The 72,089-nt window shown below is 43.7% G+C and overlaps 3 protein-coding genes and 1 long non-coding RNA gene across 9 annotated transcripts; 2 read left to right on the top strand and 2 right to left on the bottom strand.

The window, feature by feature from the left end:
• Positions 1-4,021: 4,021 nt before the first annotated feature.
• LOC124047552 lies at positions 4,022-8,225 on the top strand. The gene is made up of 3 exons (XR_006841106.1): positions 4,022-4,427; positions 6,683-6,859; positions 7,015-8,225. It is a non-coding gene; the product is annotated as an uncharacterized LOC124047552 (long non-coding RNA).
• A 1,867-nt stretch (positions 8,226-10,092) lies between these two features.
• LOC124047551 (chymotrypsin-like elastase family member 2A) lies at positions 10,093-14,203 on the top strand. Its single transcript, XM_046367861.1, has 6 exons — positions 10,093-10,254; positions 10,637-10,746; positions 12,230-12,324; positions 12,598-12,878; positions 13,057-13,220; positions 13,683-14,203. The coding sequence occupies exons 1-6, from the start codon at positions 10,125-10,127 to the stop codon at positions 13,860-13,862; spliced, it is 960 nt and encodes a 319-aa protein (XP_046223817.1). The 5' UTR covers positions 10,093-10,124; the 3' UTR covers positions 13,863-14,203.
• Positions 14,204-14,392: 189 nt separating this feature from the next.
• On the bottom strand, positions 14,393-18,283 carry timm23a (translocase of inner mitochondrial membrane 23 homolog a (yeast)). Its single transcript, XM_046367860.1, has 7 exons — positions 17,595-18,283; positions 17,400-17,458; positions 17,183-17,276; positions 16,949-17,033; positions 16,564-16,622; positions 16,334-16,444; positions 14,393-16,215 (listed from the first exon to the last, which is right to left on the bottom strand). Exons 1-7 carry the CDS (start codon positions 17,689-17,691, stop codon positions 16,103-16,105), a joined length of 618 nt encoding a protein of 205 aa, XP_046223816.1. The 5' UTR covers positions 17,692-18,283; the 3' UTR covers positions 14,393-16,102.
• A 4,599-nt stretch (positions 18,284-22,882) lies between these two features.
• On the bottom strand, positions 22,883-71,763 carry LOC124048128 (protein quaking-B-like). Of its 6 annotated transcripts, none has more exons than XR_006841183.1 (8): positions 71,086-71,761; positions 53,349-53,500; positions 46,936-47,052; positions 33,997-34,140; positions 30,979-31,066; positions 30,514-30,810; positions 29,695-30,109; positions 22,883-24,118 (listed from the first exon to the last, which is right to left on the bottom strand). XR_006841183.1 is itself a non-coding variant. In XM_046368579.1 (8 exons), exons 1-8 carry the CDS (start codon positions 71,237-71,239, stop codon positions 24,103-24,105), a joined length of 1,065 nt encoding a protein of 354 aa, XP_046224535.1. In that variant the 5' UTR covers positions 71,240-71,763; the 3' UTR covers positions 22,883-24,102. The 6 variants fall into 6 exon arrangements, 4 of the variants coding, with proteins under 4 accessions (XP_046224535.1, XP_046224537.1, XP_046224536.1 ...); XR_006841182.1 differs by having other exon boundaries at positions 29,717-30,109; XM_046368579.1 differs by having other exon boundaries at positions 29,695-29,791; positions 71,086-71,763.
• Positions 71,764-72,089: the final 326 nt, after the last annotated feature.

Here is a 72,089-nt window from a genome sequence, read left to right as displayed (position 1 = left end):
CAACTAGCTATAGCCCGGGACTGGAAGATGCTTGTCGATATTGGCCAGCAACTCATTTTTCCACCTGAGATTGCTTCTACCAACCTTAGGCCAGACATGGTACTCTGGTCCCCTTCACGAAAGGCTGTGTACATCATAGAGCTCACAGTCCCGTGGGAAAACTCTGTTGAAGAGGCCTACGAACGTAAGAAACTGCGTTACACAGAGTTGGCAGCAGACGCAACTCAGCGTGGCTGGAATGCAAAAGTCTGGCCAGTTGAAGTGGGATGCAGAGGATTCGTGGCTTCTTCCATCATCAGGTTGCTGAAAGAACTTGGAATCCATGGACAGGCTCTGCGGCAGACCGTCAGAGCAGTTTCTCAAGCAGCTGAAAGAGGTAGCCAGTGGATCTGGATCAAACGGAAGGACCCTTGCTGGGCTATAACTTCATGACCCCTCACCCCCACCTGAGAACTCAATTCAGATCCCTCCAACTTGAGGAGGGCATATGAGGTATGCGGTCAGCTGTATGGCTGGCTCAGAGAAGAGGACGCCCCTGCCTTGCACAGTCCTGTGGGACATCTTAATTGGGCATGGGACACAAGCTAAGGCTTGATCACCCTTTAGCTGGCCACCTTTGATGAGGGTGTTTAGTGATTAAAGGCCGAAACACCCACTGATTCGAAGGCACACTACTGAGGATGTGTCCCAAAATTGACATCTTACCCCAGTCTAAGAAATAAACCTCCCATGCCACTCTGTCAACATCACGGCAAATCTCATGCGAGTGCATTCCATCTATTGGCACAATGGACAGTTTTTAACATCTCGTCCCGTGTTTTATGATTCAGGGAGTACCAGATCAATGTAGAACTATATACAGGGAGTACCAGATCAATGTAGAGCTATATACAGGGAGTACCAGATCAATGTAGAACTATATACAGGGAGTACCAGATCAATGTAGAGCTATATACAGGGAGTACCAGATCAATGTAGAACTATATACAGGGTGTACCAGATCAATGTAGAGCTATATACAGGGAGTACCATATCAATGTAGAGCTGTATACAGGGAGTACCAGATCAATGTAGAACTATATACAGGGAGTACCAGATCAATGTATAACTATATACAGGGAGTACCAGATCAATGTAGAGCTATATACAGGGAGTACCAGATCAATGTAGAGCTGTATACAGGGAGTACCAGATCAATGTGGGTCTATATAAAGGAGTACCAGTACTAGATCAATGTAGAGCTATATACAGGGAGTACCAGATCAATGTAGAACTATATACAGGGAGTACCAGATCAATGTAGAGCTATATACAGGGAGTGCCAGATCAATGTGGGTCTATATAAAGGAGTACCAGTACTAGATCAATGTAGAGCTATATACAGGGAGTACCAGATCAATGTGGGTCTATATAAAGGGAGGACCAGATCAATGTGGAGTTATATATTTTTTAAGCTAGTTGAGAACAAGTTCTCATTTACAACTTTACAACTGTTTGAGGTTGTGGACAGGTGTCTTTTATACTGATAACAAGTTCAAACAGGTGCCATTAATACAGGTAACGAGTGGAGGACAGAGGAGCCTCTTAAAGAAGAAGTTACAGGTCTGTGAGGGCCAGAAATATTGCTTGTTTCTAGGTGACCAAATACTTATTTTCCACCATAATTTGCAAATAAATTCATTAAAAATCCTACAATATGATTTTCTGGATTTCTTTTCTCATTTTGTCTGTACCTATGATGAAAATTACAGGCCTCTCTCATCTTTTTAAGTGGGAGAACTTGCACAATTGGTGGCTGACTAAATACTTTTTTGCCCCACTGTATATACAGGGAGTACCAGAACCAGATCAACATGGAGTTATGTACAGGGACTACCAGTACCAGATCAATGAGGAGCAATATACAGGAAGTACCAGTACCAGATCAATGTGGAGCTATATACAGGGAGTACCAGTACCAGATCAATGTGGAGCTATATACAGGGAGTACCAATGCCAGATCAATGTGGAGCTATATACAGGGAGTATCAGTACCAGATCAATGTGGATCTATATACAGGGAGTACCAGTACCAGATCTATGTGGAGCTATATACAGGGAGTACCAGTACCAGATCAATGTGGAGTTATATACAGGGCGTACCAGTACCAGATCAAAGTGCAAGGTATTTGAGGTAGATATGTCTATGAAGGCAGGGTAAAGTGACTAGGCATCAGGATAGATTATAATGAGAGTAAAATAAAGAATGGAGTAGCAGCAGCATGTGATGAGTGCAAAGGTGTGTGTGTTTGTGTTGTGTCAGTATACGTATGTAGTTTATGTGTGTGTGTTTGTGTTGTGTCGGTATACGTATGTAGTGTATATGTGTGTGTTTGTGTTGTGTCGGTATACGTATGTAGTTTATGTGTGTGGGTTTTGTGTGAGATTGCCATTGTAGTGTATGTGTGTGGGTTTTGTGTGAGATTGCCATTGTAGTGTATGTGTGTGGGTTTTGTGTGAGATTGCCATTGTAGTGTATGTGTGTGGGTTTTGTGTGAGATTGCCATTGTAGTGTATGTGTGTGGGTTTGTGTGAGATTGCCATTGTGTGTGTGTGTGTGTGTGTCTAGTATGTATTGCATATATCATATCATATATGTGTGTGTGTGTGTGTGTGTGTGTGTGTGTGTGTGTGTGTGTGTGTGTGTGTGTGTGTGTGTGTGTGTGTGTGTGTGTGTGTGTGTGTGTGTGTGTGTGTGTGTGTGTGTGTGTGTGTGTGTGTGTGTGTGTCTAGTATGTATTGCATATATCATATCATATATCTTGTGAGTGTGTAATTTCATTGAAATGACATAGAAACAACATTGATTCAACCTGTCTGTGCCTAGTGGGTAGGGTCAGTGCAGATAGACTGTGTAACCATTAATGAACTATTTAGCAGTATTATGGCTTGGTGGTAGAAGCTGTCTTGGAGCCTGTTGTTCCGAGAGCAGATGCTCCTGTCCGTACCTTTTGCCAGATGGTAGAAAAGTGAACAGTCTTGGGTGGCTGGATTCTTTGGCAATTTTTCAGTCCTTCCTCTGACTCCGCATGATATGGAGGTCCTGAATGGCAGGGAGCTTTGGCCCCAGTGACATACTGGGCTGCCCGCACCACCCTCTGGAGCGATCGAGGGTGGTGCATTTACCATATCAAGTGGTGATTACAGCCAATCAAGATGCTCTCGATGGTGCAGCTGTAGAACTTTTTGAGGATCTGAGGGCTCATGCCAAATCTTTTCAGAGTCCTAAGCTCCATTGATATGGATGGGGGCGTGCTCATGTAGATTGTGTTTAAACAAACTTTCAAAAATGAAAATACGATTTTTCACTTCAAAGTAAAAAATGGCCTGGACTAAATTATATAAAATTCAAATGAATTTCGTTGGAAGCAATTGTTGTCCTTTACTCTGTAATGTATCTCACCTGTGGTGCCTTTATGGTGCCTACGGGTGCCTACAGGGTAAAACATTGCCATTTAACCAGTTTTGAAAAAAAACCAGAACATTCTGCTCAATTGCACTCTATTATAAAACGCAAGGGTGCCAATATATCAGACCTCAACTGTATTCTCAGGCTAAAAATAATTTCGATGGAGATTCAACATTGAGCGTGCCAGTCCAGGAGTCGCTTATTCTGGGCCGTGGGAATCAACACAGACAAACATCATTCATATTCTTTTTATTGGGCCATCGGGAAAAATGTTGATTTTCCATCTGAGCAATAATTGTTGCACGCACGCACGCACGCACGCACGCACGCACGCACACACGCACGCACACACACACACACACACACACACACACACACACAGCTCAGGGATTTGGTCAGTCTGAGAGAGCAGAGCTGCAGCTAATGAGATGACAAGATGCTAATCCATAGGGCTAATGCTAATGCTACAGCTCTAAGTCACACACACACGGCCACCTGCTCATCTTGGGCTCGGAGAGAGAGTTAGAGAGCGAGACAGAAGAGAGGAAGTGATAGAATGAGTGTGAGAGAGGAAAGAAGGGAATGAAGGGAAGGTGAATAAGACGAAGAACAGTATGAAGCAGGTGGAGTTAGGTGCGGAAGAGAGCTGTATAAGAGGAGGAGCAGTGTGAAGCAGGTAGTCAGGTGCGGAAGAGAGGTGTATAATAGGAGGAGCAGTGTGAAGCAGGTAGAGTCAGGTGCAGAAGAGGAGGAGCAGTATGAAGAAGGTAGAATCAGGTGTGGAAGAGAGGTGTATAAGAGGAGGAGCAGTATGAAGCAGGTAGAATCAGGTGTGGAAGAGAGGTGTATAAGAGGAGGAGCAGTATGAAGCAGGTAGAATCAGGTGTGGAAGAGAGGTGTATAAGAGGAGGAGCAGTATGAAGCAGGTAGAGTCAGGTGTGGAGGAGAAGAGCAGTAGAGTACAACAGGACTCATGAAGGTAAGACACTATAGAGTATATCCCATGATTGGGAAAGAGTGAGTGTTCTTGAGTACAGGTTGATTTCCACGGCCCAGATTGAAACATACTCCTGGACTAGATGGCACGCTCAATATTGACTCTCCATTGAAAGTATCTTATCGGGAATACAGTTGCGGTCAAATATTTTGACACCCTTGTATTTTAAAATGCAATGGCTCCTGAGTGGCGCAGAGGTCTAAGGCACTGCATCTCAGTGCTAGAGGCGTTACTACAGACCCTGGTTCAATTCTAGGCTATACCACAACCAGCCGTGATTGGGAGTCCCACAGGGCGGCGCACAATTGGCCCAGCGTCGTTCGGGTTAGGCCGTCATTGTCAATAAGAATTTGTTCTTAACTGACTTGCCAGGTTAAATTGAGCAGAATGTTTAGTTTTTTCTTTCAAAACTGGTTGAATGGCGATGTTTTACCCTGTAGGCACCTGAAACGTACCACAGGTGAGATACATTACACAGCAAAGGACAATAAGTGCTTCCAACCAAATTTATTTTAATTTTTTATAATTTAGTTTGAAAGGTTTTTACTTCGAAGTGAAACATTTTTACATTTACATTTAAGTCATTTAGCAGACGCTCTTATCCAGAGCGACTTACAAATTGGTGCATTCACCTTATGACATCCAGTAGAACAGTCACTTTACAATAGTGCATCTAAATATTAAAGGGGGGGGGGTGAGAAGGATTACTTATCCTATCCTAGGTATTCCTTAAAGAGGTGGGGTTTCAGGTGTCTCCGGAAGGTGGTGATTTCAATTAAAAAGTATATATTTTCTTGGTCCTGTGCAATCAAACAAAGTTTTTAAATGTCAACTTATTTTAAAAGAAATAGTGAACCAAGCAAGGGTGCCAATATATTTAACCTCATCTGTAGGTTTAATTTGTGTGTGACACGGGCATTTGTAAGGTGAGGTCAGTTTGTGCGAGAGAGACAGGAGACAGAGGGGATGTGTGGGTTTGATTGAGGACAAATTTGGATGTGTGTTGTGTGTGTGTTTTTCTCTCCAATAGCAGGCAGTTTTTACACCCACAAACACACTGTCTGGCACAGACACAGGACACAGGACTAACACTCAGTTGGCGTGGTCATGTGGCTTTGTATTTTTTCAACTCATCGCTAACTCAATCATAGGATCCAGAGAGCTAAACTTAGTTGAATTGTTTTCCATCAGCCGATTGTTATTCTCCTCTTCTGCTGGTCCATGCTGGTCAGTACTTGTTGGATGCTGTTCAAGGTGGTCTGACTAGCATTGTTTAATGCTGGGCATACACTATACAACTTCTAAAATCTTAATTTAGACATGCTCACATTTCCCCATTTCATTCTGTTTATCCTCAACCCCAGGACGTGGGTGCTTACATTTCCCCATTTCATTCTGTTTATCCTCAACCCCAGGATGTGGGTGCTCACATTTCCCCATTTCATTCTGTTTATCCTCAACCCCAGGACGTGAGTGCTTACATTTCCCCATTTTATTCTGTTTATCCTCAACCCCAGGACGTGGGTGCTCACATTTCCCCATTTCATTCTGTTTATTCTGGTGCTATTTCCCCATTTCATTCTGTTTACCCCAGGACGTGGGTGCTCACATTTCCCCATTTCATTCTGCTCAACCCCATTTCACCCATTTGATTCTGTTTATCCTCAACCCCAGGACGTGGGTGCTCACATTTCCCCATTTGATTATGTTTATCCTCAACCCCAGGACGTGGGTGCTCACATTTCCCCATTTCATTCTGTTTATCCTCAACCCCAGGATGTGGGTGCTCACATTTCCCCATTTGATTCTGTTTATCCTCAACCCCAGGACGTGGGTGCTCACATTACACAATGATTTTCTAGTTGATCCTGCCCTGCGTTTCTTGGTTGTCATGTGAACAAAAATGCAAACAGTGAGCTGCTGTATTAGTGTGCAGACATTATTATTGTGGGAAAAAAATATAAAACTCAACTCTGGATCTGTTAGTTGGATATGAGGTTCTAGGTGGGAAAGCTGATCTGATCAGCAGGGTCTAGCTGGCAGACCAGCCTTCCTTGTGTTTTTGCTGGTGACCAGCCTTCGTTGTGTTTTTGCTGGTGACTTGCCTTCACTGTGTTTTGGACACTGGAGACCAGCATAAGCTAAAGAAAACCCAACATCAAGTCACAAACTGGCTAGCAAAGTGATGTATAATTACAATTGAAATCCTAAAGTGGATTTCCATAATCTGCATTTAGAATGGCTGCCACAGTTTGAAAGGTAAATGAATGAGACTACCTAGGAGGAGGAGTGGAGAGAGGGATCACAGCAAGAGGAGGAGTATTATGAAACAGGTGCAGTGGGATGAAGATGGACTGACCTGGGATGTTTACGGAGCCTCCCTGGACCCAGATGTGCTCAGCTCAGCCTTACAGGTGTGTGTAGGTGTGTGTGTGTGTGTTAACCCTGTGTGGTTTCCATCCCTACAGATGTGTGTGTATGTGTGTGTGTGTGTGTAGCTCGACTATTCAGGTGATGGTTTCTATATGTTAAAGATGTTTCTCTAATCTAATCTTATTGTGTCTTCCAGAAACACCTACAACTCCTGACCAGGACAGACAGCACAAACACAGAAACCACTTCCAAGACCAAGAACCCTCCCATGGAAACCACTACCACGTCAACCCCTGTTATGACAACCAAGCTCAAGACCGCTTCCATGGAAACCGCAACCACGTCAACCCCTCTCACAAACAAAAGAAAGGCCACTTTCATGGCAACTTCTCCAATGGCAACCCTTGTCACACCCTTATCGATTAATAACATGGCGACTGTTGCTACAGAGACTGAGACTGACACTAAAGGAGGAGACAGAGAGGGAGATAGAAAGCGAGGAGCGGTAGAGAGAGAAGGAGATGTACAGAGAGAAGCAGAGGCAGAAAGAGAAGGAGAGGTAAAGAAAGGAGAGGAGGGGGAGAAGGTACAGAGGAGGAGGGGACACCGGTGCTGTCTCGTAAGTCGTCGTCCCGGGAGAGTGGGCGGCGCAGAAAGAAGAGTGGAGGAGTGATCAGGTCACTAAAGCGATGCGTTCGCTCCTCAAACCCCAATGACTAACACTGGAAGCACACCCAGAAGGTGGACATTCTCCCATTATAAGACTAACCGATGACTGCATAGGACTAACACAGGGGGTTGGTGGGGTTCAGTCTGAAAGGGAAAAGAGTCCATCTGTATTGCCTAACACTGGAGTCCATCTGTATTGCCCTAACACTGGAGTCCATCTGTATTGCCCTAACACTGGACTCCATCTGTATTGCCCTAACACTGGACTCCATCTGTATTGCCCTAACACTGGAGTCCATCTGTATTGCCCTAACACTGGAGTCCATCTGTAAATACCAAACACTGGAGTCCATCTGTATTGCCCTAACACTGGAGTCCATCTGTATTGCCCTAACACTGGACTCCATCTGTAAATACCCAACACTAGACTCCATCTGTATTGCCCTAACACTGGAGTCCATCTGTATTGCCTAACACTGGAGTCCATCTGTATTGCCCTAACACTGGAGTCCATCTGTATTGCCTAACACTGGAGTCCATCTGTAAATACCCAACACTGGACTCCATCTGTATTGCCCTAACACTGGAGTCCATTTGTATTGCCCTAACACTGGAGTCCATCTGTATTGCCTAACACTGGAGTCCATCTGTAAATACCTAACACTGGACATCTGTATAAACCTGGACTCCGTACTGATGTAATGTAGTTTTTAGATACTTAATATTTTTGTTGTTACCTCAAACAAAATGTATTTCTGTTGGTATTCAAATGTATCTGCCAGTAGGTAAAACAAACAGGTACGTCAATATGTGTTTTGTTATTGATCAGTTACTGCCTAACTGCAGAGTATTACAATATGTGTGGGAATGTGAATGTATGGATGCTTTGGTTGATTGTAAAGAATCGCCAATGAAAGAAGAAAAAATTGTCATGTATTACATAATCTGGTCAAAACACAACTATTGTCACTTTCATATGTATTCTCTGTGTATTCTCTATGTATTCTCTGTGTATTCTCTGAGTATTCTCTATGTATTCTCTGTTTATTCTCTATGTATTCTCATGTATTCTCTGTGTAATGTATTTCTGTGTATTCTCTATGTATTCTCTGTGTATTCTCTATGTATTCTCTATGTATTCTCTGTGTATTCTCTGAGTATTCTCTATGTATTCTCTGTGTATTCTCTATGTATTCTCTGTGTATTCTCTATGTATTCTCTGAGTATTCTCTGTGTATTCTCTGTGTATTCTCTATGTATTCTCTGTGTATTCTCTATGTATTCTCTGTGTATTCTCTATGTATTATCTATGTATTATCTGTGTATTCTCTGTGTATTCTCTGCACTATACATACACAGCACACTCCCTCACCCTCTCAAAATAAACCCACAGGCACTCACAGACCGTGTGTAAACTTGGTGAACCATGGTGGTGTGAGTGAGTCTATACTATATATGTTCAGTTCATTCAGGCCCTGTGTAGTGCCACTGTTCAGATGAGCAGGCACATTCCCTGTCTTTCACCGTAGTAAAGGCCTGAAACCTCACCTCGCTAGCTGCTTCTACTGTTGTCATATCTAACTGTTCACGAACAAACACGGTAGTTGTATGTATCATGTAGAGTAACAAAGCTCTCGCTCTCTCTCTCTCTTTTTACATCATGCCCCCTGTGGGATGAAAGTGGTACAGTCTTGGGCTTAGTTGCAGGCCATGGACTTCATCCATCCACAGCCCTATGGAGGTTTGGATGAATTTAATGTCATGTATTTCCAATAAAGTGGTTTTGTATTTTATTGGATAGGTTACAGAGGTTAACTGGTGCCGATTTATAATTAAGTAAATGTTTAGATAAGTAAAAGTAAGCCTTGTGAGGGAGATTATTTATAAGCAATAAGGCCCGGGGAGGTGTAGTACATGGACAATATACCATGGCTAAGGGGTGTTCTTAGACACGATGCAACGCGGAGTTATAAACTGGTTACCAACGTAATGAAAGCAGTAAAAATAAGTGTTGTCATACCCATGGTATACGGTCTGATATACCATTTCTGTCAGCCAATCAGCATTCAGGGCTCAAACCTCCCAGTTTATAATTACAAGTAATGGGGTATAATAGCTTGTAGGCATGAATGGGTAGAGTGATGATCTGATCAATTGTGTGTGTGTTTATGGGGGTAGGGGGTGGGGTTTGGGGGGTACAGGTAAGTTCATCTAGAGGTCACCGGGTCACGTGACACAGGATCAGGGGTGGGCCGATGGGGGGGGGTGATGTACGTCATGGGGTGAGTGGCGAGTACAGCTGTGTGTGACCTACATGTTTGTCCTATGTCTGCGGCCAAGGGAGCGTGTTGTGCCTGTGTGTATGTATTCATGCATGCGCATGTATGAATGTGCGTGTGTGTGTGTGTGTGCGTGAATGTGTGTGTGTGTGTTGAAAGTGCTGATGGGCCTCCCAGAAGCCCCTGGTTGCAGGAGAACAATCCAACGCTGGGGCTTTGTGGTCCTTTTTGTCCTTGGGGTAACGGGGGGGGGGGCGCGTGCATATTAGTTTTGAGTGTGTGTATGTGTATATGACTGAGTTTGTCCAGTGCTGTATAAATAGTGAGCGGTGGGAACGAGGCAGTGATTCTGCTGGAGATGGTCGATGTTCCAGGACCTCCGCTCCTATCTCTGCTGCTGCTGTTGAGTGTGTCGGCTCTGCCTGTCGGCACATACCCTCTGACCCCCGGCAGACTGCCCCACGCCCAGCACAAAGTCCTGCAACTAGGTGAGCCAGAAACACACAGTCATCTTAGCAGCGACTACACCTCGCTCTCGTTTATTCAGTGTGATCTCAACCCTTTCCACTTGGGACAATAACTAAAACGAAGTGAAACATAAAAAAATATATATAATTCTAATTGTTCTGACCTGTGATAGTCACAAAGCTTGTTTACACAAGCAGCCCAATTATGGGCAAAAGAGCAGATCTGATTGGTCAATAGACCAATTAATTGGAAAAGTATCAGAATTGGGGTGCCTGTGTAAACGCAGCCATAGTCTCTGATCTCTTATATTCTTAAACTGGCCCACAGACTTTGATGTGGCTGATCTAGGATCAGTATTAGTCTGACTGTACTGACAGTTCATGTGTATTTTATCTCCTATAGACTGGCCTAAGGACTGTGGCATGGCACACTACAAACCCAACATGGCTGAACGGATCGTCTCTGGCAACGAGGCCAGACCTCACTCCTGGCCATGGCAGGTCTCCCTACAGGTAATCAATCAACAAATCAACCAATAAATATACTTCTACCTGCTAACTTCAGGAAATCTTACTTAGGGACTAAGTGAAAATTTTTGACTTAAAAGTAACTCATTTCCAAATAATGTTGTTGACTAGTCCTATACTCCTATGTGGCCAAAGCAGAAATTAGAGAAAAAAACCCCACCTCAAACTTCCATCTCAAACTGACGTTTCAAAAATGCTAGCTATTTCCACATAGAAACCAGGTAATTTGGCTCCTGGATGCTGATTGGCTGACAGCCTTGGTATAGCAGACCGTATACCACAGGTATGACAAAACATTTATTTGTACTGCCCCAATTACACTGGTAACCAGTTTATAATAGCAATAAGGCACCTTGGGGGTTTGTGGTATATGGCCAATATACCACGGCTAAGGGCTGTATCCAGGCACTCCCCATTGCGTCATGACTAAGAACACACCCACTTGGATCTTAAATATACCACGGGTATAATGAAAAAAATACTTGTTTACTGTTATATTTATGCTGGTAAATGGTTTATAAAAGCAATAAGGAAGCACACCTCGGGCCTTGCTTAAATAGAGCATGATGTCATGTTGGCTCATTGGCTGAGCTGACCAATCAGCAGCCTACTCGCATGAATATTTTTAATGACTGGTATACGCCCACACCATTCTGTCGTCGGGGTACGCCCACACCATTCTGTCGTCGGGGTACGCCCACACCATTCTGCCGTCGGGGTACGCCCACACCATTCTGTCGTCGGGGTACGCCCACACCATTCTGTCGTCGGGGTACGCCCACACCATTCTGTCGTCGGGGTACGCCCACACCATTCTGTCGTCGGGGTACGCCCACACCATTCTGTCGTCGGGGTACGCCCACACCATTCTGTCGTCGGGGTACGCCCACACCATTCTGTCGTCGGGGTACGCACACACCATTCTGTTGTCGGGTACGCCCACACCATTCTGTTGTCGGGGTATGCACACACCATTCTGTTGTCGGGGTATGACCACACCATTCTGTTTGTCGGGGTATGACCACACCATTCTGTTTGTCGGGGTATGACCACACCATTCTGTTGTCGGGGTATGCACACACCATTCTGTTGTCGGGGTATGCACACACCATTCTGTTTGTCGGGGTATGACCACACCATTCTGTTGTCAGGGTACGCCCACACCATTCTGTTGTCGGGGTATGCACACACCATTCTGTTGTCGGGGTATGCACACACCATTCTGTTGTCGGGGTATGACCACACCATTCTGTTTGTCGGGGTATGACCACACCATTCTGTTGTCGGGGTAGGCCCACACCATTCCAACACGGAAAGGCTGCTTTAAAAAAATACTTAATTGCCATTTTTTTGTAAGGAACATTATTTCACTCATATTGTAATTAAATCCAGGTCATATTTCATAGAAATCTGGAAACACTAAACAGGAAGGTCTTGCTTGCGGGTTAATGGTACCTGTGTGTCTCAGGTTCGTCCCAGAGGCAGTAAGCACTACATCCACGTCTGTGGCGGAACACTCATCCACAAGAACTGGGTCCTCACCGCTGCCCACTGCTTCCAGAAGTAAGACCAGTTAGACAGACACACACCGACTCCCTAAGTAAGATTAGCCATTTCAATAATGTTGTGTGCAACCACTCATGAACCTGAGCTGTAAATAACCCCTAGGAGTGCTCTAGTCTCTAACCCCTACACTAAAACTCAGTTCAGACGAGAGTCAAAACACCTTGAGAAAACGTCAACGATTAGTGGACTACTAGATTACCTGTGTGGATTGTGACAGTTTCAGTCTGAACCCTGTGTGAACTCAGTTACCCACCATGCTGTGTGTCTCAGGGGTAAAGCCGAGGATGCTGGGAGTTGGAGGATCGTCCTGGGGAAGCATCGGCTGAAACGTTCTGAGACGCCCGAGAGGACTATCCCGGTGAAGAGAATCTACCGTCACGAGCACTTCCGTTACCCCACGCACAGCGAGCTGGACTATGACATCGCCCTGGTCAAGGCTGCCACCGACATCGTGCCCAACAACCACATACGCTACGCATGCCTGCCGCGCAAACAGATCAACCTGAAGCCTGGACAATACTGTTGGGTGACTGGTTGGGGAGACACTCGGGGTAAGGTGGAATGAGAGGGGGAGGCACAAGGGTGGAGGTGGGAGGCTGGAGGGAGACGATAACCACTTATGTGAGAACTAAGACTGAGGACAAGAGAGCATCGATCAGGGTTGTATTCAGTAGTAACGAGAATGTTACTCAAAGGTAATCCTGTGGTGTTTCCCTGTCTGTGTATCAGGTGGGAAGGAGAACGTGTCTCTGGCTGAGGCTCTGAACCAGGCCCGTCTGCCCATCATCGACTTCAAGACCTGCCGCCAGAAGAAGTTCTGGGGAGACCGCGTCAGGGACTCCATGATCTGTGCCGGCTTCAGAGACACAGAAGGACCACCTGCTGCCTGCCAGGTAGAAAGGGAAGGTTGAGAGAGCAAGAGGGAGATGGGGACAGAGAGGGAGGGTGGGTAGGAGGAGGGAGCAAGAGGGAGATGGGGACAGAGAGAGAGGGTGGGTAGGAGGGAGCAAGAGGGAGATGGGGACAGAGAGGGAGGGTGGGTAGGAGGAGGGAGCAAGAGGGAGATGGGGACAGAGAGGGAGGGTAGGAGGGAGCAAGAGGGAGATGGGGACAGAGGGAGGGTGGGTGGGAGGAGGGAGCAAGAGGGAGATGGGGACAGAGAGGGAGGGTGGGTAGGAGGAGGGAGCAAGAGGGAGATGGGGACAGAGAGGGAGGGTGGGAGGAGGGAGCAAGAGGGAGATGGGGACAGAGAGGGAGGGAAGGAAAGACCCAAAAGGGAGGAAGAAATACATACTTGTACTTCATATTAACATCGGAATGTGATCTAACAATGTCCCTACCCCTTCTCCTCTCAGGGTGACTCAGGGGGTCCTCTTCTGTGCCAGCTGGGGCGTGACAGGTGGGAGGTGCACGGTGTGGTGAGCTTCGGCCCCATTGGCTGCACCGTGGAGAACAAGCCCAGCGTGTTCACCCGCACCGCCAACTATATCCCCTGGATCGAGGCTACCCGCATCAGAGACTTCTTCCTGCACTAGACCACACATAACCTTACAACCCCTCTGCACCCATCAAACTTTAGCATTGTTTTTTGGGGAGAGATACCGTATTGCAATTTGTTTTGTTTTCACACTCATGTCAATGATTCAGTGTTGTTCCATGTCCATAACCTATCAATTTTGTCTTGAGCATTCTGTCCTGCTAAATGTAACATTCAGAATCATGTCATCCCATTGTAAATGGTGCATATTTGCAATTTGTATGGCACTTATGACACCTTGACCACCACCCTGTCCCCAACCACTGCTCCACTTCCTGGTTGTACTCTTTCCTGACTACATTTCCCACCATGCACCCAATAAAATTAGCAGAAAAAGCAGAAAATTGTGAAGCTCTTCTTTCTGATGTAAAACACTACGGTTATTAGTTTAGATTACTGACCGATAGTGTGGCTGAGTTTGTGGCAGGTGAATTCAAACCCAGTCAGACACAATGGCATATTCCTCCCCTACAGGCTTTCACCATGTAAACAGCATGAGCACAACTGACAAATAGCCAGGAAAACACATTCGCATTTCCAATGTTTGTTGTATTGTTCTTACAATGGGATTAACAGGCAAGTCAACACAGATAATACACACTTCCAGTACTGTTTGGAGGCAACTTATGAAACAGGCCAGCATCAAGCACAACTAACAGGAAAACAGTACTCACTATGAATAGCTGCATTAGAACAGTACTGATTGTTAGGCCTTGGCAGGGTGTGTGTTGGGAAAGTTTCTCATTGCTCTTTAGTTTGAAGAGAAGAGTCTTGTGGTTTGTATCTGAAGGACGACAACCAACATCAAGAGACAGGACTACATTCATGGTTTCCAGCAGCTTTCTGATCAGGTCTAAGACCAGTGTGGCAGAGGTGGTTCAATGAACCATTTAACCTTGCCTGAGAAGACTTGCTTTAGCGCTCTGTACTAACCACCAGGCTTTACAATAGGGAGCGATTAGTCATTACATCTTAAAGGGAAATTCCACCGCTTTTCAACCTCCTATCCATCATCAAAACAATGTCTACATATGTGAAAACAGTGTTTCTAGGATCTGTGGTTTCAAAGAATGTCCTAAAAAATATAAAAAAAAAAAAAAAAAATAAAAAGAGGACATCACAGGGTCAGATTAAAACCTACAGGTTTCTAGTCCAAGGCAGGCTATGTTCCTGCTCCCCACGTCACTGCAAATCTGTGTTTGAAAATCACTTTTGATGTTATCAGGTAGAATTTTTTAAACTTCACATTTCTTTTCTACAAAACGTAGAAATGCACCATTTTCACAAAACGTTGACACGTATTGTGTTGGAGAAAATGAAAATTAGCTTGAAAAGTGGAGGAGTTGCCCTTTAAATACCCAGTCGGTAACACCAGCAGAGGTCTTCAAATATATCCATCATTCCTTCGCCCCTCCTCCAAGTAATCACTGATCGGACATTTTATGTTTTACATTTATCCTTTATTTAACTAGGTAAGTCCGTTAAGAACAAATTCTTATTTACAACGATGGCCTACCCCGGGCCAATCCTGGATGACGTTGGGCCAATTGTGCACCGACCGCCCTATGGGACTCCCAATCACGGCCGGATGTGATACAGCCTAGATTCAAACCAGGGACTGTAGTGACGCCTCTTGCGCTGAGATGCAGTACCTTAGACTGCTGCACCACTCGGGAGAGCGTGACTGGATAGGTGAACAGATTTACACTGTTTCCATCGCTCCAGTCATGTCAGATCAGTGACTACTTCACAGGAAGGGAGGAGGCATGTAAAAAGTATTACAACAGGGCCCCAGTCTCCCTCTGCTTAGTAAATACTCTTAACACGTCTCTCTCTCTCTCTCTCTTGGCTACTAGACGCAGCATTCAATAATATAACAAAAGATACATTACTAAAAACAGTTCCCAATACAATAACACATGAACCCCTTGGAAATAGCTTTTCAGATCTATGGGAGGGGGGGTACCCCAAAGGGACTGGGCTGTCACCGGGTGGGTGGGACAGCAGGGGAAGTTGTGTGTAGACAGAGGGGTGTTTCTCGGAGGTCATTTTGTCCATGGTTTACCGACATCTCAGTCCTTCCTCCAATATCCCCTTAAAAAATACAAATACATTGGGAAGTGAACAGGCTGTTGATATTTGTGGGAGGGGTTTGACTACTGGCACCCTATTCCCTGAGGATCTGGAGGGAGGGAAGAGGGTGCCATTTTGGATGAAACCAAACAGACAGGGACGTGTTCAGTAGAGACTTGAGGAGCCGCCTCTGATATGGTCCCAGTTGCTGTAGAGAGCATAGGCCCCAGACAAGGCTAACCCCACCAGACCACCACGCGCCACTCCCTTCAGCCCTCCTGAAACACAACACACAATAAGATGAGTGAGACAGACCATGGTGTTTACACGGCTCTATATCAGCACACAAGACACACGACCGTAGACTAATCACAGACAGGGCAAACACACACCTACCTGCTGATTTGAAGAGCATGCCTGTGAGTGTCCCAGCAGCCACAGTGTTGATATCATCCTCTGCTCCTCTAGCCTTCTCTATGGCAACGCCAAATACACTGTACAACAATGCTGTACACACACACACACAACGGTTAATACAACAATACTAAGGACAGAAGAACCTGACACCTGGTTAGCATGGTGATGAAGAAGAGATGAGGAGGAGAGAGGAAGATATGAGTGCTCACCAACAGAGCCCAGTGTGTTGGCCCACGATGCACCTTGTCTGGTCACCATGTTGAGAATCCTGCGGTCAAGGTCAGAGGTCAATCAGAGAGCAGTATATAGAGCACCATTTTATTATTTTTTATTTTACCTTTATTTAACTAGGCAAGTCAGTTAAGAACAAATTCTTATTTTCAATGACGGCCTAGGAACAGTGGGTTAACTGCCTGTTCGGGGGAATAACAGATTTGTACCTTGTCACTAGTCCAACACTAGTCCAACACTCTAACCACAAGGCTACCCTGCCGCCACCATACAATATAGCATTTCTATTAGCATGACTAACACCCGCCTCCAACATGATAACACTAAAGTCACATACTACTGGAGGAACATAGTGGTGCTTACTGGACGTTGCGAGGTTTAGTCCAGCCCATTTCTCTTGTATCCTTCAACCCCATCCTCAGACCATTCACTGTCCCAAACGCAGCTCCTAGAGACAGAGAGAATCAGATACGAGCCGAAGGAGCAGACAACATAACTTCATCTGGGAGAGGGAGGTGAAAGGGAGGTGAAAGGGACAGAGAGAAGAGATGAAAGAGGGAGAGACAGAGAAACAGGGGGAGGGAGTATGCATCTCACCTGTGATGCAGCAGCCCCCAATGGTGAAAAAGGCCAGTTCAAACCTCCCCCTGGTTTTGCTGGCCCCGGTGGGCAGAATGAACTCATCTGTGTCCTGGAACACACACAGGTTAACATCTGTGATCTTAGTCTACATGTCATTGGGAATGTCACAAATCAATTCTACATTTATTGATTGAGGTCAAATGTATGCTACTAGCTAACTAGAATATCTTACCTGTACGAGGTAGCGGGGGTCGACATTGAGATAAGGTGACAGGGGGCTCATTCCGGTCACTGTGTAGAAAATTGGACAATTCAACAGTTGTCATGTTCAACATAAACCTTAACCACCTATGTGATGTCAACTCGTCTAGCTAACGCTAGTTATCATGCTAGCTAGGTACATGTATAAATTGACAGGGGCACTTACATGGGACACCGGCGAGTTCTGTGTTGGAGTATTCGCTTCCGCCAAAGAGACTCCCGAAGCCACCTTTCCCTCCCGATCCGGGGGCATTGTTGTCCATATCTGGGGAAGATCTGAAGAGACACCCGGCAAATGCTTCGGACTGGAGATGCTGGTTGGGTGAGCTAGCTAGCTAGCCTAGCAGACCAAACGGTATGATGCAAGCGGTGGGACCAACAGTTCTCGTTGGAAAAGCTATATAGTGATATTTCCTGGTATCTACAACGCAGTAATATGTTTACGTTTCAATAAGTTTGTACACTGTCTTACTGTAAGTAGTCAGGTATTGAACTGATCAGCTTTTTGTAATGGATGGTTGGGTTCGCCTTTTCATCATGCTTCTCTGACCTCCACGCTCTGCCGTAAAGCGACCAAACAGGTGATTACATAAAAAAAAAGTAAACACAGCATTGAGGTCAATAACTAAACGTAAAACGGGTGAAATAAAGCAATGATTGCATTTGATACGGGGCTATAAACATATCGAAATACATGATGACGGAAATGACAAAAGCCATACATTCAGATGTAAATGAAGCGGAAAGGGTCCGATAATTTTTGCGACAGTTCATGACATCACAGGGTCAGTTGAAGTACTAATATATTGCGCTAGATGGAAGCAAAGTAACATTAAATCGCTCAACGCCAGTTCGTCTGTAACCGAAAGACCAGACCCCAAAGATTATAATAACTAACTCCTTTCATCTTCCCTTTAATTCCCATGTCATCTGTGACCAGACTATGGAGACCACCAGTACTCTCTTTGATTAGACTTTAGTGTGTGTTAGGTCTTTGTTCACTCTAAATCTGTTTTGCTCTGCATAGACACACCCACACACACAAATATTTTGGCTTGCGCCCTCCTTAGTGTGACTACACAGTCCAGCCATCTGTTGTGGGTCAGAGAGATACTGAATACATTTATTGTGATTTTAAAAAACCACCCACAAATTACAACAACCGTCTTATTTAGATGCAGACACTGTAGCTGCCTTGTGTCATTGTGTATTCAGCCCAGTCCAAGTAGAGCGATGAAGATTGTCATTGTTGCTGTGTGTGTGTGTGTGTGTGTGTGTGTGTGTGTGTGTGTGTGTGTGTGTGTGTGTGTGTGTGTGTGTGTGTGTGTGTGTGTGTGTGTGTGTGTGTGTGTGTGTGTGTGTGTGTGTGTGTGTGTGTGTGTGTGTGTTCAAGCTGCCTGGCACAGTCTGAGTAACTGTTGTCTCCGTATGGGAGATATGTGAACCCGCTGGCCTCATACAATACCCTATTCAGTCTCACACACACACACACACACACACACACACACACACACACACACACACACACACACACACACACACACACACACACACACACACACACACACACACACACACACACACACACACACACACACACACACACACACTGGCCAAGAGGCTAGCTCATCCTCAGCCAATCACCAGGAGGGAGGAGGGGGCACAGCCCATAAAATGGTGTATGTGAGAAAAATAGCTGTGATGTCATCTTTAATCTTCTTCTTCTTCTCTCTCCCACATGCACACTTGTTACTAGATCTCTCTCTCTCTGTCTCTCTCTCAATCTGAGCTATCTCCACCCTCTCTCTTTTTTCTCTCAGCTGAACTAAAGCTGAACTAAACCAGTACAGAAAAAGGGGCCTCAACAGGACCCTTGTGTGTGTGCTTGTTGTCACAGAGACAAGAAGAGAACATGGTGGCTCTTTAAACAGGCTCAGTGCAGTGTGTTTTACCATTTTATTTGATATAGCCTTTTTTTATCCAGGTTAGTTTCATTGAGATCAAATCTATTTTTCAAGTGAGACCTGGTCCAAACAAGACAGGGGGGGACCATGTTTCAGACAAATATCAGGCATAGACACACAATTAACAACATTTATACGTTACAACTACAGAAACATTCAAACGTCGTAGATAAAAATCAACATTTACATTTACATTTAAGTCATTTATATGTACCACCGCATAAAGTCCTAATGACAATCACATTCCTCAGTAACATGTGAGTCAAGCAAACTTTTAAACTCCTCCAAGGAAACCAGATGCTGGTGTTTTAAGCTGTGGTCTGGTAGTAGGTGCCAGGCACATTGTTTTGTGTCAAGAGCTGCAACACTGCTACGCTGCTGGATTTTTCACGCTTCAACAGTTTCTTATGTGTAGTGTCACCCACCCAAAGGACATCAAGCCAACTTGACAACTGTGGGAAGATTTGGAGTCAACATGGGCCAGTATCCCTGTGGAACGCTTTCCACACCTTGTAGATTCCAGAAAAAGTGTGTGTCTGGGGGGGGTGCAACCCAATGTTAGGAAGGTGTTCATAATGTTTGTATATTTAGTGTAGATCATAGTATCCCAAATATTTAAGCCTATGTGGAGTCAAAGAAGATCAGCCAGCAGCACTATAGAGATCGCAGTGATGTGTGAGACGTATTTGGTCGGTGGCAATCTTCAAGGCTGCATGCTACACAGAATCAAGTGTCTTCAGGGTAGAACTTGAGGTTTGCATGTAAATGACATCCCTGTAGTCCAACACAGACAGGAATGTACACCGTATCAGCACTTTTCTGGCTCCAAAGAATAACAAGCCCTATGAAAGGTAATAAAAACCTATTCTCAATATGAGCTTCTTTTTTCAGTTACCACTTTCCCTCCCAATTTCGTGATATCCAATTGGTAGTTACAGTCTTGTCTCATCGCTGCAACTCCCCTATGGACTCGGGAAAGGCGAATGTCCAGAACCATGTGTCCTCCGAAACACGACCCTACCAAGCCGCACTGCTTCTAGACACACTGCTCGCTTAAGCCGGGAAGCCAGCCGCACCAATGTGTTGGAGGAAACACCGTCCAGCTGGCTACCCAGGTCAGCTTACAGGCGCCCGGTCTTCCACAAGGAGTCGCTAGAGCGTGATGGGACAAGGAAATCCTGGCCGGGCAAACACTCCCCTAACCCGAACGACGCTGGGCCAATTGTGTGCCGCCTCATGGGTCTCGGCAGGCTGTTACACAGCCTGGGATCGAACCTGGGTCTGTAGTGACTCCTTAGACTGCCACGCCACTCGGGAGGCCCGACTTGAGCTTCTTTACCAGCTTCTCAACATGATTAGTGAAGCTCAGCTTCTTATTCACTCAAAACTCCCAGATATGGGTACGTTTTGACTTGCTATATGGAATTTCCTTTCAAGGTAGCAATGACATGGTTATCCGAGTGTTGGAAGCTGTGGGCTAGCATTGTCTGTAGGTTAGATTAGACAGAGAGGAGAGGAGTTTACCACATGGTCTGGCGATGGTCTGAGAGATCCTGGCAGTGGTGTTAAGTACTTAAGAAAAAATACTTTTACTATTTATAGTGATAAACTTTTACTTCACTACATTCGTTAAGAAAAAAATGTACATTTATCCTGACACCCAAAAGTACTCGTTACATTTGGAATGCTTAGCAGGACAGGAAAATTATCCAATTCACACACTTATCAAGAGAATATCCCTGGTCATCTCTACTGCCTCGGATCGGGCTGACTAACTAAACATAAATGCTTCATTTGTAAATTATGTTTTGAGTGTAGGTGTGCCCCTGGCTATCCAGGTTTGCTTAATATAAGGAATTTGAATCGATTTATACTTTTACTTTTGATACCCAAGTATATTTTAGCAATTACATTTACTTTTGATACTTAAGTATATTTAAAACAAAATACTTTGACTTTTACTCAAGTAGTATTTTACTGGGTTACTTTCACTTGAGTAATTTTCTATTAAGGTACTTTTTCCACCACTGGATCCTGGACTGAACATCATAAAACTAGACAAAACAGGAACAGCCAAAATCGAGAGCACACACACACACACACACACACACACACACACACACACACACACACACACACACACACACACACACACACACACACACACACACACACACACACACACACACACACACACACACACACACACTGTTCTAGATGTTTCTGACAGGTGCATCTGCCTCAAACCCCAAATGGGAGAATGACGCAGTAGGAAAAGGGAGCACATGGGGAAAGGCAAACCTTTTATCTTCTCTTCCTTGGCATTTCGTCTTCTCCCTCGCACTCATTCTCAATCGTTCTCTTTTAGCCCACTCTCCTTCCATAGGAATGTCATATTGATGTTCTAGCTCCCACACTCTAGTCCAGCGGGTTGCCAGATCATACTCCTTCTCCCCCAACAGCTGCAGGGGCAGTATCCGGAACACAGGCCCAGAGCCAAGCCTGGGGCTCAATTACCTCAATTACACCCAGAGAGGATGCAGGAAGGGCAGGAAGAGAACAACCCACTGACGGCCCTGTCAAATAAATATTTTACAGGTCTATATACTGTATGTGTGCTTGGGTGCAGTCTTCGAGACAGAGAATGTACCACAGTTAAAATATGACACCTGGCTGTAATTAACCGTGGAATGAGAGAGATACTATACGTTAGGGAGAGCCACAGTGTTCCAGTATAGTTCGCTCAGCAGATGTGTTTGCATGTTTGTGTGTGGGTAGGTAGGTGTGAGTGAGTGAGTGAGGTTAGGTTGCATAATCGATTTGCTTCAGATTGCCCATCGCCTTGGAATCTCCTTTTTAAAATCTGTCTAGCTGTTTGAGTGGGAGAGAGCCAGAGAGATGAGGGGGAAGGGGGAACAAGTATGTCTGGCCTACTTTCTTTCTAAAGTTTATAAGTGTATTCCAATAGTATCTGCAGTGTGTCTAAGATTAGTACGCAGAAAGGAAGCTCTGAGGAAACTTTAGATGCTACAGAGAAAAAGTGACAAAGTTTGTTAGTTTTTTTTTAACTACCAGTTTAATAATGTTATCGTTTTCCAGTACAAAGAGTTATTATTATTATTTTTACCAGCTTTTAAAACGTTAAACATTAACAACACTTTTTAATGATCTGATTCACACAGTTTATATTTGAAAAGAAACCAAAGCAGAGACAGATATGAGTAAAGAGGTTAACAGTACAGGACAGGTCAGTTAGTACAAAGAGTAGATTAATATTCAGTACTACAGAGTTAATCCTCCTTTACACACAGACGTTACAGAAGGTAAGCAACACTGAGATTAACTTGAAAAACAAGAATCTTCCAGAACATTTGAAGGTTTTCAGTATATCAGGACTTTAAAAACACTCCGGACACTTTGTGAATGGCACATTGGTTGGAGGCAATATTAGCTCTTAAACTGAATGAAAAAATATATTCATAGTAAGGTATACTGTTCTTATCTGAAAACATAATTTAATGTTATTTCTCACATAAAAAATATAATATAAAATTGCATTATAAAACAGATGTTACAGATGTTGTACAGTATTGTTCATGTTTTGTCTTGAAGGAGACGGTTTGTGTGGAGTAAAAACAACCGCTTGGCAAGAGGCTAGTTAGGGGCTCAAATATGTAACACACACACACACATCTAATAACACAACACTATACGATAGAGTGTGTTCTCAAAGGCAGACACACACACACACAAATACATAAACACCACTCCCCAAAATAAAATAAACAACACAACATTAATACTGTTCTGAGAAGGTCCTGCTGCACAGACGGAAGGAACAAACCCTTTGGCACTTCACTCTAAACCCAGAAGACATGTGGGTTTATGTTAAATCACAACATTGAGATGGTTTCTGTAAAATACACATCTCTTTCACTGTGTTGAGAGATAGAAAAGATGGCGTCAGGTTATTCCTCTTTCATGGAGGTTAGAAAGCCTTCATAAAAAGGCTGGTCTGTAACAGATCTATTTAAATAACTAAAAGGCACTTGGTTCTCCGCATTTCTATAATACTGTGACGTTGTGGTTGAGACTATACCTGGAGAGCTTAGATCTTACACATTAGATCGGCTCAGCTCACTGTCGAAAGGCAGGCATGGTGCAACAGTCGAGACTCTAGTCTTTTAGAGAGGACATCGTGTGAAACTGGTGTGACCTGGTAAACCCGATCTAAGTAACGTTTTGTGTGACAGTGACGTTTTGAGAACAGGGACAGTCAGACTAGTGGTCGTGGAGGGTCAGTGTGCTCGACAAGTATAATTATGATCACACATATGACTGTTATTATTTGGATTATTGAATTATTATAATATTATAGCTCCACATCGACTCAGTGCAGGGCAAGGAATAGAGCCAGGTTATCTGACCAGTGCAGATTGGGGAGGTTTGGTTAAAGGGGGTTGTGGTTGGGTGGTTTGGCTGTGGGGTTTCCTTTAAAAGGGGCACATGGCTTGATAGTGTAGTGTTTGGGTGGGTGTGGCTGGTGACTGGGTCCTGATTGGGTCCTGAAGGTTCGTTACCATGGCCGCTGGTCTCTGGTTGGTTAGGCAGAGGTGACTCTGGGGGAGGGGCGTGGCTGCTGTCCAGAGCATGGCAACGAGCGAGGCACGGGCGGAGACGGGTGGGTCATCAGTGGGCAGAGGTCAGGGATTAGTTGCCGTGGCAGCTGGGGGGGGGGTTAGGAGACAGACGGACATACACAAAGAAATGAGAACATAAAAAAGACACACAGAAAAAGATAGAAAGAGATTAGTGTCAGCTAGTGGTGTCAAGATGACCACATGAAAGATCTACTCCAGTCACACAAACACACACCACCTTCACTACATTGACAGTTACAAGTCAGTAGCCGCAGGTTGACATAAGGTCTGGCATCGGCATGAAGTGACACGATGTGAGATGCCAACCAGTGACTGCTGACATAGGTACTTATGAAGGATTGTATACTGCTAATGAAGGCATCGTAAAAGAGCCTTTGTAGAAGGGTTGAACACTGTTACAGTGAGGCTAGCTGCGTTACAGACTGAGAAACCATGGAGAGAGCAGAGGGTATGGTTTCCTGTGAGGGTGTGACAGTGTCACAGACATCTAAGCAGTGGTTAGCAGTAGTCACGGTGTAACGTTATGGTGTCTTCACAGAAAAGACCAAATGCAATGATGACCAATTAATTGATTAAAAATGATCTGGCGATGATTTCCAGACTGCTGTTAAGCATTAGAGAAGAAACGAGGCCTGCAGTTAACAGAGAGCCAAGACATGCTAAGAGATGTGGTTTTTTAGAAGGAATTAATAACAGATATTTTTAACAGATATTTTCCAATTATAATAATTTACATTGGTTTTCAGATTATTATTATTTTTTTAAATCTCCATCTTTGGTTCTCTATGTACACCAGTTGAACTATAGCTGACACACAGCAAGGCAAGTCCTACTGTTGCCAAAGTGACACCAAGAATACACCAACATCACTTTAACACACAAAGTCATACCCGAAACAACCCTTGAACCGTTTCCTTCATAAATATGAATTAGAGCTTCAAGTCTACAGTCTAAACTCTATAGAAAACATCCATTTATTTTTGGAAAGCACATGAGCAAAAACGACAATTATCTAAAAAAGAACAGGCTACGCACAATGAGATGACAACGGAATGTCTATCTAAATTCTCTCTCATGTAAACCCATCCCTACCCCGAAGGTCCAGTATTGCTTACTTCACACACACACACTACGGAAATCTCCTAATAGAGATTTCAGTAGTCGTTTTGAAATATAGGGTCATATACTACACAGTATAGGATCATATGGAGTACGGCTATGAGGTGGCTGTTTCAGCTTCAAGTACTGTATGTCTCTGATCCATGAGATCCACAAAACAATCATTATAAAACCACAGCAATAAATAAAAGACAAAATCAAATGAAAGGAATGGTGTAATTTAAGACAATATAAAAAGAGATGACTACTTGTCTCTAAGGTTGAACAGTAGTGAAATAACCAGGAAAGAAAGAGAGAGAGAGAGGGGGGGAGAGAGAGACAGAGAGAGAGACACAGAGAGAGACACAGAGACAGAGAGAGAGAGAGAGAGAGAGAGAGAGAGAGAGAGAGAGAGAGAGAGAGAGAGAGAGAGAGAGAGAGAGAGAGAGAGAGAGAGAGAAAGCAAGGGACACACCTTCTCATTCAAGGGTTTTTCTTTATTTGTACTATTTTCTACATTGCATAATAATAGTGAAGACATCAAAACTTTGAAATAACACATATGGAATCATGTAGTAGCTAAAGAAGTGTTCAACAAATTAAAATATATGTTATATTTGAGATTCTTCAAAGTAGCCACCATTTGCCTTGATGACAGCTTTGCACATTCTTGGCATTCTATCAACCAGCTTCATGAGGTAGTCACCTGGAATGTATTTAAATTAACAGGTGTGCCTTGTTAAAAGTACATTTGTGGAATTTCTTTCCTTCTTAATGTGTTTGACCAACACCAAGTCCATATGAGCAAAGAGAAATGACAGAGTCCATTATGACTTTAAGACATGAAGGTCAGTCAATCTGGAACATTTCAAGAACTTTGAACGTTTCCTCAAGTGCAGTAGCCAAAGCCATCAAGCGCTATGATGAAACTGGCTCTTATGAGGACCGCCAAAGGAATGGAAGACCCAGAGTTACCTCTGCTGCAAAGGATAAGTTCATTAGAGTTAACTGCACTTCAGATTGCAGCCCAAATAAATGCTTCACAGAGTTCAAGTAACAGACACATCCCAACCTCAACTGTTCAGAGGAGACTGCGTGAATCAGGCCTTCGCGGTCAAATTTCTGCAAAGAAACCACTACTAAAGGACACCAATAAGAAGAAGAGACTTGCTTGAGCCACAAAACACGAGCAATGTACATTAGCTGGTGGAAATCTGTCCTTTGGTCTGATGAATCCAAAGTTAAGATTTTTGGTTCCAACTGTCTTTGTGAGATGCAGAGTAAGTGAATGGATGATCTCTGCATGTGTGGTTCCCACCATGAAGCATGGAGGAGGAGGTGGTGTGATGGTGCTTTGCTGGTGACACTGTCTGTTATTTATTTAGAATTCAATGCACACTTAACCAGTATGGCTACCACAGCATTACCCATCCCATCTGGTTTGAGCTTAGTGGGACTATCATTTGTTTTTCAACAGGACAATGACCCAAAACACACTTCCATTCTGTGTAAGGGCTATTTGACCAAGAAGAAGAGTGATGGTCCTAACCCAACTGAGATGGATTGGTATGAGTTGGACAGAGTGAGGGAAAAGCAGCCAACAAGTACTCAGCATATGTGGGAACTCCTTCAAGACTGTTGGAAAAGCATTCCTCATTAAGCAGGTTGAGAGAATGCCAAGAGTGTGCAAAGCTGTCATCAAGGCAAAGGGTGTCTATTTTGAGAAATCTCAAATATATTTTTATTTGTTTAACACTTTTTTCTAACTACATGATTCCATATGTGTTATTTCATAGTTTTGATGTCTTCACTGTTATTATACAATGTAGAAAATAGTAAAAATAAAGAAAAACCCTTGAATGAGTAGGTGTGTCCAAACTTTTGACTGGTTCTGTATGTATGTATGTATGTATGTATGTATGTATGTATGTATGTATGTATGTATGTATGTATGTATGTATGTATGTATGTATGTATGTATGTATGTATGTATGTATGTATGTATGTATGTATGTATGTATGTATGTATGTATGTATGTATGTATGTATGTATGTATGTATGTATGTATGTATGTATGTATGTATGTATGTATGTATGTATGTATGTATGTATGTATGTATGTATGTATGTATGTATGTATGTATATACAGTTGAAGTTGCAAGTTTACATACACTTAGGTTAGAGTCATTAAAACTTGTTTTTCAACCACTTCACAAATTTCTTGTTAACAAACTATAGTTTTGGCAAGTTGGTTAGGACATCTACTTTGTGCATGAAACAAGTAATTTTTCCAACAATTGTTTACAGACAGATTATTTCACTTATATCACAGTGTATCACAATTCCAGTGGGTCAGAATTTTACATACACTAAGTAAACTGTGCCTATTAACAGCTTGGAAAATTCCAGAAAATTATGTCATCGCTTTAGAAGCTTCTCATAGGCTAATTGATATAATTTGAGTCAATTGGAGGTGTACATTGGAGGCCTACCTTCAAACTCAGTGCCTATTTGCTTGGGAAAACCAAAAGAAATCAGCCAAGACCTCAGCAAAAAAAATTGTAGACCTCCACAAGTCTGATTCATCCTTGGGAGCCATTTCCAAACGCCTGACAGTACCACGTTCATCTGTACAAAAGAATAGTAGGAAGGAGGAAGAAGACGCGTTCTGTCTCCTAGAGATGAACGTACCTTGGTGCGAAAAAGTGCAAATCAATCCCAGAACAACAGCAAAGGACCTTGTGAAGATGCTGGAGGAAACAGGTACCAAAGTATTTATATCCACAGTAAAACGAGTCCTATATCGACATAACCTGAATGGCCGCTCAGCAAGGAAGAAGCCACTGCTCCACAACCACCATAAAAAAGCCAGACTTTCGGTTTGCAACTGCACATGGGGACAAAGATCGTACTTTTTGGAGAAATGTCCTCTGGTCTGATGAAACAAAAATAGAACTGTTTGGCCATAATGACCATCGTTATATTTGGAGGAAAAAGGGGGAGGCTTGCAAGCCGAAGAATATCATCCCAACCGTGAAGCACTGGGGTGGCAACATCATGTTGTGGGGGTGCTTTGCTGCAGAAGGGACTGGTGCACTTCACAAAATAGATGGCATCATGATGAGGGAAAATTATGTGGATATATTGAAGCAACATCTCAAGACATCAGTCAGAAAGTTAAAGCTTGGTCACAAATGGGTCTTCCAAATGGATATTGACCCTAAGCATATTTCCAAAGTTGTGGCAAAATGGCTTAAGGACAACAAAGTCAAGGTATTGGAGTGGCCTTCACAAAGCCCTGACCTCAATACTATAGAACATTTGTGGGCAGAACTGAAAAAGCGTGTGCGAGCAAGGAGGCCTAAAAACCTGACTCAGTTACTTCAGCTCTGTCAGGAGGAATGGGTTAAAATTCACCCAAGTAAAACAATGTAAAGGCAATGTTACTAAATACTAATTGAGTGTATGTAAACAGGGAATGTGATGAAAGAAATAAAAGCTGAAATAAATCATTCTCTCTACTATTATTCTGACATTTCACATTCTTAAAATAAAGTGGTGATCCTAACTGACCTAAGACAGGGATTTTTGTCTAGGATTAAATGTCAGGAATTGTGAAAAACTGAGTTTAAATCTATTTGGCTAAGGTGTATGTAAACTTCCGTCTTGAACTGTGTGTGTGTGTGTGTATATATATATATATATATATAAGAGGAGGGAGAGGACAGAGAGAGGAGAGGACAGAGAGAGGAGAGGACAGAGAGAGAGGGGAGAGGAGAGGAGAGAGGAGAGGAGAGAGGAGAGGACAGAGAGAGGAGAGGACAGAGAGAGGAGAGGACAGAGAGAGAGGGGAGAGGAGAGGAGAGAAAGAGTAGAGAGGAGAGGCAGTGAGAGGAGAGGACAGAGAGAGAGGGGAGAGGAGAGGAGAGAAAGAGTAGAGAGGAGAGGACAGAGAGAGGAGAGGACAGAGAGAGGAGAGGACAGAGAGAGAGGGGAGAGGAGAGGAGAGAAAGAGTAGAGAGGAGAGGACAGAGAGAGGAGAGGACAGAGAGAGGAGAGGACAGAGAGAGAGGGGAGAGGAGAGGAGAGAAAGAGTAGAGAGGAGAGGCAGTGAGAGGAGAGGACAGAGAGAGGAGAGGACAGAGAGAGAGGGGAGAGGAGAGGAGAGAAAGAGTAGAGAGGAGAGGCAGTGAGAGGAGAGGACAGAGAGAGGAGAGGACAGAGAGAGAGAGGAGAGGACAGAGAGAGAGTAGAGAGGAGAGGCAGTGAGAAAGAGAGTGAGAAACATAGTATGTAAAGAGAGCTCTCAGAACTCTGAGAATCACAAGGTCACAGTCAGATGGAGGAAAGGTCCATTCTAAAAGCAGGGGACAACAGACTGTTGTTAGACAATTACACACAGCCCCACTGTTTGACTTTCCTCTCACATTCTGGTCTCATTCCTCTCTTAGCAGGCGGCACACATAGGTCAACTGACGGACACACACACACTGTCGAGCAAACACAATCAAAACCACTCACGAATGTGTATTCCCACTCACACAGTCTGGTGATCTAACTGACCTCTGTCGGTGTTCACTACTCTTTGGTAAGGATGGGCTCTCATATTGTGGCGTTGCACCTGAGCCGTCATCGCTCCTGCTCACCGCGCAACCACATCACCAAAACACAGGAGGTTAACAGTGACACCATCAAACAGTGACATCATCAAACAGTGACAGAATCATTAAGAAGACAAGAGGCCCATTTCAGATAAGCCTGTGTGTGTGTGTGTGTGTGTGTGTGTGTGTGTGTGTGTGTGTGTGTGTGTGTGTGTGTGTGTGTGTGTGTGTGTGTGTGTGTGTGTGTGTGTGTGTGTGTGTGTGTGTGTGTGTGTGTGTGTGTGTGTGTGTGTGTGTGAGAGGTCCATGTGTAGGAGAGAGTTCATCTCTCAGCCTTTGGTTTGGAAAGCCATACCTGGAGACAGAGAGAGAAATAGAACCAGGTCACAACACAACAACACAACCCTCATGCCCAAATCAACTTGATCTGTGTGTGTGTGTGTGTGTGTGTGTGTGTGTGTGTGTGTGTGTGTGTGTGTGTGTGTGTGTGTGTGTGTGTGTGTGTGTGTGTGTGTGTGTGTGTGTGTGTGTGTGTGTGTGTGTGTGTGTGTGAGCTGAACAGAGGGAAACCTAACTGGGAACACCTAAGTGAGGAACTTCATGTTCTCATCACAGTGGAAGACTCACACAACAGAGCTCAGATCAAACTACAAAGAGCTACCGCAGAGGTCAAGAAACTGCTCGTACCAGCTGTGAGTACCAAGAGTTTCATGATATAATTGTGTGTCTGTATCAGTGTATCAGTGTATCTGTGCTTACCTAGTACACCAGTAGTGTCCATGGGGTATTCTAGTATAGATGGAGTTAGGGTGTAGGGGGAATATTCATAGGGAGCGTAGAAGAACCCTCCTGATTCAGGTGATTGCTGCATCAGTGCTGCGTGCTGATTGGCTCCTTGCATGAGGGCCTGCTGACTCTGGATCTGACGAATCAGGTGAGGCATGAGGTTGGGCTGTTGACCAGGGGCGGGGCTCCGCATAGCCTGCTGCATGACAGGGGAGGGGCTGGAGATGAGCCGAGGCTGCTGAGAGGAGGCTAGGGAGAAGGCCATAGTGGCTACACACATCATGCACCCACACACACACAGACACACACCCACAGAAACATAGAGAGAGAGAGAGACCGAGAGAAAGAACAAATAGACAATCCATTACTAGATGAAAAAAACACCTCCCTCAAAAAGTCAGTTTCAGGACAGGCGCTTCATGATGATGTCATCCTTACGTTGCTTGATGTTGGCGTCTCTGTAGGTTCCGTTGAGAATGGCGAGCTCCATTAGCTGCATCTTTTTTAGACTGTCCTCTCCATCAGCCTACACACACACACACACACACACACACACACACACACACACACACACACACACACACACACACACACACACACACACACACACACACACACACACACACACACACACACACACACACACACACACACACACACACACACACACACACACAGACACACACACAGTTGGTTGAAGGTTGGATTATGCTTCGCTCTGGCCAACAGATTGTGAGGGATGTACAGCTAGGTCAGGTTAAACTAACAGATACAGTTGAAGTCGGAAGTTTACATTCACCTTAGCCAAATACATTTAAACTCAGTTTTTCAATTCCTGACATTTAATCCTAGTAGAAATTACCTGTCTTACGTCAGTTAGGATCACCACTTTATTTTAAGAGTGTGAAATGTCAGAATAGCAGTAGAGAGAATGATTTATTTCAGCTTCTATTTCTTTCATCACATTCCCAGTGGGTCAGAAGTTTACATACACTCAATTAGTATTTAGTAGCATTGTCTTTAAATTGTTTAACTTGAGTCAAACGTTTCGGGGAGCCTTCCATAAGCTTCCCACAATAAGTTGGGTGAATTTTGAATTTTGGCCCATGCTGGTGTAACTGAGTCAGGTTTTTAGGCCTCCTCGCTCACACACGCTTTTTCAGTTCTGCCCACAAATGTTTGATGGGATTGAGGTCAGGGCTTTGTGATGACCACTCCAATACCTTGACTTTGTTGTCCTTAAGCCATTTTGCCACAACTTTGGAAGTATGCTTGGGGTCATTGTCCATTTGGAAGACCCATTTGCCACCAAGCTTTAACTTCCTGACTGAAGTCTTGAAATGTTGCTTCAATATAGCCACATCATTTTCCTCCATCATGATGCCATCTATTTTGTGAAATGCACCAGTCCCTCCTGCAGCAAAGCACCCCCACAACATGATGCTGCCACCCCCGTGCTTCAAGGTTGGGATGGTGTTCACGGCTTGCAAGCCTCCCCTTTTTCCTCCAAACATAACGATGGTCATTATGGCCAAACAGTTCTATTTTTGTTTCATCAGACCAGAGGACATTTCTCCAAAAAGTACGATCTTTGTCCCCATGTGCAGTTGCAAACCGTAGTCTTGCTTCTTTATGGCGGTATTGGAGCAGTGGCTTCTTCCTTCCTGAGCGGCCTTCCAGGTTATGTCGATATAGGACTAGTTTTACTGTGGATATAGATACTTTTGTACCGGTTTCCTCCAGCATCTTCACATGGTCCTTTGCTGTTGTTCTGGGATTGATTTGCACTTTTCGCACCAAAGTACTTTCACCTCTAGGAGACAAAACGCATCTCCTTCCTGAGCGGTATGACGGCTGCGTGGTCCCACGGTGTTTATACTTGCGTACTATTGTTTGTACAGGTGAATGTGGTACCTTCAGGCGTTTGGAAATTGCTCCTAAGGATGAACCAGACTTGTGGAGGTCTACAATTGTTTTGCTGAGGTCTTGACTGATATCTTTGGATTTTCCCATGATGTCAAGCAAAGAGGCACTGAGTTTGAAGGTAGGCCTTGAAATACATCCACAAGTACACCTCCAATTGACTTAAATGATGTCAATGACATAATTTTCTGGAATTTTCCAATCTGTTTAAAGGCACAGTCAACTTAGTGTATGTAAACGTCTGACCCACTGAAATTGTGATACAGTGAATTATAAGTGAAATAATCTGTCTGTAAACAACTGTTGGAAAAATGACTTGTTTCATGCACAAAGTAGATGTCCTAACCGACATGCAAAACTATAGTTTGTTAAAAGAAATTTGAGGAGTGGTTGAAAAACGAGTTTTAATGACTCCAACCTAAGTGTATGTAAACTTCCGACTTCAACTGTATCATTAACCCCTACCCACACACTCTGATTTTCTGCGTTAAAGTTAAAGGCCAACAATGTGATTTTCCTGTGTTTTATATTTATTTCCACACTATGAGGTTGGAACAATACTGTTAAATTGTGAAAATTCTGATAATGCCCTTTTAGTGTAAGAGCTGCTTGAAAAGACCACCTGAAATTTCAGCCTGTTTTGGTGGGATGGAGTTTTGGCCTTCCATGATCTTCCATGACCTTCCATGCAGTAAATTAGTTAATAGACCGAAAAACCTCTCAGCCAATAACAGTTAGTTTTAAGTTTCCCCTGCAAAACTCTTGTTGGAGAAATGGCTTTTTCCTAAGAAGCTATTTTTGTAAATGTTTTACAATTCTAATTTTAAAACAATCACATTAAGGTACTTAATTGTTACCCAGAAATAATTTGATATTGAGATAAAAACATCTGCAATGGACCTTTAACATGTATCATTATAACCTCTCTGGTGTTGATACTGCACCCTGATTGGACAATTTAAGAGACAGGGGCGGGACAGAATAAGTTCACAGGGGGCATTAGTTATATTACTGTAAATCAATGCAGTGTGATCTGAGAATTCGTTTGAGGGTTCATAACTACTCTATTCAAAGTTGAATTTCAGTAGAGCAACATTGCTAGGAATAATGTGTCTGTGTGAGGTGTGGGGAGAGGGTAGGAGGCTAAGAGAATGGGAGAAATGCTGAGGACACATGGAAAGAGTTGATGAGAGAGAGAGAGAGAGAGAGAGAGAGAGAGAGAGAGAGAGAGAGAGAGAGAGAGAGAGAGAGAGAGAGAGAGAGGAAGAGAGGAAGAGAGGAAGAGGGAATTCATTAAGTGTGAGGAGTGAAAGGAGTGATAGAGTGAAGAGAAAGTGTGAACAGTCTCTCCATTCATCCCCTAATTTCACATGCATTACCATGGTTACGCCTTTATACATGCTGCCTGGCGAATTGCCCAACTCCCCAACACACACACACAGACACACACACACAGACACACACACATAGACACACACACACACAGAGACACACACACACACACAATTATATCATGAAACTCTTGGTACTCACAGCTGGTACGAGCAGTTTCTTGACCTCTGCGGTAGCTCTTTGTAGTTTGATCTGAGCTCTGTTGTGTGAGTCTTCCACTGTGATGAGAACATGAAGTTCCTCACTTAGGTGTTCCCAGTTAGGTTTCCCTCTGTTCAGCTCTTCCTGATACACATAGAACACAATAATATTACGGTGTGTGTGTGTATTTGTGTTTGAGTATGTATGTGAGCATCTTCCTTCATCCATAGAACATGTTTACGTTTCCCAGAAGACTGTCCACATTGGCTTCAGTTCTGTAATGACACGGTACACTGTAAGACCAGAAACATGTGACACACCCATAAACTAAATGTCAGTGTTTAAAACTCAACCATTAGGTATTTAGATTTGTCATTGAGGCTAGATTAAACGTGATAGTCATCTTTTTCCTGTCGGGTTCCAACCAGGAGAACACCTATATCTCCTAAGTGTTGAGATTTGAAACAATAGCGTTTACTTTCCGACTGTCCTGTGGTCCTAAAACAAATGTATGCCTTTTATTCAGATCAGTGTTAAGAATGTCTGTCACCTTACCTACCTATAACTGAACGGGACATTTGATTCAATCATTATTTTCAAATCGTCGAGTGCTCTTGTTACTCGACTGTGTAGAGTTCCTTTCCTTGAAGTCTCTCAGAGTGAAACAGACGCGGTAGTGGCCTCATTATCATATTTCCCAGTGTCCATTGTTTCAGGTTGATTTTTTTCTTGTTTGTGATCAAATATTCAAATTCTTGGATATCTTCCCTCTGGCTGGATTCTGATAGGAATTACTAATCACTTCACAAACCAGCGTACTGTTAATTGCAGGTCTGATGTTGCCCATTATTTTCAGACCAAAATGTCAAGGATAACGAGGCCATAACTAAAGGCCTTATGAAATGTATAATATGAGGTCATAAAGGGTTTAGTTTTAATTCAAACACATTCACTTAAGCAATCACTCAAGAATAGATGTAATTGAACACAAGAACCATGTCTCTGTCACTAACAAGCACAGTCATTAGTGGGTATCTCTCACATTCCCTCGAAAGGCATGCTGGGAAATAGGAAATTACTGCTTCACTCCCAGTGTTTAGCGTTTAAAACCTGAACGTCTTGTGCTGAATAAATGTGTTCATGTGTTTAAAACGTGTTACAAGGATTAAACACGTTCTGGTGTTTACAATGTAAACACTGTGATGCAGTTTCATTGGCATTCTAAATGCCTTGAAGTGTTTAAAACGTGTTACAGAAGAGCGTTTAGTTATGTGTTCAGATCCTAAACACTTGGTTTTACAGTGGAGCCATATCATTGAATAATCCCCCTCATGAAGGTCAAAATGTCTACCAGGGATGAAACGTTTAGTCTGTTTCACGGTAAACCACGGTATTACACACCCATCATTAAAACTGTGTTTGATTACCACGGTTTGAAAAACTCTGTCCAGCATCAACCAAAGTTAGCAACAGTCCGACGCAGGCGCAGGGTTTTGTTTTGTGTTTAACACGACACGGGGTTCTGCTGCTGTATGCGTCATGTGTCTGCAGACTATTTGTCCATTAAACATGATAACAAGGTTCTGTAGTTTAGTCACCCAACCAACACATTTTGATCATTTAAAATCAGGCAGTCGTCAACTTGGTTGTAAAAGTGTTTCAACAGGAGAAACACTATAGATTCCTCTACCAGACTCCTCTACCAGACTCCTCTACCAGACTCCCCTACCAGACTCCTGTACCAGACTCCTCTACCAGACTCCTCTACCAGACTCCTCTACCAGACTCCTAAACCAGACTCCTCTACCAGACTCCTAAACCAGACTCCTCTACCAGACACCTCTACCAGACTCCTCTACCAGACTCCTCTACCAGACTCCTCTACCAGACTCCTAAACCAGACTCCTATACAAGACTCCTCTACCAGACACCTCTACCAGACTCCTCTACCAGACTCCTCTACCAGACTCCTCTACCAGACTCCTCTACCAGACTCATAAACCAGACTCCTCTACCAGACTCCTCTACCAGACTCCTCTACCACACTCCTCTACCAGACTCCTAAACCAGTCTCCTATACAAGACTCCTCTACCAGACTCCTCTACCAGACTCCTCTACCAGACTCCTATACAAGACTCCTATACAAAACTCCTGTATTTATGTCAATTGTTGGGCTCATTGCAATTACTATCACTGTCTTAAGACTCATTTGTATTTATGTAAATTGTGCATGGGGTCATTGCACATGCTCAAATGCAACACAGAAGATAGACTGTGTGTGTGTGAATAATAATAATTATAATGTAATAATAATAATAATACATTTGCTATTCCCTTGTTTACAGAGATGGGCGTGCAGCAGGCAAACCCAGTGATGCTATTGGTCCATCCTCATCTACAGCTGTGACACAGACACTCCAGCAAGCATTTAAAAGGCAGGCTGCTTATGCACCCACGTCAAAAAATACACAAGACCTCACTGCAGCCCTTTCATATTACATTGCAAAGGACATGATGCCATTTCACATTGTTGAGAGGCCTGGCTTTCTGAGGCTGATGAAGGTTGCCGTGCCTCACTACAAAGTGTCATCACAAACATTATTTTCCATGACTGAAATCCCAAACCTGTACAACCAGGTTAAAACTGATGTTGGAAAAAGTTTGGCACAAGGCACATGGTTTGCTGCAACTAATGACCTCTGGACCAGTGAAAGCAGGGGGGTGGTTCAACCCTACATCAGCTTCACTATCCATTACCTCACCCCAGACTGGAACAGGAATCAAACTGTCTGGGAACACAGTTCTTCCCAGAAGATCACTCGGCTCACAACATCAGAGAGTTTTTGAGAATATGCTGGAAGAGTGGGGGGGGATCAACAAGAAAGACCTGGTCTGTGTTACCACAGACCACGCAACAAACATGATCAAGGCTTTTGAAGAGTTCCCAGATCTGTGGCTTGGGTGCTTTGGCCATCATTTGAACCTGGCCATCTCAAAGACTCTGACAATTCAGAGAGTTGACACAACAGTCAAGGCCTGCGTCATCTGGTCCAAGGCTTCTCACGGAGCTGGAAGAGAAGGAGAAACATGCCACAGAAAGCTCTGATCCATGATGTGGTAACCCAATGGGGATCTACACACAAGATGCTTGAGCGTTTCCTCAGCCAACAGCAGCCGGTCTGTGCGACACTGGCTGGAGCAAGAGGAACATGGCATCTGATGCCCAGGGATGCCGACATAAGTGTCATAGAGCAACTGTGCCAGCTACTTGAACCTCTGGGCCAGTTTACAGATGCACTTGCCTCAGAGACATGAGTGACACTGTCAGCCATCAAGCCTGTCCTGGACCACATCATCTGTGATGTTCTGGTGGAAAAGGATATGGAGCCATCCCTGACCAGGGAGATGATACGGAGCCATCCTGACCAAGGAGATGAAAAGGATATGGAGCCATCCCTGGCCAAGGAGAGGATATGAAGCCATCCCTGACCAGGGAGATGAAAAGGATATGGAGCCATCCCTGACCAGGGAGATGAAAAGGATATGGAGCCATCCCTGACCAGGGACAGGATATGGAGCCATCACTGACCAGGGAGATGATATGGAGCCATCCCTGACAAGGAGATGATACAGAGCCATCCCTGACCAAGGAGATGATACAGAGCCATCCCTGACCAGGGAGATGAAAAGGATACGGAGCCATCACTGACCATGGAGATGATATGTGTAACAGTATAATTTTAAACCTACCCTCGCCCATACCCGGGCGCGAACCAGGGACCTTCTGCACACATCAACAACAGTGGAGCGTCGTTACCCATGACAAAGCCGGGCCCTTGCAGAGCAGGGGCCAGGTCTCAGAGCAAGTGACGTAACCGATTGAAACGCTATTTAGTGCACACCGCTAACTAAGCTAGCCGTTTCACATCCGTTACATATGGATATGGAGCCATCACTGACCAAGGAGATGAAAAGGATACGGAACCATCCCTGACAAGGGAGATGAAAAGGATACAGAGCCATCACTGACCAGGGAGATGATATGGAGCCATCCCTGACCAGGGAGATGATATGGAGCCATCCCTGACCAGGGAGATGATATGGAGCCATCCCTGACCAGGGAGATGAAAATGATATGGAGCCATCCCTGACCAGGGAGATGAAAAGGATACAGAGCCATCACTGACCAGGGAGATGATATGGAGCCATCCCTGACCAAGGAGATGAAAAGGATACGGAGCCATCCCTGACCAGGGAGATGATATGGAGCCATCACTGACCAGGGAGATGATATGGAGCCATCCCTGACCAGGGAGATGAAAAGGATATGGAGCCATCCCTGACCAAGGAGAGGATATGAAGCCATCCCTGACCAGGGAGATGAAAAGGATATGGAGCCATCCCTGACCAGGGAGATGAAAAGGATATGGAGCCATCCCTGACCAGGAGGATGAAAAGGATACAGAGCCATCCCTGACCAGGGAGAGGAAAAGGATACAGAGCCATCCCTGACCAGGGAGATGATACGGAGCAATCCCTGACCAAGGAGATGAAAAGGATATGGAGCCATCCCTGACCAAGGAGAGGATATGAAGCCATCCCTGACCAGGGAGATGAAAAGGATATGGAGCCATCCCTGACCAGGGAGATGAAAAGGATATGGAGCCATCCCTGACCAGGGACAGGATATGGAGCCATCACTGACCAGGGAGATGATATGGAGCCATCCCTGACCAAGGAGATGATACAGAGCCATCCCTGACCAAGGAGATGATACAGAGCCATCCCTGACCAGGGAGATGAAAAGGATACGGAGCCATCACTGACCATGGAGATGATATGTGTAACAGTATAATTTTAAACCGTCCCCTCGCCCATGAACCAGGGACCTTCTGCACACATCAACAACAGTCACCCACGAAGCGTCGTTACCCATCGCTCCACAAAAGCCTGGCCCTTGCAGAGCAAGGGGAAACACTACTTCAAGGTCTCAGAGCAAGTGACGTAACCTGAAACGCTATTTAGTGCACACCGCTAACTAAGCTAGGTGGATCCGTTACATATGGATATGGAGCCATCACTGACCAAGGAGATGAAAAGGAGAACCATCCCTGACAAGGGAGATGAAAAGGATACAGAGCCATCACTGACCAGGGAGATGATATGGAGCCATCCCTGACCAGGGAGATGAAAATGATATGGAGCCATCCCTGACCAGGGAGATGAAAAGGATACAGAGCCATCACTGACCAGGGAGATGATATGGAGCCATCCCTGACCAAGGAGATGAAAAGGATATGGAGCCATCCCTGACCAGGGAGATGATATGGAGCCATCACTGACCAGGGAGATGATATGGAGCCATCCCTGACCAGGGAGATGATATGAAGCCATCCCTGACCAGGGAGATGATATGGAGCCATCCCTGACCAGGGACATGAAAATTATATGGAGCCATCCCTGACCAGGGAGATGAAAATGATATGGAGCCATCACTGACCAAGGAGATGTAAAGGATACGGAACCATCCCTGACAAGGGAGATGAAAAGGATACAGAGCCATCACTGACCAGGGAGATGGTCATCCCTGACCAGTGAGATGATATGGAGCCATCCCTGACCAGGGAGATGATATGGAGCCATCCCTGACCAGGGATATGAAAATGATATGGAGCCATCCCTGACCAGGGAGATGAAAATGATAGATACAGAGCCATCACTGACCAGGGAGATGGAGCCATCCCTGACCAAGGAGATGAAAAGGATACGGAGCCATCCCTGACCAGGGAGATGATATGGAGCCATCACTGACCAGGGAGATGAAAATGATATGGAGCCATCCCTGACCAGGGAGATGAAAATGATATGGAGCCATCCCTGACCAGGGAGATGAAAAGGATACAGAGCCATCACTGACCAGGGAGATGATATGGAGCCATCCCTGACCAGGGAGATGAAAATGATATGGAGCCATCACTGACCAAGGAGATGAAAATGATATGGAGCCAGCCATGGAGCCATCCCTGACCAGGGAGATGAAAAGGATACAGAGCCATCACTGACCAGGGAGATGATATGGAGCCATCCCTGACCAGGGAGATGAAAAGGATATGGAGCCATCCCTGACCAGGAGATGATACAGAGCCATCCCTGACCAGGGAGAGGAAAAGATACAGAGCCATGACCAGGGAGAGCCATCCCTGACCAAGGAGATGAAAAGGATATGGAGCCATGACCAAGGAGAGGATAGAGCCATCCCTGACCAGGGAGATGAAAAGGATATGGAGCCATCCCTGACCAGGGAGATGAAAAGGATATGGAGCCATCCCTGACCAGGGACAGGATATGGAGCCATCACTGACCAGGGAGATGATATGGAGCCATCCCTGACCAAGGAGATGATACAGAGCCATCCCTGACCAAGGAGATGATACAGAGCCATCCCTGACCAGGGAGATGAAAAGGATACGGAGCCATCACTGACCATGGAGATGATATGGAGCCATCCCTGACCAAGGAGATGATACAGAGCCATCCCTGACCAAGGAGATGATACAGAGCCATCCCTGACCAAGGAGATGATACAGAGCCATCCCTGACCAGGGAGATGAAAAGGATACGGAGCCATCACTGACCATGGAGATGATATGTGTAACAGTATAATTTTAAACCGTCCCCTCGCCCATACCCGGGCGCGAACCAGGGACCTTCTGCACACATCAACAACAGTCACCCACGAAGCGTCGTTACCCATCGCTCCACAAAAGCCGTGGCCCTTGCAGAGCAAGGGGAAACACTACTTCAAGGTCTCAGAGCAAGTGACGTAACCGATTGAAACGCTATTTAGTGCACACCGCTAACTAAGCTAGCCGTTTCACATCCGTTACATATGGATATGGAGCCATCACTGACCAAGGAGATGAAAAGGATACGGAACCATCCCTGACAAGGGAGATGAAAAGGATACAGAGCCATCACTGACCAGGGAGATGATATGGAGCCATCCCTGACCAGGGAGATGAAAATGATATGGAGGCATCCCTGACCAGGGAGATGAAAAGGATACAGAGCCATCACTGACCAGGGAGATGATATGGAGCCATCCCTGACCAAGGAGATGAAAAGGATACGGAGCCATCCCTGACCAGGAGATGATATGGAGCCATCATGACCAGGAGATGATATGGAGCCATCCCTGAGCCATCCCTGACCAGGGAGATGATATGGAGCCATCCCTGACCAGGGACATGAAAATTATATGGAGCCATCCCTGACCAGGGAGATGAAAATGATATGGAGCCATCACTGACCAAGGAGATGTAAAGGATACGGAACCATCCCTGACAAGGGAGATGAAAAGGATACAGAGCCATCACTGACCAGGGAGATGATATGGAGTCATCCCTGACCAGGGAGATGATATGGAGCCATCCCTGACCAGGGAGATGATATGGAGCCATCCCTGACCAGGGAGATGAAAATGATATGGAGCCATCCCTGACCAGGGAGATGAAAATGATATGGAGCCATCCCTGACCAGGGAGATGAAAAGGATACAGAGCCATCACTGACCAGGGAGATGATATGGAGCCATCCCTGACCAAGGAGATGAAAAGGATACGGAGCCATCCCTGACCAGGGAGATGATATGGAGCCATCACTGACCAGGGAGATGAAAATGATATGGAGCCATCCCTGACCAGGGAGATGAAAATGATATGGAGCCATCCCTGACCAGGGAGATGAAAAGGATACAGAGGACCAGGGAGATGATATGGAGCCATCCCTGACCAGGGAGATGAAAATGATATGGAGCCATCACTGACCAAGGAGATGAAAATGATATGGAGCCATCCCTGACCAGGGAGATGAAAATGATATGGAGCCATCCCTGACCAGGGAGATGAAAAGGATACAGAGCCATCACTGACCAGGGAGATGATATGGAGCCATCCCTGACCAGGAGATGATGATATGGAGCCATCATGACCAAGGAGATATGGAGCCATCCCTGACCAGGGAGATGAAAAGGATAGGAGCCATCACTGACCAGGGAGATGAAAATGATATGGAGCCATCCCTGACCAGGGAGATGAGATACAGAGCCATCACTGACCAGGGAGATGATATGGAGCCATCCCTGACCAGGGAGATGAAAATGATATGGAGCCATCACTGACCAGGAGATCCCTGACCAGGGAGATGAAAAGGATACGGAGCCATCACTGACCAGGGAGATGAAAAGGATATGGAGCCATCACTGACCAAGGAGATGAAAAGGATATGGAGCCATCCCTGACCAGGAGGATGAAAAGGATACAGAGCCATCCCTGACCAGGGAGAGGAAAAGGATACAGAGCCATCCCTGACCAGGGAGATGAAAAGGATACAGAGCCATCACTGACCAGGGAGATGATATGGAGCCATCCCTGACCAGGAGATGATATGGAGCCATCCCTGACCAGGGAGATGAAAAGGATACGGAGCCATCCCTGACCAGGGAGATGAAAAGGATACGGAGCCATCCCTGACCAGGGAGATGAAAAGGATACAGAGCCATCCCTGACCAGGGACAGGAAAATGATATGGAGCCATCCCTGACCAGGGAGATGAAAAGGATATGGAGCCATCCCTGAACAAGGAGATGAAAAGGATATGGAGCCATCCCTGAACAAGGAGATTAAAAGGATATGGAGCCATCCCTGAACAAGGAGATGAAAAGGATATGGAGCCATCCCTGAACAAGGAGATGTAAAGGATACGGAACCATCCCTGACAAGGGAGATGAAAAGGATACAAGGAGACAGAGCCATCACTGACCAGGAGATGATATGGAGTCATCCCTGACCAGGGAGATGATATGGAGCCATCCCTGACCAGGAGATGATATGGAGCCATCCCTGACCAGGAGATGAAAATGATATGGAGCCATCCCTGACCAGGAGATGAAAATGATATGGAGCCATCCCTGACCAGGGAGATGACCAGGAGAAATGGGATCCCTGATGGAGCCATCCCTGACCAGGAGATGATATGGAGCCATCACTGACCAGGGAGATGAAAATGATATGGAGCCATCCCTGACCAGGGAGATGAAAATGATATGGAGCCATCCCTGACCAGGGAGATGAAAAGGATACAGAGCCATCACTGACCAGGGAGATGATATGGAGCCATCCCTGACCAGGGAGATGAAAATGATATGGAGCCATCACTGACCAAGGAGATGAAAATGATATGGAGCCATCCCTGACCAGGGAGATGAAAATGATATGGAGCCATCCCTGACCAGGGAGATGAAAAGGATACAGAGCCATCACTGACCAGGGAGATGATATGGAGCCATCCCTGACCAGGGAGATGAAAATGAATGGAGACTGACCAAGGAGAGGATATGGAGCCATCCCTGAATGAAAATGATATGGAGCCATCCTGACCAGGAGATGAAAAGGATACAGAGATGGAGCCATCCCTGACCAGGGAGATGAAAATGATATGGAGCCATCACTGACCAAGGAGATGAAAAGGATACGGAGCCATCCCTGACCAGGGAGATGAAAAGGATACGGAGCCATCACTGACCAGGGAGATGAAAAGGATATGGAGCCATCACTGACCAAGGAGATGAAAAGGATATGGAGCCATCCCCCAGGAGGATGAAAAGGACAGAGCCATCCCTGACCAGGGAGAGGAAAAGGATACAGAGCCATCCCTGACCAGGGAGATGAAAAGGATACAGAGCCATCACTGACCAGGGAGATGATATGGAGCCATCCCTGACCAGGGAGATGAAAAGGATACGGAGCCATCCCTGACCAGGGAGATGAAAAGGATACGGAGCCATCCCTGACCAGGGAGATGAAAAGGATACAGAGCCATCCCTGACCAGGGACAGGAAAATGATATGGAGCCATCCCTGACCAGGGAGATGAAAAGGATATGGAGCCATCCCTGAACAAGGAGATGAAAAGGATATGGAGCCATCCCTGAACAAGGAGATTAAAAGGATATGGAGCCATCCCTGAACAAGGAGATGAAAAGGATATGGAGCCATCCCTGAACAAGGAGATGAAAAGGATATGGAGCCATCCCTGAACAAGGAGATGAGGGAAGAACTTAACAACAGATGCAAAGAGAGTCATGCACATGGCTTGTTTCATTGACCCCCGCTTCAAAAAGGAGCTTTGTATATGAGCCTGAGGCTGCCAAAGTTGACACTGACAGCTGTGTCCAGGAGGCCTTGAAGCTGACAGCTGCACAAGTCAGGGAAGAACCACAAAGCACCAGCAGCACCTCCACCACCAACACCCCCACAGTGGCATCGGAGGGGAAAGGCCTGGCTGGGTTGTTGAGGAAGATCACCACTCTGCTGCCTTGTTGAGGTAAGGAGGATCAGATTCCGACCACCCCAGAAGACAGAGTGAAAGAAGAGATCAAGATCTACCTGTCTCTGCCTCCCATTCCAGCAGAAGAGGATCCACTGGTGTGGTGGAGGGGCCCTGCATCAGAGCTGCCTCACCTTGCCAAGGTTGCCAGGAAGCTTATGTGCATCCCAGCAACCAGCGTGCCATCAGAGTGTTCAGTGTCAGCGGGCACATTGCCTCCCCTCGCAGATCACTACTTAAACCGGACAAAGTCAATATAATGCCATTTTTACATTTCAATCTCATGTGAACAAATATGCATACATACAGGATGTTAGGCCAGCAGCACCTTGCTTCTTCATGAAGGAGAGAACAGACATACAATCAGCGCTGTTCATTTGATTTGTTTACATATTGTGTGTTGTTATTTTAATGTCAACACATGCACATTGGATCCTCTGCTCTCATCCTTCTAGACCTATCGGCTGCCTTCGATACTGTGAACCATCAGATCCTCCTCTCCACCCTCTCCGAGTTGGGCATCTCTGGCGCGGCCCACGCTTGGATTGCGTCCTACCTGACAGGTCGCTCCTACCAGGTGGCGTGGTGAGAATCTGTCTCCTCACCACGCGCTCTCACCACTGGTGTCCCCCAGGGCTCTGTTCTAGGCCCTCTCCTATTCTCGCTATACACCAAGTCACTTGGCTCTGTCATAACCTCACATGGTCTCTCCTATCATTGCTATGCAGACGACACACAATTAATCTTCTCCTTTCCCCCTTCTGATGACCAGGTGGCGAATCGCATCTCTGCATGTCTGGCAGACATATCAGTGTGGATGACGGATCACCACCTCAAGCTGAACTTCGGCAAGACGGAGCTGCTCTTCCTCCCGGGGAAGGACTGCCCGTTCCATGATCTCGCCATCACGGTTGACAACTCCATTGTGTCCTCCTCCCAGAGCGCTAAGAACCTTGGCGTGATCCTGGACAACACCCTGTCGTTCTCAACTAACATCAAGGCGGTGGCCCGTTCCTGTAGGTTCATGCTCTACAACATCCGCAGAGTACGACCCTGCCTCACACAGGAAGCGGCGCAGGTCCTAATCCAGGCACTTGTCATCTCCCGTCTGGATTACTGCAACTCGCTGTTGGCTGGGCTCCCTGCCTGTGCCATTAAACCCCTACAACTCATTCAGAACGCCGCAGCCCGTCTAGTGTTCAACCTTCCCAAGTTCTCTCACGTCACCCCGCTCCTCCACTCTCTCCACTGGCTTCCAGTTGAAGCTCGCACCCGCTACAAGACCATGGTGCTTGCCTACGGAGCTGTGAGGGGAACGGCACCTCAGTACCTCCAGGCTCAGATCAGGCCCTACACCCAAATAAGGGCATTGCGTTCATCCACCTCTGGCCTGCTCGCCTCCCTACCACTGAGGAAGTACAGTTCCCGCTCAGCCCAGTCAAAACTGTTCGCTGCTCTGGCTCCCCAATGGTGGAACAAACTCCCTCACGACGCCAGGACAGCGGAGTCAATCACCACCTTCCGGAGACACCTGAAACCCCACCTCTTTAAGGAATACCTAGGATAGGATAAAGTAATCCTTCTCACCCCCCCCTTAAAATATTTAGATGCACTATTGTAAAGTGGCTGTTCCACTGGATGTCATAAGGTGAATGAACCAATTTGTAAGTCGCTCTGGATAAGAGCGTCTGCTAAATGACTTAAATGTAAATGTAATGTGTTTTCATGTGGTTGTATTGCTCTTATATGCACATTGGATGTGTTTACATATGGTTGTATTGCTCTTATATGCACATTGGATGTGTTTTCATATGGTTATATTGCTCTTACATGCACATTGGATGTGTTTACATATGGTTGTATTGCTCTTACATGCACATTGCTTTACTTGTGTTGCTATTATATGCACATTTGATTTGCTTACTGAAGGTTGTGTTCATTAAAACCTGCACTAGGGAAACTTATACCTCTCCTGGCCACATGGTGCCATCTTTAATGTTATTACTTTGTTTATGGGCACAAAATGCATAGTGCTGCTAATGTTATTGTTATTGGTTGGTTTTCAATATAGAACTTGGTGAAATGATTTCAGTCTGTATCAGTACTTTTTGAACATTTCCAGCACATTAACAATACCGCGATAATACTGATAATACTGATTATACTGATAATACTGATAACTGTGATCATTTTGGTCACTATAATCGTGATATATAATTTCCATACCGTTTCATCTCTAATGTCTACCCACTCTTTCAACTAATTTCCACATCTCTCCATCCCTCCCTCTTTGTTTCTCTGAGGTATGTAATGGGTGTATTCTCATGAGAGGTCGATGGAATGCCGGCTGCGTTCCACCTGCCTCTAGCTTCTCCACTGTAAGGCTGACCAGAGAACCTAAACCAGCAGAGAAACATACGGACCCAGCTCAATTCACCTCTACTCCACCACTCTACTACCAAAAAGAAATACACATGCTGTATGTGTGCGTGCATGCTTTTGTTTGTGTGTTCGGGCTTGCATCTGTGTGTGAGCGTGTGTGTGTACACATACCTTCTTCTTGTCTCTCATGGATCCTTTTCCTCGTACCATGATCTTACAGCCCATCTCCACCTCCAGCTGTTTGGCTGTTAGGCCCCTTGGACCCAGTATCCTACCTACAAAGTTAAACTAAACACACACACACACACACACACACACACACACACACACACACACACACACACACACACACACACACACACACACACACACACACACACACACACACACACACACACACACACACACACACACACACACACACACACACACACACACACACACACACACACAGAGAGATACATTTAAGAAGAATAAGAAGAAGGGCCAGGAGTTGGTCTAAGTTGGTCTTTCCATGAAACACTCCTGGACCTGGTTGGTAACTTGGGTCTAAATTGGCCTGGCCACGAAATACTCCTGAGCCTATGACGGACATCGCTCATCCATATATTTATATGTACATATTCTTATTCATTCCTATACACTTGTGTGTATACATTTTTATGCTGATGATACTGTTATTTACTGTTGTGCCTCGTCTCTTACAAAATATTTCCTGATCATGCAAACTGCTTTTTATACTGTTCAACATACCTTGTGTCAATTGAAGCTTATCCTTAATACTGACAAAACTAAAATAATGGTGTTTTCTAATGCAAGAAATAGACCTCTGAAAATTTCACCTATTACTACCTGTCAGGGCAAGAAGATTGAGGTTGTAACCTCATATAAATATCTTGGAATTTTAATTGATGACGGCCTCTCTTTTAAATTGCATATTCAAGAACTTACAAAAAAATGTAGGCTGAAATTGGGATTTTATTTTAGGAATAAGGCCTGTTTTTCTTTTGAAGCCAGAAGGAGGCTAGTATCAGCTACATTTATGCCTTTACTAGACTATGGGGATATTTTATATATGAATGCTTCCGCTCAGTGTTTGAGATCAATTGACACGCTTTACCATGGCACTTTGAGATTTATTTTAAACTGCAAAACCCTTACGCACCACTGCACTTTGTATACCACGGTTGGCTGGCATTCTTTAGGCTCAGTCACTGGTATACTTTTATTTACAAAGCCATTTTGGGTTTACTACCTTTTTATTTGTGCATTTTTATTGTTCATAAATGTGGTGGGTACTCTCTTCGTTCGCTGGACTTTATCCTGCTAACTGTTCCAAATGTCCGAACTGAATTTGGTCAAATGTACTCTGTGCCATCGTCTTGGAACACCTTATAAAATACTTTTAAACTGGAAGAACTTGTTTTTGGTGTTTTTAAATCACTTATTTTAATTTGCTGTTTTATACTCTTGTGAATTCAATGGTTTTTACTAGATTACTTGTAGTTTTTCATGTTGTCTGTCTGTAATTTTTTTGTAATGACTTGGTGCTGCCTATCTTGGCCAGGGCGCTCTTGAAAATAGATTTTTTTTTTTTTATTTTACCCCTTTCTCTCCCCAATTTCGTGGTATCCAACTGTTTTAGTAGCTACTATCTTGTCTCATCGCTACAACTCCCGTACGGGCACGGGAGAGACGAAGGTTGAAAGTCATGCTTCCTCCGATACACAACCCAACCAAGCAACACTGCTTCTTAACACAGCGCATCCAACCCGGAAGCCAGCCACACCAATGTGTCGGAGGAACACCGTGCACCTGGCAACCTTGGTTAGCGCGCACTGTGTCCAGCCCACCACAGGAGTCACTGGTGCGTGATGAGACAAGATATATCCCTACCGGCCAAACCCTCCCTAACCCGGACAACGCTAGGCCAATTGTGCGTCGCCCCACAGACTTCCCGGTCGCGACAGAGCCTGGGCGTGAACCCAGAGTCTCTGATGGCACAGCTGGCGCTGCACCACCCGGGAGGCTGAAAAATAGATTTGAATCTCAATGAGCCCTTCCTGGTTAAATAAAGGTTAAATCAAATAAATTAAAATAAAATAATCTAGTTGTTGCGAAATTGTTAGATTACGTGTTAGATATTACAGCACGGTCGGAACAAGAAGCACAAGCATTTCTCTACACTCGCATTAACGTCTGCTAACCATGTGTATGTGACCAATAAAATTGTATTTTATTTTATTTGGCCTGGTTGGTAACTTGGTCTAAATTGGCCTGGCCATGAAATACTCCTGGACCTGGTTGGTAACTTGGTCTCAGTTGGCCTGGCCATGAAATACTCCTGGAACTGGTTGGTAAACTTGGTCTCAGTTGGCCTGGCCATGAAATACTCCTGGACCTGGTTGGTAACTTGGTTGCAGTTGGCCTGGTCATGAAATACTCCTGGAACTGGTTGGTAATTTGGTCTCAGTTGGCCTGGCCATGAAATACTCCTGGAACTGGTTGGTAACTTGGTCGCAGTTGGCCTGGCCATGAAATACTCCTGGAACTGGTTGGTAACTTGGTCTCAGTTGGCCTGGCCATGAAATAATAATAATATATGCCATTTAGCAGACGCTTTTATCCAAAGCGACTTACAGTCATGTGTGCATACATTCTACGTATGGGTGGTCCCGGGAATCAAACCCACTACCCTGGCGTTACAAGCGCCATGCTCTACCAACTGAGCTACAGAAGGACCTGATTGGTAACTTGGTCTCAGTTGGCCTGGCCATGAAATACTCCTGGACCTGGTTGGTAACTTGGTCTCGGTTGGCCTGGCCATGAAATACTCCTGGACCTGTTTGGTAACTTGGTCTCGGTTGGCCTGGCCATGAAATACTCCATGACATTTTTAATTGGTAGCACTGGTGCTCATAACTTTAAGTTGGGTGCAGAAAATATGATTTACCGTTATTGAGATGTATCCTTTATTGGGCCTATATTCAAACTACTTTGCAGCACATGTTGTGCTCTAAAAACAAATATGTAAAACTGCAAACACATTAGTATATTACAAAAGCTCAAATGTTGCTACGAATACATAGTATTGATGAGTCATTTGTGTAATATTAGTTTTCTATATTGTGTAAAATCAGTATTTGTGGAAAAAGTACCGAATTGTCATACTATAATAGAAAATCACTCATGTAAAAGTTATCCAGTAAAATACTGCTTGAGTAAAAGTCAAAGTATTTGGTTTTTAAATATACTTAAGGTTCAAAAGTAACAAATTATTTAAAATGATTTACAATTCCTTATATTAGGCAAACTAGACAGCGCCATTATTTGTAAAAAAATTTTTTTACAGATAGCCAGGGGCACACTCCAACACTCAGACCTAATTTACAAACAAAGCATTTGTGTTTAATGAGTCCACCAGATCAGAGGCAGTAGGGATGTTCTAGGGATGTTCTCTTTATAAGTGTGTGAACTTGACCATTTTCCTGTCCGGCTAAGCATTCAAAATGTAACGAGTACTTTTAGGTGTCAGGGAAAATGTATGGAGTAAAAAGTACGAAAAGTGAACGAGAGAAAACAGATGCGTCATAGCGTGTCAAATTACAAAGCAAGTCTATTTTTATTGTGTCTCCACGGAGCAATGCTTATAAAATATTCAGATCAATTGCATGGGTTGTTTGTAGAAAAGAGTTTGAGGAATTGTTATGATCTTCCCTATGCTAAGAAGTCTAAAATGTAGTTTAAAATGTATTTGGGCTGTAAACTAAGGTTTCTCAGTGAAATCAGCTACACATTTTTGAAAAGAATCGCAGCCTACCTGGGTTGACTTCGATCGTAGGAATATAGTCTAGGAAAGGCTATGGCTGGAAAACTCAAGAAACGAGACAAGCAAAATTCTTCAGAAACTGCTCGGGTGTACAGTGTTGCCAACTTAGTGACTTTTTCGCGATATTTAGGGAGTATTCAGACCTCTCTAGCGACACATTTTCAAAAAAGCGACTAGCGACAAATCTAGCGACTTTTTTTGGTGTTACTGGAGACTCTGACGTGAAAGCACGTATCGTACTCTTCTCAATGAGCAGCAGGTGCTGCCGTGGGCCCCACTCCCATCCCAAAGCACTCGCAGGCAGCCCAGTCCTCACGCAGCAGTCCCTCCCAGCTGCAGTCAGAGCAGGAGATGTTCACCCCTCCGCGTCCAGACTGCAAATGAATCGTACATGCGGGGAGCTGCCGCTGGCTGATCCCGCCCTGGCTTACATTCAGGGCGGGATGTAAATGTAAAAAACTCACAATTTTTTTTTTTAAGTAAGTAAAAAACTAAGTAACTCTGCCAGAGTGTCTCTTTTGGGTCACTTTTGCCGGTCCCAAGCCCGGATAAAGGAGGAGGGTTGGAATTGTGACATAAAAAAAACATTAATCGACAGAAGAAAGTTCATTTGTAGTTCTAAACATATTTAGGGTGTTTTTTACTCCCTTTTTGTCTCTCCCACAGAGTTATTCCTCTCTCCTACAGCGTCCATCACAAATTACATGCACATGGCCAATTATGCAAATTTGGCGATGACGTCATTTAGTGACTTCTAGCGAGTTTTAGGACAGCCAATAGCTACTTTCCTTACTGAGGAGTTGGCAACACTGCGGGTGTATTAGCTACAACTGTCCTCGCGTTCGTAAGCTAACATAACTGTTTAGCACAGGCAGGTAAGGTGGCTCCAGTAGAACATATAAGGGAGTCAAAAGTAACAAACAATAATTCACAAGGGCTACATAGCGAACGTAAAAATGACAACTGTTTACAATATATTATCCTTACAATTAAGTGTGTATCCGCTGCGCAGTGTGTGAATGAACGTTTCCACTATAGTAATGGCGCAACTATGACGCTAATGAGACTGCATTCTCTTTTTTCCCTCTAAGGCACACGGAACAAAACTGTACAGTGAAGCCTTATCATTACAACAACTATCTGGGAGATATTTTTCATAGTTGCAGTGCTCCAAAAATAAAGCTCACGTTGGCACATGAAAATATTTTGTCGCACTTTAGAGCGCGTGAGTCAGGAATAGGTCATTGTTTGCTTTGGCAGGTGGTGGTGAGGCCAGACTCTTTTAACCTTATCTGTCACTGGAGCAGAGAGATTAACAAGACAGCTGCCTCTCTTCTCGCTCTCCTCTTTCACACCCGTTGTGTCTGTCTTTATTTGTTTCTCTGACCCCTACACTTTTATACGGATCTGAATACATTCTCTTCCTTCCCAAAATAACCCCTTTAAAGCGAGCACACACACACACACACAGGGGATATTCTAATGTATTTTTAGCCCTGATGTCATCTGTTCCATCGGTTTGTGTGTCCTGTGTGTTTGCATGTGTCTGTGTGTGTTACCAGTGGTTACACTGTCCATGCTATTTGGGATCCTTGGACGTCCCATCTCAGACGTTACCCCATTGAAGTTGAAATTTAAAATGGTCATTGTAAAAGTTAAGGTTGGAACTTCCCAATGATCCCGGATAGCACTAACTGCGGTTATATTGTCATTTTATCATGTGAAGGAAGAGAAGCTTCTGTCATTGAAGTTTGTAGCAAATTTGAAATTTGACTTTGGAGAAAAAGAATGATACTGAGTAGAACTGGTCAACCCAGGGTGTCAAAACCCTTCTGAAATTTGACGTTTGGAGCAACTTTGACTTTTAAGATTGGAGTAACGTGGATAAACGTCTAATTCTGCAGTGAGACTGTGAGAGCTTGTTGGTCGTCACCCCTATCTGATGTCCTCAGCCATACATTCTAACCCACTTTTATAAGGGCTGGGAGCTTAGAAAGCAGCCCTTTACCCTTTACTGCTACCCGCATCTATGTTAACCATTCTGGATGGACCAGACATGAGTAAGCAACATGGTGATGGCTCTACCATAGAAATAGAGGTCAATGATGGCATAATGGTTGGACTGGTGGCCCTTGCAAGTATACCCATAGGAGCAGAGCTACATTGAAGATGTCGATGGATAAGACAATTCTTTTCAACAATTGGAGCAGCTGGTAAGGAGCAAAGTTAGGTCGAAAATATACAGCTCAAGACAACATTGTCAAAAATCTGGGACCAGAGCTGTTACTAACTACCATCCCATTGTTGCAAAGAGTTATGGGATATTAGAATGCGGTTGTCTTAACATCTTTGACATCTTCAACCTAGGAGCAAAGCAGGAAGTAAAATCAGGAAGTAAAATCAGGAAGTGTACCCATCAATTTGTGTGGTGATTTGTTGAATCAACACAACTGACATTACAGAAAATATATTCATTGCATGAGCCACATCAGTTAGCATCATTTGAACAAAAATGATACCTTACCATGGAAATTATTGCATCACAATACCAGGCAGCCATTGTGAGTGTACTCATGAGTTTACCAGTGAAATTGCAAGGGTTAAAGGTTCCAAGCCCATTCTATTCATATCGGCTTTACCTTACCCTCCAATGGGCTGGACGTTTCTGTTATGGAAAGCGATAGATATTCTGTTATTCATTTAAACACTGACATAAAGACATCTATAATGGTTGAAAAAAGGTTTGTCTACTCACGTCGGGGTACTCTTTAACGGGCACGTAGAGCTTCTCCTGCAGCTGAGCCACTGGACCAATCCCATCAGGCAGCTCCTCGGAGTCCCGCCCCTCGGCAGCCACACCGCCATTCATTGAGTCGTTATACATGTCCTTGCGCACTCTACCTATCTCTGATGGAGGGAGAAAGAGGACGAAGAGAGATTGGGAGAGAGAGAAAGAGATTGAGAGAAGGGAAGAGAGAGAGAGAGAGAAAGAAAGAGAGGGAAGGAGGTAGAGCAAGAGGGAGGGAGAGAAACAGAAAATAAATTAATAAAGTCAAGCACTACAAAATAAAGACGGAGACAGTGTGTGTTTGTTTAAAGCTGTCTGACTCAGACTTTCAATATTGTTGCATGATGCATTACTAACAGCATGCCAACCACTATAATAACCTGCTAGGCTAGACGCACACACACACACCACACACATACATACCCCTGTGAAATAACTATGGCCTGACGGAAGCTGAGTGATAACTAAGTGTGAACATAGTTATAATAACTGAAACTATAATTATGTAAAGCTATATTCACAACAGCTATACGCCACTAATGACACACCTGACCTCACACGTACACCTGGTTACACACACACACACACACACACACACACACACACACACACACACACACACACACACACACACACACACACACACACACACACACACACACACACACACACACACACACACACACACACACACACACACACACACACACACACACACACACACACACACACACAACAGGGCTCTAAAGTGCGACCAATTTGGGAGAGGGAAAGGGGATGCTTAGTCAGTTACACAACTGAGCTGCATTCAACCGAAAGGTGTCTTCCACATTTTACCCAACGCCTCTGAATCAGAGAGGTGCGAGGGGCTGCCTTAATCGACGTAAACATTATCGGCGCCAGGGGAGCAGTTGTTGTTGGGGGCACAGTGCAACTAGGAAAAATATATTCCAGATAATAATTGTTTTAATGATTAGGCTGTGCCGTACTGTTGTTTCCGAGTGCCCGAGAGAAAAGAGTGCAGATTTGATAGTGTCATGGTTGCACCATTACTACAGTGGAAACGGCTTGCAAGTGACCCAACCAGGTAAAAAAACAACATACCAGTGCAACATTTTTATCTTCCTCGCCGGGACCTCATTTTAGATTCATAAACCAGGTCGTGGACAGTTCTAGTGAGCTCTAGTTCTAGTTGGTAGAGCACGGCGGTGCAGCGCCAGGGTTGTGGGTTCAACTCCCATGGGGGACCAGTACGAAAAAGTATTTTAAAAATGTATGCACTCACTACTGTAAGTCGGTCTGGATAAAATGTAAAACTGCTCGTGTGTCGTTAACCATTTGTTTACACTTTGTTCAGTTATGTTACCTCATTGGCTAGCTAATAACCTGGCAAGTTTATATCCAACCATTTTGGGGAACAGAAGAAAAGTAAGCGATAGCTTCTTCAGGAGATCAACGACAGAGCGAAAGAGGCGAAGCGAGAGGGATAACTGGGCCCAAACTCTGCCTTCTCCAGCAGATGGCGTTTTTCACCACAGACCAAGAGAGGAGTTTTTGTATGGAGGTCAGGGAGAGTGTAAAATTTGGTTAACAAAAAAATTATTGGCTTATTTGCTACGTGTTGCTTAGTTGATTGAATAGAAGTTTCATAAGGATTAGGGTTTTACGAGTGTACTGATATCAGTAAGAGATGTGACATACTGGAAACTGCGAAAAAACACAAGTGCCTGGTCGTCACTAGTTACCTCAGCCACAAAGTTATAAACCCCACCTATTTCCACAATTTTCTCTTCTTAAAATTGGATTTTAAAGTTAACCTTAACCACACTGCTAACCTTATGCCTAGCCCTAAACTTAAATTAAGACCAAAAAGCAACAGAAAAAACATGCATTTTTACGATATAGCCAATTTAGACTGTGTTTGTGGAAACTATTGGAAACCGTTGTTCACGAGCTTATCTGCCCTCTCATTGGCTAGAGTGGTCCCACCTAGGGGTGTTACGGTGACCATATTAGCGCCACAGAGGCAGTCATGAGTCATGACCACCATAAAACAGAGTTTGATGGCCTCTATTAAAAAGAGGAGGATCCCTCTATACACTAGGCCTACTATATTTACTTATCAACTTTACTACTATTAAGCACATTCCTTCGCTTTACAACAGGGGTATGTATAGCTTACATTTACATTACATTTACATTTAAGTCATTTAGCAGACGCTCTTATCCAGAGCGACTTACAAATTGGTGCATTCACCTTATGACATCCAGTGGAACAGCCACTTTACAATAGTGCATCTACATATTTTAAGGGGGGGGGGGGTGAGAAGGATTACTTAGCTTACCTGCCTGGCATGCAAATGAACCACGGGAAAAGCATTCTCCATTCTCTATTTAAGTGCATAAATTACATGTATTTTATTCCCTGGCCCCTGTTCTGAGACAGGTGCATGATAATAGTCCATTCTAAATGAAAACTTATTTTACACATAAACTAAATAATGTATGTAAAGACAATATTAAATCAAGAATAGTCTGGTGGGTGACAATATTATTGTTTGTAAATGATGCATTATCGCTTGCGGATGATGCATTATCGCTTGTGAATGGTGCATTATCGCTTGTGAATGATGCATTATCGTTTGTGAATGATGCATTGTCGCTTGTGGGTGATGCATTATCGCTTGTGAATGGTGCATTATCGTTTGTGAATGATGCATTATCACTTATGAATGATGCATTATCGCTTGTGAATGATGCATCATCGCTTGTGAGTGATGCATTATCGCTTGTGAATGGTGCATTATTGCTTGTGAGTGATGCATTATCATTTGTGAATGGTGCATTATCGCTTGTGAATGATGCATTATCACTTGTGAATGATGCATCATCGCTTGTGAATGATGCATCATCGCTTGTGAATGATGTATTATCACTTGTGAATGATGCATCATCGCTTGTGAATGATGTATTATCACTTGTGAATGATGCCCAGTGTGTGCATTAAGGCAGGAAACTGTGCATGCCTATTTTTTTGTGACTTATAAATTATAGTCACACACCTCATGTAGCCTAGCCCACAGGCCTATATGTTGATAAGGTTTGCATCACAACTAAAGTGGCCAAGTAACTTCTAAAAATTAAGTTAAGTTTGGGGAAGACAATTTTCACCATAAAAATGCACCTTTATAATAATGCATTACATGCATAATCACATTTGCGGTCGTTTTGAGAATGGTCTTTTCCCGCTAATTGATTGCGTTTTGAGAATGGTCTTTTCCCGCTAATTAATTGCATTTTGAGAATGGTCTCTTCCCGCAAATTGATTGCATTTTGAGAATGGTCTTTTCCCGCTAATTGATTGCGTTTTGAGAATGGTCTTTTCCCGCTAATTGATTGCGTTTTGAGAATGGTCTTTTCCTGCTAATTGATTGCATTTTGAGAATGGTCTTTTCCCGCTAATTAATTGCATTTTGAGAATGGTCTTTTCCCGCTAATTGATTGCATTTTGAGAATGGTCTTTTCCCGCTAATTGATTGCATTTTGAGAATGGTCTTTTCCCGCTAATTGATTGCATTTTGAGAATGGTCTTTTCCCGCTAATTGATTGCATTTTGAGAATGGTCTTTTCCCGCTAATTGATTGCGTTTTGAGAATGGTCTTTTCCCGCTAATTGATTGCATTTTGAGAATGGTCTTTTCCCGCTAATTGATTGCATTTTGAGAATGGTCTTTTCCCGCTAATTGATTGCATTTAGGAACATTTGCTCTTTCTGCCGTGTGCGCATTGCTGCGCTTATAATATGAAGAAATAGCCTAATAGTTTACCAGCATTTTAAGCTAAAAGTTCTGATCTGTTGCATCAACCTCATTGCTTTTAAAAGATTGTTTGATGCGAGTGGTTGTATTAATTTGGAATCTATCGCGTTCCAATCAATCAATCAAATGTATTTATAAAGCCCTTTTTACATCAGCATATGTCACAAAGTGTTATACAGAAACCCAGCCTAAAACCCCAAACAGCAAGCAATGCAGATGTAGAAGCACGGTGGTTAAGAAAAAAAACCTAGCTAGGCAGGATCCTTGAAAGAAACCTAGAAAGGAAACAGGCTCTGAGGGGTGGCCAGTCCTCTTCTGGCTGTGCCGGGTGGAGATTATAAAAGCACATGTCCATTACAGGCCAGATTGTTCTTCAGGCTGTTCAAACGTTCATAGATGACAAGCAGGTCAGCACCTCAGGAATAAATGTCAGTTGGCTTTTCAGAGGTCGAGACAGCAGGTGCGGTAGAGAGAGAGAGAGTTGAAAACAACAGGTCCAGGACAAGGTAACACGTCCGGTGAAAAGGTCAGAACAGGCAGAACAGTTGGAACTGGAGCAGCAGTATGACCAGGTGGACTGGGAACAGACAGTTGTCCCGGAGTATATTCCAAATATTTATTTCTCGCACAGAAGGACAAGTAGCATAGGTCAACTTTTGTACTATGGGGGATAGTAGATTTACATAGGCTAGTGTTTTTTCTGTTCGTTAGGCTTACTCATCTTGTTGACTGATGAAAAGTAAATGTGGACAGTTCTTTTAACATCTTCAATATGTGCCTCAGAATTCGATTAGAAGGACACACGCAGTTGCGTCTCTGATGTGTCTGTTTTCACTTGTAGCCGACTTTATAGCTGAGATACCTGTGAGAAGGATCCGATCATGTGACAGGCATTGGCTAATAAGAATTGAGATATCTGAGAGAGCCATGTGAGTGAGAGGTGCTTCGGAGCACGGCGAGTGGCAGTCAGGAGAAGGGAATTATAATATTCAGCCCAAGGGCACAAAGTGCCACTTTGGCCGCAAAAGGCATGGATTTTTTTAGGGAGCATTACAGCCACACAAGTGGGATGCCGCCAGGAAATTCGAGGATGGGTGAGAATATTATCAAGTGCTTGTCAAATTGTGAATGAGAGACTGATGAAGTGTGTGCAGCCTGCTCAAAATCAAAGCAGCGTTCATGCGTTTCATGTGACTCTTTACAAATCATAATTAAAGTTGCATCATCATCAGACTTAGAATGTTTTAAAAATCAAAACATATAGCCTAGCGTTTCAATCACAACTAAAGGTGCATAAATAACTCTTAATTAAGCATATAGGAGAACCTGTTTCTTTGTTAACACATTCCCTCAGAAATAAATATAGAATAATGTCAAGGAATTCTAAGCAAATTGTCTGCTAAATGAACTAGTGTAGCACACACGCATATGGCACAGCCAGAGGGACAAGTCAGAGTATGATATTCTGTTCTTCTGAAATAGACTAGATTTACTTCATATCATGTTTCTTTAGACCGTTTCAAAATAAATAATGGATTTATTGTGATGGTGTAGGCTATATTAAATGTATTTATTAAAATGTAGATGTTCCACTGGTCTGCATCAGTGGCTTGTAGTCTACGCGAGGAAGCCGGGAGATGCTAAACGTATTTATGTTAATTAATGGTAAATCACCATGAGACCGGCAATTATTTGCTTGACAATCACCAGCTGACACAGCCCTAGTCCCACCTGATCTTGCCTCCTCCCGACTGCCTTCCATTTTTGAAGACATTTATTTTCAATGTTAGAGCAGCCACCAGAGCGTCTGGTCAATATAATCTGTGTCAATGATCATAGCAGTCAATGAACAGCAGATCTTTTGCATTTCGTCATCACAAACCTGACATTCTTAAAGGGAGTGTAATATGTTCAATGCAATGCAATGCATCTCAATAGGAAAATAATGAGGTGCATACCGACAAAACTGTGGTTATATGTAGAAACAATCAAGCCTCAACTTGATAAATCAACATATTCCCAAGCAACTGGGAGAGGGTGAGCAATCAATTTTGTACAACAGTGAACCAATCAGTTTGTAAACAGTGCAGCAACACGAACCCAACAGATCATGGCCTCCGTCCAAGGAAAGGACAAAGGGCAACTTGGACTGTAAACGACAGTAATGGACAGTTAAATGCTCTCCGGGAAAACAATACTAAAGTTCACCGTGCCCACCAAAACTAACAAACTACTACAATCTGTTGTTAAAAAAAGTAGATTGACAAAGTAAAGGGTCTGAATATCTACCTAAAATGTGATATTTCTGTTTTTTTATTTGTAATACATTTGCAAAGAAATTCTAAAAACCTGTTTTTGTTATGCAGGTGAATGAGGACCCAAAAGCGACTTGGCGAAAACAGAGTCTTTATTCCAGTAAAGGAAATAGGCAATACTCCTAGACAAATCAGAGCAGAAAACAAAACATAAAGAACTAATTCCACTCGTAGTGACGAGGACAGACTGGAGACTCGACCATAAACTGTAGGTTGCCTCGGGAAGGCACCGACCGTAGCAGACTCAGACACCTGCTCACACGCAGCCTCTGCGGGAAACAAGACACGACAGGGCGAGACAAAGACACAGCACGGCGAACAATATACAAGGATCCGACAGGACAGAAACGGAAGACAAGGGGAGAAATAGGGACTCTAATCAGAGGGCAAGATACGGAACAGGTGTGAAAAGATTAGATGATTGATTAGGGGAATAGGAACAGCTGGGAGCAGGAACGGAACGATAGAGAGAGGAGAGAGAGGGAGGGAGAGAGAGAGGGATAGAAAAAGGGAACGAACCTAATAAGACCAGCAGGGGGAAACGAACAGAAGGGAAAGCAAAATGACAAGACAATATAAGACAAAACATGACAGTTTTTGCCTTGTCATTGTGGGGTATTGTGTGTAGATTGATGAGGGTGGAAACTATTTAATCCATTTTAGAATGACGCTGTAAAGGGTGAAACAGTGGCCTAGGGCACTGCATCACAGCGCTAGCTGTGCCACCAGAGACCCTCGGTTTGAGCCCAGGCTCTGTCGCAGCCGGCCGCGACCGGGAGGTCCATGGGGTGACACACAAATGGCGTCCGGGTTAGGGAGTGTTTGGCCGATAGGGATATCCTTGTCTCCTGTGGAGGGCCGGGCGCAGTGCGCGCCAACCAGGTCGCCAGGTGCACTGTGTTTCCTGCGACACATTGGTGCGGCTGGCTTCCCGGGTTGGATGCGCGCTGTGTTAAGGTTGTGTTGTGTTTCGGAGGACACATGGATTTCGACCTTCATTTCTCCTGAGCCCGTACGGGAGTAGTAGCAATGAGACAAGATAGTAACTACTAACAATTGGATACCACGAAATTGGGGACAAAAGGGGGTAAAAATTATATAAAAAATAAAATAAATATATAAATAAAAATAAAGCTGTAACGTAACAAAATGTGGAAAAAGTCGAGGGGCCTGAATACTTTCTGAATTTGTATTATTCCTTGTAAACATAGTTAAGATCCAACAGTGGTTATTGGCGAGAGTGGAGATGGGCTCTATCCGAGGGATCGGGATGGGGGAGCTGGGGGGCATCAGACACTTCCCTGGAGTATGTGTGGTGCCTCCACCCATCTCACTTAGGTCTCTCAGTGCACCCAATAGAGACCCACCACGCACTATACTTTAATTCAAAGGTATTGCAAACTGACGACAGTATTTAAGTGGCAGTCTTTCTCCAATGTATTTACAATGACATAATCCACAGATTTTTGGTACAGTACAGTCGTGGCCAAAAGTTTTGAGAATGACACAAATATTAATTTCCACAGAGTTTGCTGCTTCAGTGTCTTTAGATATTTTTGTCAGATGTTACTATGGAATATTGAAGTATAACTACAAGCATTTCATAAGTGTCAAAGGCTTTTATTGGCAATTACATGAAGTTGATGCAAAGAGTCAATATTTGCAGTGTTGACCCTTCTTTTTCAAGACCTCTGCAATCCGCACTGGCATGCTGTCAATTAACTTCTGGGCCACATCCTGATTGACGGCAGCCCATTCTTGCATAATCAATGCTTGGAGTTTGTCAGAATTTGTGGGTTTTTGTTTGTCCACCCACCTCTTGAGGATTGACCAAAAGTTCTCAATGGGATTAAAGTCTGGGGAGTGTCTTGGCCATGGACCCAAAATATCGATGTTTTGTTCCCCGAGCCACTTAGTTATCACTTTTTCCTTAAGGCAAGGTGCTCCACCATGCTGTAAAAGGCATTGTTCGTCATCAAACCTTTCCCAGGTGGTTGGGAGAAGTTGCTCTCGGAGGATGTGTTGGTACCATTCTTTATTCATGGCTGTGTTCTTAGGCAAAATTGGCTCCCTTGGCTGAGAAGCAACCCCACACATGAATGGTCTAAGGATGCTTTACTGTTGGCATGACACAGGACTGATGGTAGCGTTCACCTTGTCTTCTCCGGACAAGCTTTTTTTCCGGATGCCCCAAACAATCGGAAAGGGGATTCATCAGAGAAAATGACTTTACCCCAGTCCTCAGCAGTCCAATCCCTGTACCTTTTGCAGAATATCAGTGTGTCCCTGATGTTTTTCCTGGAGAGAAGTGCTGCTGTTTGCTGCCCTTCTTGACACCAGGCCATCCTCCAAAAGTCTTCGCCTCACTGTGCATGCAGATGCACTCACACCTGCCTGCTGCCATTCCTGAGCAAGCTCTGTACTGGTGGTGCTCCAATCCCGCAGCTGAATCAACTTTAGGAGACAGTCCTGGTGTTTGCGGGACTTTCTTGGGCGCCCTGAAGCCTTCTTCACAACAATTGAACCGCTCTCCTTGAAGTTCCTGATTATCCGATAAATGGTTGATTTAGGTGCAATCTTACTGGCAGCAAAATCCTTGCCTGTGAAGCCCTTTTTTGTGCAAAGCAATGATGGCGACATGTGGTTCCTTGCAGGTAACCATGATTGACAGAGGAAGAATAATGATTCCAAGCACCACCCTCCTTTTGAAGCTTCCCGTCTGTTATTCGAACTCAATCAGCATGACAGAGTGATCTTCAGCCTTGTCTTCGTCAACACTCACAAACCTGTGTTAACGAGATAATCACTAACATGATGTCAGCTGGTCCTTTTGTGGCAGGGCTGAAATGCAGTGGAAATGTTTTGGGGGGATTCAGTTCATTTGCATGGCAAAGAGGGACTTTGTAATTCATTTTAATTCATCCGATTACTCTTCATAACATTCTGGAGTATATGCAAATTGCCATCATACAAACTGAGGCAGCAGACTATGTGAAAATTAATATTTGTGTCATTCTCAAAACTTTTGGCCACGACTGTACATTAGTGGAGGAGCTTAAAATCCCTAAAAAGTACAAATAAGTACTTGCTTTATGTTTTCTGTGTGTTCTCTGTTAAATGTTTGCCCAGCCTACATGTTCACACGTTTTATATACAATACAGTAGGTATTCATACTGACTCTTCCATATACATGAGATGTCCATCACCGTCATATGGCATGTCTGCGAAAATGTTTTTATCTGGTTCTTCAATGACAGACAAGGTTAACTTTGATTCTAAACAAGGCCAACAAAATGATGAAAATTGATGAAAATAAAACATGAATAAAATAAAAGGCCTTGGGTATGACACGACAAGCATGGCACGCCTGTATTTGGGGAGTTCTTCTCTGCAGATCCTCTCAAGCTGTCAGGTTGGATGGTGAGTGTCGCTGCACAGCTATTTTCAGGTCTCTCCAGAGATGTTTGATCGGGTTCAAGTCCGGGCTGGGCCACTCAAGGACATTCAGAGACTTGTCCCTAGGCCACTCCTGCGTTGTCTTGGCTGTTTGCTTAGGGTCTTAGTCCACTCTGGAGCAGGTTTTCATCAAGGATCTCTTTTTACTCTGCGCCGTTCATCTTTCCCTCGATCCTGACTAGTCTCCCAGCCCCTGCCGCTGAAATACATCCCCACAGCATGATGCTGCCACCACCATGCTTCACTGTAGGGATTGTGCCAGGTTTCCTTCAGACGTGACTCTTGGCATTCAGAACAAAGACTTCAATCTTGGTTTCATCAGCCCAGACAATCTTGTTTCTCATGGTCAGGGTCCCTTAAGGACCCTGGGACTAAACACTTCCCTCTACAACTGGATCCTGGACTTCCTGACAGGCCGGCCCCAGGTGGTAAGGGTAGGCAACAACACATCTGCCACGCTGATCCTCAACACTGGGGCCCCTCAGGGGTGTGTACTTAGTCCCCTCCTGTACTCCCTGTTCACCCACAACTGCGTGGACAAACACGACTCCAACACCATCATTAAGTTTGCTGACGACAGACAATGATGAGACAGCCTATAGGGAGGTCAGAGCACTGGCAGTGTGGTGCCAGGACAACAACCTCTCCCTCAATGTGAGCAAGACAAAGGAGCTGATTGTGGACTAAAGGAAAAGGTGGGCTTTAACATCAACGGGGCTTTAGTGGAGCAGGTCTAATGTTTCAAGTTCCTTGGTGTCCGCATCACCAACGATCTATCATGGTCCAAACACACCAAGACAGTCGTGAAGAGGGCACTGACAAAACCTTTTTCCCCTCAGGAGACTGAAACATTTTGGCATGGGTCCCCAGATCCTCAAAAGGTTCTACAGCTGCACCATGGAGAGCATCCTGACCGTCGCTGCCTGGTATGGCAACTGCTCTGCATCTGACCATAAGGCACTACAGAGGGTAGTGCATACGACCCAGTACATCACTGGGGCCAAGCTTCTTGCAAATCAGGACCTATATAATAGGCAGTGTCAGAGGAAATCCCATAAAATTGTCAGAGACTCCAGTTACCCAAGTCATAGACTGTTTTCTCTGCTACCGCACGGCAAGCAGTACTGGAGCGCCAAGTCTAGGACCAAAAGGCTCCTTAAAAGCTTCTACCCCCAAGCCATAAGACTGCTGAACAATGAATCAAATGGCCACCGGACTATTACATTGACCCCCACCCCATTTGTTGTGTACCCTGCTGCTACCTTCTGTTTATTATCTATGCATAGTCACTTCACTCCTACCTACATGTACCCCCGCACACTGACTCAGTTCTGGTACCCCCTTTATATAGCCTCGTTATTGTGTTAATTTTTTTTGTTTGTTTATTTGGTAAATATATTCTTAACTCTTCTTGAACTGCACTGTTGATTAAGGACTTGTAAGTAAGCATTTCAGGGTAAGGTCTACACTTGTTGTATTTGGCACATGTGACAAATAAAGTTGGATTTGACTTGAGACAGGGATGTCCTTTCTCCCCCCTCATGTTTGCACTGGCTATTGAACTGCTTGCAGATAGAATAAAACAGGCCCCAAAATGTAACAGGTATCAGTATTGGCAAACAGGAATACAAACGTAACTTATTTGCTAAAAATCTCCTGATATGACTCACTAATATTGAAAACTCAATGTCCCCCTTGTTAAAAATATTTTCGGAATACTCTAAAACAGGGGTGTCAAAGTCAAATGGACGGAGGGCCAAATAAAAAATTTAGCTACAAGCCGAGGGCCGGACTGTTCGAATGTTCATTGAAATTTTTTTAAATGACGCATATAGTCTAGTGAACCTAATTGAACCTACTGAAAACCTAACAAATATATTCCAATATGATCAGATAAATAAAGCAATATTTTCTTATGGCTCTGTCAGTAATCTTTAATTTTCAACAGACACAAAAGACAAATTTCCTTTATATAAAAATCCCCATAACATGAACATTAAATGAAAGAAACCGGTATTCAAGGCACCATCAGTAGCCTATATTTTCTATTTTAGCAAAAGTGGGCTAAATTTACTTCAAAGAAAAAAACAATAATAGCAATTTTCTATCATCCACTCAACTGAAATATTTTTAAAATATAATTGGATTGAAATACAATAAAATAAAGTGCAAAAATCTATTAATCAAAAACAACACTTTGTTTAAGGAGAAGTAACATGCAGTGAAAACAAATATTAAACTTTAACTTTTAAACTTGAACTGAGTAAAAACTCTAAATATGTGATTGCACAGTAATGTTCACTTGTTTGAGGTTGAGGGTGATACTTGGTGGTGTCCCATCTTTTCCACAAGTTCATCAATGTTCGGGGTAAGGCTCTGAGCTGAGGAAATCCTCAGAATTGAGTGGAGGTGTTCAGCAGTAAGTCGACTTCTGTGTGATGTTTTGTTCAAGTTCATCAAAGAAAACAGTTGTTCACACAGGTATGTGCTGCCAAACATAGACAACGTTTGAGCAGCCTGGATGCGCAGCTGGGGCATTGTGTCGGGGAGGAAACGGGCGAACTCCGCAGCACCCACTGCCGCATATTTTGCCCTCAGTGCATCATTGCATTGGAGGTCAATCAACTCCATTTGGAGGTTTGGTGGTGAGCTTTCCACGTCAACAGCAAATGGGTTACCGAGCAGTTCCAACCTGCTTTTTTGTGCTTCAAAGTCAGCAAATCGGCGTCGAAAGTCAGCGGCAAGCATACCTATTTTATCAGCCAACTGTGCGCTCGGGAACGCACTGGTAGAGAGCTTCTCTTTCATGGTCTGGCAGCTGGGAAAGTGGCTCAAATTTTCTTTCCGCATCTGCGTCTCCCACAGAGTCAGTTTGGTTTTAAATGCCTTCACTGTACTGTACATATCAGAGATGACACGATCCCGACCCTGCAGCTGCAAGTTCATTGCATTCAGATGACTCGTAATGTCACACAGAAAAGCCATTTCACACAGAAACATTTCGTCTCGGAGTTGTGTTGTGTCTTTCCCTTTGCTGTCCAAGAACAGACAAATCTCCTCACGAAGCTCGAAACATCTTTGAAGCACCTTTCCCTGGCTTAGCCATCGCACCTCTGTGTGATAAGGCAAATCACCATGCTCCGTTTCTAACTCCGTCAGAAATGCCTTGAACTGGCGGTGATTCAAACCTTTGGCTCTGATAAAGTTAACTGTGCGCGTGATGATGCTCATTACATGCTCCATTTTCAAGGCTTTACCGCACAACGCTTCCTGGTGTATGATACAATGATAAGCTGTCAGCTCACCTGTCGCGTTTTCCTCTTGCATCTTTTCCCGTATCTTCTCCACCAGTCCGCTCCTGTGTCCACACATCGCAGGTGCTCCGTCGGTTGTCAAACCCACGAGTTTTTCCCAAGGCAGCTCCATCTCATTTACACATCTTGACACCTCTTCATACAAATCATGCCCCGTAGTTGTGCCATGCATAGGACGTAAAGCCAAAAACTCCTCTGTCACGCTTAGGCTGGAGTCCACTCCGCGGATGAAAATTGACAACTGGGCAATGTCAGAAATGTCGGTGCTCTCATCCACAGCCAAGGAATATGCAATGAAATCTTTTCCCTTTTTCACAAGCTGCTCTTTTAGATTGATGGACAACTGGTCTACTCTCTCGGCAATGGTGTTTCTGCTCAGACTCACATTTAAAAAGAGTTGCCTTTTTTCTGGGCAAACTTCGTCACAAACTTTAATCATGCAGTTTTTGATGAAATCCCCCTCCGTAAATGGCCGGGCTGATTTAGCGATCTCTTCTGCCAAAATAAAACTGGCCTTGACAGCAGCCTGGCCTTGTGATTTGGCTTTTTTGAACAGAGCCTGTCGAGATTTGAGGCCTCGTTTTAATTCCTCTGCCTTTTGTAGCCTTTGTTCCATGTCCATATTCTTGTTTTTGTCCGCGTGTTTCGTTTCATAATGTCGTCTCAGATTATACTCTTTCAGTACCGCCACACTTTCTCCACACAGAAGACACACAGGTTTTCCAGCTACCTCCATGAACAAATACTCCGACTCCCACCTTGTTTGAAACCCCGGTTCTCAGTGGATATAAAATTAGCATGGAATTTTTAAAATAAGGGCAATAGGAAAAATAACTTTTGATTTACAGCAATCCTTTAAGTGGACAACAAAAAATATGAAATACTTCGGAAGCTTAATAAGTGACAACAAACAACAAATATATAAAGATAATGTTGTTGAGTAATGAAATAATGTTAAGGCAGATCTAATTAAATTGAAAAATCTCCTCGTAAATCTTACAAGTAGAATAAACATCTTTAGAATGACATAGCTCCGAAGGTTTCTATATTTATTTTCAGTAATACCAATTACCCCACAGAAGACATTCTTTAAAAAAGTATACATGTCCCTAAATCTGAGTGTGGTTTTAACCTCCCAGATTTGGAGTTTTATTAACTCACAACCCAATGCTTTTACTTACAACGTATAGTTTAATGCACTAAAGATGAAAAATGGGTACAACTGCATAGTTAAGAACACTATAACAACTGCATAGTTAAGAACACAATAACAACTTCATAGTTAAGAACACTACAACAACTTTATAGTTAAGAACACTACAACAACTTCATAGTTTAGAACACAATAACAACTTCATAGTTAAGAACACTATAACAACTTCATAGTTAAGAACACTATAACAACTTCATAGTTAAGAACACAATAACAACTTCATAGTTTAGAACACAATAACAACTTCATAGTTTAGAACACTATAACAACTTCATAGTTAAGAACACAATAACAACTTCATAGTTAAGAACACTATAACAACTTCATAGTTTAGAACACTATAACAACTTCATAGTTAAGAACACAATAACAACTTCATAGTTAAGAACACAATAACAACTTCATAGTTAAGAACACTATAACAACTTCATAGTTAAGAACACAATAACAACTTCATAGTTAAGAACACAATAACAACTTCATAGTTAAGAACACTATAACAACTTCATAGTTTAGAACACTATAACAACTTCATAGTTAAGAACACAATAACAACTTCATAGTTAAGAATACAATAACAACTTCATAGTTAAGAACACTATAACAACTTCATAGTTAAGAACACAATAACAACTTCATAGTTAAGAACACTATAACAACTTCATAGTTTAGAACACAATAACAACTGCATAGTTAAGAACACTATAACAACTTCATAGTTAAGAACACTATACCATGGAAGAAAATTAAACGGATCCTACAAGAACCAATATCACTCTCTAAAAACAAACCCCTATGGAACAATCCTTTGCTTTTCAGAATTCACCGACAAATTGGCCCACATGGAAAACTAAAGGCATAGAAACCGTAAATGATGCGGTAATAGGAAATACAATTAATTCCATGGCAGGATTAAAAAGCAATTTTGGACTGACCAACGTAGACATTTTCAAATATTTGCAACTTAAGTTTTATATTACAACATTTTGACCTGAAAGCCTTTGGACATCAGAGCAATCCTATTTGAGACAGAAAAATATACTAAGATGATAGGTAATGTCCAACTGACAATCTCTTCGAAAAAAATATAAACTATTGGAACCAAGACATAGAAAATGACACAGTTAACTCAAATGTACGCTTAATCCAGTATAAACTAATGTATAAAATGTATTATACAAATTCTACAGCAAAACTTCAGAGTCATGTCTTAAGTGTAAAACTAACAGTGACTCAATGACACATGCCTTCTGGGAGTACTATAAAGTCCAAAAGTTTTAGACAGAGTTAGAAAGTGGCTGTCAGAAGTTTTACAATATACATTTACTTTTAATCCATCTATCTGCACATTTCAAGACATGGCATATGAGGGTGCCGTGAGATACTCAATGGGTTGGACAATATTATTTTTAGCGCTTATATTGAAAAAGCTATTACTTAAATACTGAACCAATCAAATGCTTTATTTTTCTTTTTGAAACTGGCTACAGACTGAGACGTCATAACACAATTTGAAGTCAGAGTGTTACAAGCATTAGAAACAACATTTGGATGTGGGTACGATTGGAATGTAGGTCTGCGCAAGTATGACGTCATTAATGTTGGTGGAAATGCATGTATGTAAATATTGGTAGAATCAAATGTTTTATCATTTAAATATTTGTTTAGAAATCTGGCTACAGACAGAAACAACATAATGTTGGTGGAAATGTATGTCAATGTTAAGTGGGTTTATTGTGTTTTTGTTTGTCAACAAAAAAAGAAAAGTGAAATAAAACGTAGAAACCTAATATTCTACTAGTGACTTTGTCATTTCAATGACAGGTATTCGTAGCAACATCTTAGCTTTTATAACAAACTGTCTTTACAGTGTTGCATATTCGTTTCTGGGGCACAGCATGTGTTTTAAAAGTAGCTAGATTTCATATAGGCTGTATATCAATACAATAAAATAAAAATCGTATTTTCTGGTGCTCCTCAATTGTGCTCCCAATAAAAATAAATAATTTAGAGCCCTGCGTACATATCACACACACACACACACACACACACACACACACACACACACACACACACACACACACACACACACACACACACACACACACACACACACACACACACACACACACACACACACACACACACACACACACACACACACACACACACACACACACACGGGAAATGTGTCTTGGATGAGACGGCCACAGTAGTTAAAATTGGCACAATAAGAATAATGTGGCTGCAGAATGGAAAGAGAGCTGGTGCATGAGTGTGAGTGAGTATGTGCAGTCTATATATATATATATATATATATATATATATATATATATATATATATATATATATAATATACAGAGAGAACTCTAGATAGTGTAATGGCAGGTTGAAGTGTAGAGATAAAGCCAAGCACAAATACCTCCCCGGCCTCTCCCCCTCTTGTCTTTCTCCCGTTGTCTTCCTCTCAGTCATTTTTTACCTCCTTGTCCTTTGTCAAAATCAATATAATCTGATGATTAATTCCACAGGACATCTCACTGTTTGTTACTATGTTGTTTGACCTGCTTGGAGTGTTTTTGGTTGTTGTGATGGGGGTCCTCTTCAAAGACTACAATCAATCAATCAGCCATACTGTACACACACAGTTTACTGGCTCTCTATTCACATACATAAAGTCTAAGCACGCTCTCCAAAGTCAAGTATTTTCAGGTTGACATCCCGTTGACCGAGTACTGAGCCTCGTGACTAACCGGGGATGGGCCGCCACATTCACACCGCCTTGCACAATAGGTCACCGACCCAGACTAACAACTGTCCGTTTGTTCACATCACCAACTGCCTGGTGTGTCTCTCTTAATGTCTATGGTGTGTCTGTTTATTAATGTGTGTCACAGTATCTCACCAAACAACATAGTTGAATTATCAACCAAATAATTATCAGTGGAGTAAAGTACTTAAGTAGAAATACTTTAAAGTACTAAGTTGTTTTTCGGGTATCCGTACTTTACTATTCATATTTTGGACAACTTTTACTTCACTACTATCCTAAAGAAAATGATGTCATTTTACTCCATACATACTCCGTTACATTTTCAATGCTTAGCAGGACAATAAAATGATCTAATTCACAAACTTATCAAGAGAACATCCCTGGTCATCCCTACTGCCTCTGATCTGGTGGACTCACTAAACACATGCCTCGTTTGTAAAAAAATTCTGAGTTGGAGCATGCCCCTTGCTATCTGTAAATACATTTTAAAAACTAGAACATGTGGCCATCTACTTTGCTTAATATGAGGAATTAGAAATTAATTCTACTTGTACTTTTACTTTTGATAATTAAATAAATGTAATTGCTAAAATGTACTTTTGATACTTAAGTATATTTAAAACCAAATAATTTCTGACATTTACTCAATAAGTATTTTACTGGGTGACTTTCACTTGAGTCATTTTCTATTAAGGTATATTTACTTTTACTCAAGAATGACAATTTGCTACTTTTTCTACCACTGCTAATTATAGACCTATCATATTTTATGTAAATCTTTAAAAATATATATGCATTGTAGACTAAGCACTTACCTTCGTCTAAGAGCCGCTCCAGGTGAGTGAAGATGCCAGTGAAGTTGGGCAGCGAGCTCATCACCTTCCGGTCTGTCATCAACTGCATCAGGTAGTCCGGGCTGGGCCTTGGTCTGGGTCTTTCCCGGACCTGCTCATTCAACTCACCGACCATTGTCAAACTAACAACTCAAGTTTACCAGCCAAAATCAGGGCTGACGCTCTAGAATGACGCTTAACAAAAAAAATGATAACTTTAAAATAAAAGTATGTCCAAACTGCTTCCTCAAGCCCCAGCCTCCTCCGATTCTGAGATTTGGGCACACACCGCTCAGAAAAGGGGAAAGCAATAACACGATGCGATTTGTAAATATATATATATTTTAACTTCGCTGGGTTGGATATGCCTAAACTATAGTTACAGTTAGTTAGTTAGTGTCCCCCGTTGCTTTAAACTAATGTTCTTCTCCGCAGTTTCAGTCAGATAGGCGTTCCCCAGTAACAGCTCGCGCTCTCTCAGTGTCCGCGACACACACTTAGCCACTTGTTTTCTCCGGTTTACGCCTCCTCGCTCATGTCGAGTGTGTTGGTATTCAGACCCTGTCATATGACCACACATCACACTGCAAGAGAAGGAGAAATAAGGAGAGAGAGACCGAAATGGGGAAGGGGGTGGTACCAGAGAGAGCTGCGCGTCCCCGAAGATTGGATTCAGATTTAGAACATCTATGGAGGAGAGACAGCGTGTTTGTCATCTCGCGTCTGTCTCTGTCTCTCCTCCCCCACATCTCTCTCTCTCACTCTCTCTCTCACACACACACACACACACACACACACACACACACACACACACACACACACACACACACACACACACACACACACACACACACACACACACACACACACACACACACACACACACACACACACACACACACACACACACACACACACACATAGCGATAGTGCCTTCAGAAAGTATTCGCACCACTTTACTTTTCCCACATGTTGTGTTACAACCT

Source organism: Oncorhynchus gorbuscha, linkage group LG11, assembly GCF_021184085.1.
Source record: "Oncorhynchus gorbuscha isolate QuinsamMale2020 ecotype Even-year linkage group LG11, OgorEven_v1.0, whole genome shotgun sequence".
Classification (NCBI taxonomy): domain Eukaryota; kingdom Metazoa; phylum Chordata; class Actinopteri; order Salmoniformes; family Salmonidae; genus Oncorhynchus; species Oncorhynchus gorbuscha.
The sequence above is the reverse complement of the archived record's forward strand: the minus strand, read 5'-3'. Positions and strand labels throughout refer to the sequence as shown.

Bases quoted from the DNA above. Each gene is read 5' to 3' on its own strand.
- LOC124047551 (XM_046367861.1), top strand. From the start codon at position 10,125: ATGGTCGATGTTCCAGGACCTCCGCTCCTATCTCTGCTGCTGCTGTTG. The intron at 10,255-10,636 runs GTGAGCCAGAAA...TATCTCCTATAG, and splicing joins GCACAAAGTCCTGCAACTAG to ACTGGCCTAAGGACTGTGGC. The intron at 12,325-12,597 runs GTAAGACCAGTT...TGTGTGTCTCAG, and splicing joins GCTGCCCACTGCTTCCAGAA to GGGTAAAGCCGAGGATGCTG.
- timm23a (XM_046367860.1), bottom strand. From the start codon at position 17,691: ATGGACAACAATGCCCCCGGATCGGGAGGGAAAGGTGGCTTCGGGAGT. The intron at 17,459-17,594 runs GTAAGTGCCCCT...TTTTCTACACAG, and splicing joins AGAACTCGCCGGTGTCCCAT to TGACCGGAATGAGCCCCCTG. The intron at 16,216-16,333 runs GTAGGTGTGTGT...GTTGTGTTTCAG, and splicing joins CATGCTCTTCAAATCAGCAG to GAGGGCTGAAGGGAGTGGCG.
- LOC124048128 (XM_046368579.1), bottom strand. From the start codon at position 71,239: ATGGTCGGTGAGTTGAATGAGCAGGTCCGGGAAAGACCCAGACCAAGG. The intron at 34,141-46,935 runs GTATGTGTACAC...TATGTGTATCAG, and splicing joins CCATGAGAGACAAGAAGAAG to GAAGAGCTGAACAGAGGGAA. The intron at 30,811-30,978 runs GTAAGGATGACA...TGATGTGTGTAG, and splicing joins AGACGCCAACATCAAGCAAC to CCACTATGGCCTTCTCCCTA.